This window comes from Oncorhynchus nerka, linkage group LG28 (genome assembly GCF_034236695.1).
Source record: "Oncorhynchus nerka isolate Pitt River linkage group LG28, Oner_Uvic_2.0, whole genome shotgun sequence".
Taxonomy (NCBI): Eukaryota; Metazoa; Chordata; class Actinopteri; order Salmoniformes; family Salmonidae; genus Oncorhynchus; species Oncorhynchus nerka.
Window position 1 is genome coordinate 69,412,113 of NC_088423.1, and position 72,089 is coordinate 69,484,201.

The window sequence follows — 72,089 nt, forward strand, 5'->3', positions numbered from 1 at the left end:
GCAATAAAAATAAATGTTTTGTCATACCCGTTGTATAGGTCTGATATATATCACGTCCTCTCAGCCAATGAGCATTCAGGGCTGGAACCACCCAGTTTATAATGCAGCTTAAGATTCAAGAGTATAATGCGTTTTTTTATATATTGAAAGAAAACTCTACCCAAAAACTATATTTTGGTATTTGTTTAATTAGTCCATTGTTGATTTTATCCCAAAATGTTTTGCATGTCATCAATCAAGTTTTGAAGATAAGGGCCAGCTATCTGTATTTTAAAGTTATTTCTGATACATATTGCATCATATAATGCCAAATGCAGCATCTGATACAAAATGCATCATACAGGCCAGATTTCTGTATTTTGAAAGTGACATATCTTTAAAACGTCATTACTGACATACAAAACATTTTTGGACTCTATCAACAATGGACTAATGAATAGGGTTTTTGAGTGGAGTTTTTCTTTAATAGCCATTTATTTCACACAGTTTTTGTCTATGCAAAGATACATGCACAGTTCTTCTCTAATTTGTCTTTCGTCATTTTCAGTATAGCTACATGTGAAACTGTATCAGTTAGCCATATAGCACAATGAATATTACAGAACCTGTTCATTTCTCTAATGACACGCCTACTCTTGAAACTGAACGTATAATAAGGGATTGAACACTTTGTTACAAAAGTATAGCTGAATCCATTCTCAGTATATGGAATGTTATCAGCTATAGTCTTTTTTTTTATTTGTACAATGTGAGGTTACTGTTATGAGTCTACATTTGTGAGGCACGTCAACATTGTATTTCTCTGAAACCAAACCTCTACACAATGTCTCAGCCAATACATCATGACAGCATTAGGACTCACATGGTGTCACACTCTGGCCATAGAGAGGCTTTTATTCTCTATTTTGGTTTGGCCAGGGTGTGACTAGGGTGGGCATTCTAGTTTCTTTATTTCTATGTTTTCTATTTCTTTGTTTCAAATCAAATCAAATCAAATTTATTTATATAGCTCTTCGTACATCAGCTGATATCTCAAAGTGCTGTACAGAAACCCAGCCTAAAACCCCAAACAGCAAGCAATGCAGGTGTAGAAGCACGGTGGCTAGGAAAAACTCCCTAGAAAGGCCAAAACCTAGGAAGAAACCTAGAGAGGAACCAGGCTATGTGGGATGGCCAGTCCTCCTGTTTTTGGCCGAGTGTGGTTCCCAATCAGAGGCAGCTGTCTATCGTTGTCTCTGATTGGGAATCATACTTAGGCAGCCTTTTTCCCACCTGTGTTTTGTGGGTAGTTATTTTCTGTTTAGTCTCTGTTACCTGACAGAACTTTTACTTTGTTCGAGTGTTTTTCGATAATAAAAAAATAATGTACACTTTTCACGCTGCGCTTTGGTCCACTCCTTCCGACGACAGGCGTAACAGAACTACCCACCACCAAAGGACCAAGCAGCGTGGCCAGGAGGAGCAGGGATCCTGGGCCCGAGAGAAGAGTGAGTGGAGGACCTCATGGACATTGGAGGAGGTTATGGCAGGGGACAAAACCCTGCAATGGAAACAGGCGGAAACAGCAAGGGAGGAATGGCGGCTATACCAGGAGTCACGGCAACGAGGCCAGCACGAGAGGAAGCCCCCAAAATATTTTTGGGGGGACACACGGGAAGAGTGGCAGAGTCAGGGTTCAGACCTGAGCCAACTCCTCGTGCTTACCGTGGGGAGCGAGTGACCGGTCAAGCACCATGTTATCCGGTTCCCAGTCCATAGCTTGTGGTGACAGTCCCTAGTCCGGAGCCTCCGGCGACGGTCCTCAGCCCGGAGTCTCCAGCGACGATCGGTGGTCGGGTTCCTCTGGCGATGATCTGCGGCCCGGTTTCTCCAGTGAAGGTCCAGGGTGTGACTAGGGTGGGCATTCTAGTTTCTTTATTTCTATGTTTTCTATTTCTTTGTTTTTGGCTGAGTGTGGCTCCCAATCAGAGGCAGCTGTCTATCGTTGTCTCTGATTGGGAATTATAGTTATTTTCTGTTTAGTCTCTGTTACCCGACAGAACTGTTCGCTTTCCTTTTGTTACTTTGTTCGAGTGTTTTTTGATAATAAAACAATCATGTACACTTTTCACGCTGCGCTTTGGTCCACTCCTTCCGACGACAGGCGTAACACATGGCTTGTGAGTATGTTCTACTTATCGAGTAATAGAAATGATCAAGAGCAACATTTCTTTAAATGATCTATGTTTATAGTATTTACAAAGCTCATCTACATTATAGAGAAACAGGACTTAATCAAGTATTCTTGTTCCAAGTAGGCACAGCATCACAGAATCCAAACTTGCCAAATCTGAATACACAGGTAAAAAATGTATGTTTAAAAATATAGCATCTACATTATATACAGTACTCAGAAAACAAAAAAATGACATTTTATTCAAACAAACAGTTGTTTATCATCCACTTATTCTTGGGAGTTATCCACTTATTGAGTATTCTGATCTATGCAGATACCTACCCTGTGAGGCACTTTGTCCCAACATTCATGGTGAGATAAGGGGGTAACATAGATTTTAAATGTAGCACTGTCGGCCTGGAACAACACTGGGTCAAGGTTCAGATTTACCTTTGGAAGAATGGATATGACTGACAGTAAGAATGACAGTTCTGGAGAAAGGTGAAGATGACACCAGTTTCACCATCATGGATGTTACAAAAGAAGACTCAGGGATCTACAGCTGTGTGTTCACCAGAGATAACCTTCTACCAAATCAAATGAAGTAAACATGCAAGAATTTACTAGCCGTCCAGGTCTACGGGGAAGAAAGTAAGCTTCTGTTAATATCTGTGTGTCTTTGTAATGATTAGAAATAATGGTGAGTGGATTGCTGTGCATATTCGGAATTTATCAATTTGATGTCTGGTTGAGTATTTTTTTCTTCAGATGCAAAAATACCTCATATACTATTACACCACAAATTACATTCTTGATACTAAATCAACTTACACTTAGGGACAAATTTTATTGTTATTTTTTTATTTTACCCCCAAATTTCGTGGTATCCAATTGTTAGGAGTTACTATCTTGTCTCATCGCTACAACTACAACCATGCATCCTCCGAAACACAACCCAACCAAGCCGCACTGCTTCTTAACATGGCGCGCATCCAACCCAGAAGCCAGCCACACCAATGTGTCAAAGGGAACACCGTGCACCTGGCGACCTGGTTAGCGTGCACTGTGCCCGGCCCACCACAGGAGTCACTAGTGCGCGATTGTGTGTCAGCCCACGGACCTCCCGGTTGCGGTTGATTGCGACAGAGACTGAGGCGCGAACCCAGAGTCTCTGGTGGCACAGCTAGCAGTTCCCTAGACCACTGCACCACCCAGGAGGCCTTACGGACACATTTTTACTTACACTTGTCTCGTTGGCATGAATGATTCGGGAGACAGGCGCAGGAATGCGTAATAGGGGTTTTATATTCAGCCCAAATTACGGTGTGCCATGTAAAGGCACGGGGACGGAGACTAAACAAACACGTAACAAAACACAGGGTTGAAACCCACACAAAAAAGCGAGGAGTACCTCGAATAAATGACACAAATGATTATAAATGATTATTACATGGGACGAGACCCGTAATCATTTGTGCAATCCACAAGGGCACGAAAGCCCAAAACACACAGCACAGGTACTCACACGACTAACGGACATAGTAACAATAATCAACACCACTATGGTGAACAAAGGGGACATATATATATAAATACGATCAGTGGGAATAGGGGCCAGGTGTGCGCAATGAAGGTTCCAGGGGGATCCGTGACACCACTTAAATGAAATATTCTGCTTTTTCTTTTTTAAGTAGAAGTGACGGTTCACCCCTTATTTAGTATTTTGTTTCATGCAGAGATCTACCCCACAAAGCTCTATGGACCATCTAATGTGAGTGAAGGGGGGACAGTAGATTTTAAATGTAGCACTACTGGCGTCAGAGAACCTGAGGACAAGGTTCATGTTTACCTTTGCAAGAATGGAGTTGGGATAAAAATTCGCTGGAGAAAGGAAGAATGATGCTATTTTCACCCATATTGATGTTACAAGAGAAGACTCAGGCAACCACAACTGTGTGTACACGAGAAATAAACTCATACCCAGTCAGGTGAACTCAACCGGGGAGAATTATCTTGTTTTTCAGGTCTATGCAGATGTGGAAGATAAGATTCTGACAATGTTTGCGTATATTGTATAATGTACACTACCGTTCAAAAGGTTGGGGTCACTTAGAAATGTCCTTGTTTTTGAAAGAAAAGCACTTTTTTTTGTCCTTTACAATAACATCAAACCGATCAGAAATACAGTGTAAAGGCGATTCCGTGATGCAGGCCTTCTAGGCAGTTCCTCTGTGTTCTTTTGCCCATCTTAATATTTGATTTTTATTGGCCAGTCTGAGAGAAGGCTTTTTCTTTGCAACTGTTGACGTTGAGACTGGTGTACTATTTAATGAAGCTGCCAGTTGAGGACTTGTGAGGCGTCTGTTTCTCAAACTAGGCACTCTAATGTACTTGTCCTCTTGCTCAGGCCTCCCCACTCCTCTTTCTATTCTGGTTAGAGACAGTTTGCGTTGTTCTGTGAAGGGAGTAGTACAGCGTTGTATGAGATCTTCAGGTTTTTGGCAATTTCTCGCATGGAATAGCCTTCATTTCTCAGAACAAGAATAGACTGATGAGTTTCAGAAGAAAGTTCTTTGTTTCTAGCCATTTTAGGCTGTAATCGAACCCACAAATGCTGTTGCTCCAGATACTCAACTAGTCTAAAGAAGTCTAGTTTCATTGCTTCTTTAATCAAGACAACAGTTTTCAGCTTTGGTAACATAACTGCAAAAGAGTTTTCTCATGATCAATTAGCCTTTTAAAATTATAAACTTGGATTAGCTAACAGAACGTGCTATGGGAACACAGGAGTGATGGTTGCTGATAATGGGCCTCTGTACACCTATGTAGATATTCCAATCAAAATTAGCCATTTCCAACTACAATAGTCATTTACAACATTAACAGTGTCTACACTGTATTTCTGATCAATTTGGTGTATTTTAATGGACAAAAATGTGCATTTCTTTCGAAAACAAGGACATTTCTAAGTGACCCCAAACTTTTGAAGGGTAGTGTATGTTTGTGTTGATTAAATGCTTAGATTGCTATACTATTATATTTGTCCATTCAGATTTTATTTTTGCCAATATATTGCTTTGTAAAAAAAGGCTACATGTACTCTGATACCATTGTTTTACATTAGACAGAGCGTCAATTCTGCCTGCACTGATCTGTCTTGTATGTCACAAAGAGTAATGGATTGATCAAAAGTACTGGAGTTCAGCTGCAATGTGCTGTCTAAAATTAAAATATATTATCGAGGTGACATCGTCTGCTGAATCCCATTTCTGACTCATGACAGTGTGATTTAAAGATAAAACAATAATTCTGTAATTTTGCAGTTTTTTGGGTGAGGAAGTCTTAGTCGCCCCATTTTCCATCTAGCTAAGGATGTGTGCTTCAAAAGCAGTATTTCTCAAGTTTGACAATAAATGTAACATAAACAGGCCAGCAGCATACCACAACGCATCCCACTGCTGGTTTACTTCTGAAGCTAAGCAGAGTTGGTCCTGGTCAACCTCTGGATGTCATTCCAGACAGACACAAGCAAAAACGTATGATATAAAGGTTGCAGCAGCATAGGCTACACCTAAACATTAGAAATCTGACATGCGCAGTGGTCTAAGGCACTGCATCGCAGTACTAGATATGCCACCAGGGAATCTGGGTTCGAGTCCAGGCTCTGTCGCAGCCAACCGCAACTGGGAGACCCATGGGGCGGCGCACAATTGGCCCAGCTTCGTCCAGGTTAGGGGGGGGTTTGGCCGGCAGGGATGTCCTTGTTCCATCGCGCACTAGTGACTCCTGTGGCGGGCCGGGCACAGTGCATGCTGACACGGTCGCCAGGTGTACTGTGTTTCCTCTGAAAAATTGGTGCGGCTGGCTTCCGGGTTAAGTGGGCATCGTGTCAAGAAGCAGTGCGGTTTGGTTGGGTTGTGTTTTGGGGCTCTCGACCTTCCCCTCTCCCGAGTCCGTACTGGAGTTGCAGCGATGAGACAACACTGTAACTACGAATTGGATACCACGAAATTGGGGAGAAAAAGGGGTGAAATGTTTGTTTTAATAATTCAAATTCTGACATGCTGTATGGGATGAAAACTAAACAATTTTTCAGTCTGATCAACTGTAGGTTACTAATAAGAGCAGCTTTATACAGCCTATTTGCCCTGTCCATCTGGTCAGGGTAAACTAATTGGTAACGTTATGTATTTTTAGTCCATTTGTGTGTCAGGAGAAAATGTGAATGTGATCAAATATAGTTTATTTTCAAAATTGGGCTGGCTAGGCTGCCTATACGTTTTTAATCCTACATTACTAACTGGAATTAATGAATCCACATAATAGTGATGGCAGTACATTTTTTGTAAGGCATACAGTTGCATAGGCCTGCATGATGCAAACATGCATATCTTTCAGTTGTTGTCACGACTTCTGCCGAAGTCAATGCCTCTCCTTGTTTGGGCGGTGCTCGGCGGTCAACGTCACCAGTCTTCTAGCCATCATTGATCCATTTTTCATTTTCCATTGTTTTGTCTTGTCTTCCTATACACCTGCTTTCAATCCCATTCATTACCTGTGGTGTATTTAACCTTCTGTTTCCCCTCATGTCTTTCTCAGAGATTGTTTGTTGTTCAGATTTCGTGTTGTTTGTATTGGTGCGCGACAGGTCCTCGTACCCACTTGGTTTTATATGATTCATAGTTTTGGAGTTATGTTTTGTTTAAAGTCATTAAACAACTCCATTCCACTAAGTTTGATTCTCCTGCGCCTGACTTCCCTGCCACCTATACACACGACTCTGACCGTTGTTGTCTATGTGTCTGAGTAGAGGATCTCACCCTCCTAATCTAGTCTAAATATAATTTATTTGAACAAATATAAGGTAGCTGCAGTTTGACAGGGTTTTCTTACCCCCCAGGGCCAGGAGTTTTTTTCAGGAGTTTTTTAAAACCATGTGACCTGTTTTGGATGACTGGTCCCATCATACCCTATATGAAACCTTTTTACAACTGATTAATCACTGTCATACCTTATAGGGTCCAGAGTTTTCCTAGTTAGGTTAACATATAAGGAAAAGCCCCAGGGGAGTAAAAATTGCCCCACTGCTCTGGTACCTATGGTGCCACCAGTCTGCTTGCAGTTGTCAGATATCTTCAAGTATGCAGATGATCAGGAATTTATTCAGGATACTTTGATGTGTCAAGTTAGCGAGATGCACAGTCTGTGTTTGACTTCATGAAGTTTGAGGTGTCTGAGTTTAACTTCATAGAGAAACTCGTTGTCCAAACCTACGGTGGCGCAGCTGTAATGGAATGTATCTGCTATTTGTATTTACAGCTAAGTCCCCTCCTGTTCCCTGATTAAGCGTTGATGACTACTCCACTACCATTGTCAACTTTCTCCTGACAAGAACAGAAGCCACAGCGTCTCATGTGCCAGCTCATCCACTGGCACATTGAAGGTTTCCCCTCCACGCACTGTGTCTACCCCCTATCAATTTTCTCTCATTATTGAAAGTAAGCTTTTGTTAATGTTTGTGTATGTTTAATAATTAGAATGAATGGTGAGTGGATTGCTGTGCACATTCAGTATTTGTCCGTTTGTTTTGTGGTTGAGTATTTTTTCTTCAGACGCTAAAATCAACTTACACTTAATTGGAAGTAAAATGTTTCCCTCAGTCAAATTTAGGGCCCCTTTTGTTTTATGCAGATATCTACCCCACAAAGCTCTAGGGACCATCTAATGTGACTGAAAGGAGGAATGTAGATTTGAAATGTAGCACTACTGGCATCACAAGAAGATCGGACAAGGTTGGAGTTGGATGTGCTGTAACTGACAATTAACCTGTAAATCTATGTCGTTGTTTTTTTTTATTCAATTGTTTACGTGTTCGCTATGCGGGGGAAATGATAAGACAAGCGGAAATACGTGGCTAAGAACTGTTGTAACAGGGATTATTATCGTAGCAACACACCTTTGGTGTGAAGGCAATCCAGTGCTGTGTTAGTTACATTTTCACGCCTTCGGGTGTAGTTCGTAAAGGTTGAAGTGTGTATGTTAGGATGGGAACGTTATAATAATTAAGGATGAAGCATGAATTCATGCCAGTAATAATAAGTGTGAAGATTTGATTTCCTCCCTTCTGTAATAAGCAGCCAATGAGGTATTTTTCCTTCATTTATGTGTTTAATCTGATACTGTTATAGCTCTGGCTAAACGGTTTATGCATGTAAACACTTCAGAGTTATATCAAGCTAATAAATCACTCGTAAGACAAGAAGGTTGTACGAGTGTGCTTAACTGAATTTGCATTTGCTTTATAGTTCTCACGGAAGGTGATCATTCTGACTGGAACTACAGAATAAATCCGCCAGTTAAAATCAGTTGTGCTCGTGGTTACTGGAGGGAGCCACATGTGCAAATGGTCAATGTAATCCGATTAGGGTTGCAAAACTACTGGTAATTTACCAAGGTTACAGGAATCTTCAGTAACTTCCGTAATTAACAGAAAATCTATGGCAATCTATCATAACTTTGACAATAAAATCATTTATAATATAAATGTATTATATCTGTGTTCATATTGTCCATGAGTTTCTAGTAGATAGACCATACGTTTCAAGAGAAAATAACTTAATTAATGAAAAAAAAACGATTGTATTCAGTAAATTGATGGTTTATATTTAAGATTGTGTTTTACAGCTTTTGTCATGAATTTCTTTACATATTTTTCTTTTTCAAATGATAAGGCAACACGGAGGTCCAGAGATTATTACAGACATCTGTGAGTACCCAAAAGGGCCACTTGATGTCTTGTGATAGATTACATAAAATCCTTAAAGGATACCAACATTCTGGTAGTTTAATGGTCAAATTTGAAACTTTTCAGTAATCTACCCTCCCTTTGCAATGCTAAATCTGATTGATATGTTCAGTTATTGTGGTCATACTTCTACTGACTGTAGTGACTGTTAGTTACTGAAAAGTAGGCTAATCATGATGTCTCTTTCTATTTCTGGAAGACAAACAGTAGTAATGCACTGACAGATAAAACTTAATTATTGAGAACTACACTATATATACAAAAGTATGTGGACACACCTTCAAATCAATGGATTCAGCTATTTCAGCCACACTCGTTGCTGAAATGTGTATAAAATCGAGAACACAGCCATGTAATCTCCATGGACATACATTGGCAGTAGAATGGCCTTACTGAAGAGCTCAGTGACTTTCAACGTGGCACCGTCATAGGATGCCACCTTTCCAACAACACAGTTCATCAAATTCCTGCCCTGCTAGAGCTTCACTGGTAAACTGTAAGTGCTTTAAATGCAAGAAGTGGTAGGCCACACAAGTTCCCAAAACGGGACTGCCGAGTGCTGAAGCGTGTAGTGCGTAAAACTCATCTGCCCTTGGTCGCAACACTCATTACGAGTTTCAAACTACCTCTGGAGGCAATGTCAGCACAATAACTGTTAGTCGGGAGCTTCATGGAATGGGTTTCCATGGCCAACCAGCCGCACACAAGCCTAAGATCACCATGCGCAATGCCAAGGGTTGGCTGGAGTGGTGTAAAACTAGCCGCCATTGGACTCTGGAGCAGTGGAAACGTGTTCTCTGGAGTGATGAATCAAGCTTCACCATCTGTCAGACTTACCCCCATCGCGACATCCCCCAAAGGCTAACTTTCTAGCCCCTGCTATCTGCTTGCTTGCTAACCCGGTCGGCTAACTGCTAGCTTGCCTGCCCGGTCTGCTAACTGCTAGCCCTTGCTAACCCGGTCTGCTAACTGCTAGCCCCTGCTAACTGCTAGTTTCCGGCCCGGCCTGCTAACTGCTAGCTTACCTGCCCGGTCTGTAACTACTAGCCCATGCTAACTGCTTGCTTGCTAACCCGGCCTGCTAACTGCTAGCTTGACCCGGTCTACTTGCTGCTATCTTGTTTAGCACCGGTCTACTAACTGTTAGCTTGTTAGCATCGGCCTGCTACCTGTCTGAATCGCTGTGTCCCCAGCCACCCCAACCACTCACTGGACCCATATGTTCACTTGGCTACGCATGCCTCTCTTTTATATCAATATGCCTTGTCCATTACTGTCCTGGTTAGTGATTACTGTCTTATTTCACTCTAGCCCTGCTCAATATGCCTTGACCAACCATGTTGTTCCACCTCCTACATATGCAATGACATCACCTGGTTTAAACATCTCTAGAGACTATATCTCTCTCTTCATTACTCAATGCCTAGGTTTACCTCCAATGTACTCACATCCTACCTTACCTTTGTCTGTACACTATGCCTTGAATCTATGCTATCGTGCCCAGAAACCTGCTCCTTTTACTCTCTGTTCTGAACGTGCTAGACGGCCAGTTCGTATAGTCTTTAGCCGTACCCTTATCCTACTTCTCCTCTATTCCTCTGGTAATGTGGAGGTTAATCCAGGTCCTGCAGTGCCTAGCTCCACTCCCACCCCACAGGTGCTCTCATTTGTTGACTTCTGTAAACGTAAAAGCCTTGGTTTCATGCATGTTAACATTAGAAGCCTACTCCCTAAGTTTGTTTTACTCACTGCTTTAGCACACTCTGCCAACCCAGGGGTCTTAGCCGTGTCTGAATCCTGGCTTAGGAAAACCACCAAAAACCTTGAAATTTCCATTCCTAACTATAACGTTTTCCGCCAAGATAGAACTGCCAAAGGGGGCGGTGTTGCAATCTACTGCAGAGATAGCCTGCAGAGTTCTGTATTACTATCTAAGTCTGTACCCAAACAATTTGAGCTTCTACTTCTAAAAATGCACCTTTCCAGAAACAAGTCCCTTACTGTTGCCGCTTGCTATAGACCTCCCTCTGCCCCCAGCTGTGCCCTCGATACCATATGTGAATTGATTGCCCCCCATCTATCTTCTGAGCTCGTGCTACTAGGTGACCTAAACTGGGACATGCTTAACACCCCGGCCATTCTACAAACTAAGCTTGATGCCCTAAATCTCACACAAATTATCAATGAACCTACCAGGTTCAACCCCAAATCAGTAAACACGGGCACCTCATAGATGTCATCCTAACTAACTCGACCTCCAAATACACCTCTGCTGTTTACAATCAAGATCTCAGCGTTCACTGCCTCATTGCCTGCATCCGTAATGGGTCTGTGGTCAAACGACCACCCCTCATCACTGTCAAACACTCCCTAAAACACTTCTGCGAGCAGGCCTTTCTAATCGACCTGGCCGGGGTATCCTGGAATGACATTGACCTCATCCCGTCAGTAGATGATGCCTGGCTATTCTTTAAATGTGCCTTCCTCACAATCTTAAATAAGCATGCCCTCTCAAAAAATGTAGAACTAGGAATAGATATAGTCCTTGGTTCACTCCAGACCTGTCTGCCCTTGACCAGCACAAAAACATCCTGTGGCGTTCTGCATTAGCATCGAATAGCCCCCGTGATATGCAACTTTTCAGGGAAGTTAGGAACAAATATACACAGACCGTTAGAAAAGCTAAGGCATGCTTTTTCAAACAGAAATTTGCATCCTGTAGTACTAACTCAAAAAAGTTCTGGGACACTGTAAAGTCCATGGAGAATAAGAGCACCTCATCCCAGCTGCCCACTGCTCTGAGGCTAGGAAACACTGTCACCACCGATAAATCCACTATAATTGAGAATTTCAATAAGCATTTCTCTACAGCTGGCCATGCTTTCCACTTGGCTACCCCTACCCCGGTCAACTGCCCGGCACCCTCCACAGCAACCCGCCAATGCCCCCACCATTTCTCCTTTACCCAAATCCAGAGAGCTGATGTTCCGAAAGAGCTGCAAAATCTGGACCCCTACAAATCAGCCGGGCTAGACAATCTGGACCCTCTCTTTCTAAAAATAGCTGCCGAAATTGTTGCAACCCCTATTACTAGCCTGTTCAACCTCTCTTTCGTATCATCTGAGATTCCCAAAGATTGGAAAGCTGCCGCGGTCATCCCCCTCTTCAAAGGGGGTGACACTCTGGACCCAAATTAATACAGACCTATATCTATCCTACCCTGTCTTTCTAAGGTCTTCGAAAGCCAAGTAACAAACAGATTACTGACCCTTTCGAATCCCACCATACCTTCTCCGCTATGCAATCTGGTTTCAGAGCTGGTCATGGGTGCACCTCAGCCACGCTCAAGGTTCTAAACGACATCATAACCGCCATCGATAAGAGACATTACTGTGCAGCCGTATTCATCGACCTGTCCAAGGCTTTCGACCCTGTCAATAACAACATTCTTATTGGCAGACTCGACAGCCTTGGTTTCTCAAATGATTGCCTCGCCTGGTTTACCAACTACTTCTCTGATAGAGTTCAGTGTGTCAAATCGGAGGGACTGTTGTCTGGTCCTCTGACAGTCTCTATGGGTGTGCCACAGGGTTCAATTCTCGGGACGACTCTCTTCTCTGTATACATCAATGATGTCGCTCTTGATGCTGGTGATTCTCTGATCCACCTCTACGCAGACGCCACCATTCTGTATACTTCTGGCCCCTCCTTGGACACTGTGTTAACTAACCTCCAGACGAGCTTCAATGCCATACAACTCTCCTTCCGTGGCCTCCAACTGCTCTTAACCTCTTAAGTCGACCCTCTACTTTTTTGAACATTCTGTTAAAAATCGCGCAACATTTCAGCGCCCTGCTACTCATGCCAGGAATATAGTATATGCATTTGCTTAGTCTGTGTGGATAGAAAACACTCAGACGTTTATAAAACTGGTTAAATCACTGCTGTGGCTTTACCAGAACGGCATTTACATCGAAAAGCACAGGAAAAACTGATCACTGAAAATGGGAAAATATATCCATGCGCTACTTGAACCAATTGATAAAGGTGAACCACAATTAATTGACTGAGGTTGCAGTACCTACAGCTTCCACACGGTGTCTAGAGTCTTGTCATTTCCCTTCAAGTTTTTTCTTGGTCAAACACATGCAGGGCACCGTATCTCCTATGGTCTAGGACCGGATATTTTCGTTGAGTTTCTAGCCGGACATTTTTCCAGACGGACAGCTAATGATCTTTACATCGCCTCCTGATGAATTTTATCGCTTATTAACGTTTACTAATACCTAAAGTTGCATTACAAACGTATTTCGAAGTGTTTTGTGAAAGTTTATCGTCGACTTTTTGAATTTTAAAAAATGACGTTACGTTTTGAAACGATGTTTTTTTCGTTTATCACACAGTCTACATATAACGATATCTAGGCTTTATATGGACCGATTTAATCGAAATAAAGACCCAAATAGTGTTTATGGGACATCTAGGAGTGCCAACAAAGAAGATGGTGAAAGGTAATGAATGTTTTCTATTTTATTGTGCGGTTTGTGTAACGCCGAAATGCTAATTATTTTGTTTACGTCCCCTGTGGGTCTTTTGGGGTGTTACATGCTATCAGATAATAGCTTCTCATGCTTTCGCCGAAAAGCATTTTCGCAACGAGTGTAGCTTTAATTCGATACCCTGCATGTGTATTTTAATGAACTTTTGAGTTTTAACTAATACTATTAGCATTTAGCGTAGCGCATTTGCATTTCCAGAGCTCTAGTTGGGACGCAAGCGTCCCGAGTAGAAGCAACAGGTTAAACGCAAGTAAAACTCAATGCATGCTTTTCAAATCGATCACTGCCCGCACCTGCCCGCCCGTCCAGCATCACTACTCTGGACGGCTCTGACTTAGAATACAGACTGTAAACTCTTAGGTTAGACTGTAAATTCTCCTTCCAGACTCACATTAAGCATCTCCAATCCAAAATTAAATCTAGAATTGGCTTCCTATATCGCAACAAAGCATCCTTCACTAATGCTGCCAAACATACCCTTGTAAAACTGACCATCCTACCGATCCTCGACTTCGGTGATGTCATCTATAAAATAGCCTCCAACACTCTACTCAACAAACTGGATGCAGTCTATCACAGTGCCATCCGTTTTGTCACCAAAGCCCCATACACTACCCACCATTGCAACCTGTACGCTCTCGTTGGTTGGCCCTCGCTTCATACTCGTCGCCAAATCCACTGGCTACAGGTTATCTACAAGTCTCTGCTAGGTAAAGCCCTGCCTTATCTCAGCTCACTGGTCACCATAGCAGCAACCACTCGTAGCACGCGCTCCAGCAGATGTATCTCACTGGTCACCCCCAAAGCCAATTCCTCCTTTCTTTCCAGTTCTCTGCTGCCCATGACTGGAACGAATTGCAAAAATCTCTGAAGCTGGAGACTCATATCTCCCTCACTAGCTTTAAGCACCAGCTGTCAGAGCAGCTTACAGATCACTGCACCTGTAAATAGCCCATCTGTAAACAGCCCAAATATCTACCTACCTCATCCCCATACTGGTATTTATTTATTTTGCTCCTTTGCACCCCAGTATCTCTACCTGCACATTCATCTTCTGCCAATCTACCATTCCCGTGTTTAATTGCTATATTGTAATTACTTCCTCACCATGGCCTATTTATTTCCTTAATTTACCTCATTTGCACTCACTGTATATAGACTTTTTGTTTTCTTTTGTTCTACTGTATTATTGACTGTATGTTTTGTTTATTCCATGTCTAACTCTGTGTTGTTGTATGTGTCGAATTGCTACGCTTTATCTTGGCCAGGTCGCAGTTGCAAATGAGAACTTGTTCTCAACTAGCCTACCTGTGACGCGAGGTGTTCCCATAGGGGAACGCCACCTCCCCCGTTCAGCTGGAACGGTGGCGCATGGAATGCAAAAATATTCTTAGAAATATTTCACCTCCACACATTAACAAGTCCAATAGCTCAAATGAAAGATAAACACCTTGTTCATCTAGCCAGCGTGTCAGATTTCTAAAATGTTTTGCGGCGAAAACATAGCACATATTTATGTCAAACCACCACAAAGACACAGACAATATGCAGCCATTTTGTCGAACAAAAGATGCAATCCCAAACGCAGGATTAAAAGAAAAATAATTCACTAACCTTTTGAACATCTTCATCAGATGACAGTAATAGGACATGTTACACAGTACATTTATGTTTTTTTCAATAATATGCCATTTATATCCATAAATCTCGGTTTACATTGACGCCATGTTCAAAAAATGCTCAAAAATGTCCGGAGAAATTATCGATAACTCCGCCAGATAACGCCAGATAACAGCAATACACATCATAAACTTTGACTAAATATACATGTTCTACATATAGTTAGAAAGATACACTGCTTCTTAATGCAATCGCTTTGTCACATTATTTTTTAACGTTACAGAAATTGTTCATTTTTCAATAATCTGAGACGGCGCTCAGACATAAGCAATATTTCTCCGCTATGTTGGAGTCAACAGAAACACAAAATTACAACATAAATATTCCCTTACCTTTGATGGTCTTCGATCATAATGTAGTGGAAGTAGTCATACTTACCCAATACATCGTTTGGTTTCAAGTCGTGTGTCTTTGTATTAGCATATGCTAAGAGTTCCAGCTGAAATGCTTCCAAAATTACTTCTGGTCACGAACAGTTGCGCATCAAAACTTCAAAATTACATATTATATGTCGACAAAATTGGTCAAACTAAGTGCAGAATCAAGCTTTAGGATGTTCTAAACGTACAAAACAATGATCTAATCTCTCGGACGAACGTGCTTCTTTGCAGGCGATATGGAACAAAAGGACGTGTCTTCAAAAAGCGCGCTCTCGTAACCTTGTATTTTCCTCGCGACACTCAGTCTTTTGCCTACCAAACGCTCAAAACTCGCGGGATTTGCACAATTAAATGCTGTACTGAATGAGGACATCTAGTGGAAGACATAGAAAGTGTCTCCACATCCATAGCTGGTTGGGAAGGGTGGAGGCGATGACGTCAAAGTTGCCCCAAGTTTCAGGCTCCCAAAAATAGTTTGGGAGATTGCCTGCCCTGTGAGTTCTGCTATACTTACAGAAAAAACTCAGTTTAGTATGGGCACGCAATTGCTCCAAAGGGGGCAGTATTCTGCTGAGCCCTAACAGGATTTATTAAATAAAGGTAGAAAAAAAAAAAAAAAAATCAGGCGGATGGATCTGGGTTTGGTGGATGCCCGAATTCATAGTGCCAATTATAAAGTTTGGTGGAGAAATAATAATAGTCTGGGGCTGTTTTTCATGGGATGGGCTAGGCCCCTTCATTCCAGTGAATGGAAATTGCTTGCAACTTTGTGGCAACAGTTTGGGGAAGGTCCTTTCCTGTTTCAGCATGACACAAAGCGAGGTCCATACAGATTTTTTTTTCTTTTCGAGATCGGTGTGGAAGAACATGACTGGTTTGCACAGAGCCCTGACCTCAACCCCATCAAACACCTTTGGGATGAATTGGGCTACCGACTGCGAGCCAAGCCTAATCGCCCAACATCAGTGCCCGACCTCACTAATGCTCTTCTGGCTGAATGGAAGCAAGTCCCCGCAGTAATGTTCGAAAATCTAGTGGATAGCCTTCCCAGAAGAATGTAGGCTGTTATAGCAGCAAAGGGGGGACAAACTCCATGTTAATGCCAATGATTTTGGAATGGCATGTTCGACGAGCAGATGTTGTAGGTTCACATTTTAGTGTGAACCTATAAAGGCTTATGTATTTAAAACTGTTACTTCTACAGTGGGATACATAAAGTACAAAATGGTTGCAGTCACAATCAATTGGACCTCTGGTAGGATGGGTGATAGATAGAATGTTCAATAACGTATATAAACTGAGAATTGAATCAACTGTATTGAACTCCTTAACTTGCCAAACTGGTATACTGTTTTGAATGTAGAATTTGGAATTATTATAAACTAATCTATAAACAGTCAAGTTTAGCAAGATATTTGTTTCTATATTGTAACTGTAGATTAGTCCACTAGCAGATATGTAAGGAAAGCCTGTAAATGTTACTAAAAATGTGATATTTAATAAATAAACACATCTGATATAAAGTTGCTGATGATTTCAATGGTAGCTTATGTACCAGGCCACAACATAAGGGTGTGACACTGTAATGATGAAATGGCTTTGTTATGAAAGTATGACTAAATATGTCTAAAGTATTTGAGAAAACGCACCAAACAGACCTATGTTCCGGGTTTTGACTTGTACAATGTGTGGTTACCATCATTAGTCTGAATAGGTAAGGTACGTCAACAATGCATTTCGCTGAAACCACCACTGAAGTCTCAGCTAGCATCATGGCAGCATTAGGAATCCTATGGCTTGTGAGCTGTGAGTATTTTCTACTTTTCAAGTAATACAAACATTTTCAAATAAATATTTATGTTCATTTCCTGAACAAAATACTTTCCCTGAGTGTATTCATTTGTCCAATGCAGCCATAGCATCCATCCTTGTCAAATGTGAAGATGCAACATCTGAACACAAAAGTAAAGTATTTATGTTTATTGTATTGTAGTGATTAGTGTTTTGGAAATATTTAATACATCAGTGTATACAATACAGTATAAAACAGAAATTACATTCTTAATAATACACACACTTACACTTAAGGAAAATCCTAACTTCCACTTAAGTCACATTTTCAAAAAGAAAATGAAGGGTTCACCCCTTATTGGTATTTTTTTAATGCAGAGATCTACCCAGCAAAGATATTTGGACCATCTAGCGTGACTGAAGGGGTAAACATCAATTTTAAATGTAGCACTACTGGCATCAGAGGACCTGAGGACAAGTTCAATTTTTACCTTTGCAAGAATGGAGTTGGGATAAGAATTACGCTGCTGGAGAAAGGTGAAGATGATGCTATTTTCGACATGAAGAATGTCACACGAGAAGACTCAGGCAACTACAGCTGTGTGTACACCAGAGATAAACTTGTACCCAGTCACTTGAGGTCAACAGGGGAGAATTTAGTAGTCTTTCAGGTTGATGGAGAACAGAAAGGTAAGATTCTGTCAATATTATGTTTGTAATGATAAGATTGCTATCCATACAGTATATTTGTCAATTTGTTGCAGTGCAGTTTGAATATTTGTAATTCAGTCACATTTTCAGCCAATATATTGCTTTGCAATGAAAGACTACATACTCTGACTCGGCAGCAAGTTTAACACCAGCGTGTACTGTACACCAGAATCTATTATATCAATGTTCTTCACAGAGGGACTAAAACATATGGGAGGACAAGGGAGAGCGGGACTGGCAGCAGCCTTGGTCCTCCTGTTTCTGACGCTGTCTGTACTGCTGTTAGTGTGGAGGTACTGGGGAATCCTGAAACAAAGTAAGTGAAGTTGACAGTCTGTTCAGTTTAGGCCAGGAATCAATTCTTAACACAGTGCGCTGGACAGCCGACAATTCAGCTTTAAAAGGCACTTTCACCGCCGTTTGCGGAGATCTCATTCACAAAACACTGCAGATGACGCCTCAATCGGAAATTCCCTTTAAATGTCAACCAAGCAATGTGGAATTTTGATCTAATCTGTAAAGAGTCAAGTTCAGCAAGATATTTGTTTATGTATTTTAACTGTAGATTAGTCCACTAGCAGTTCGCATTCACAAAACACTGCAGATGACGGCTCAATCGGAAATCCCCTTTAAATATCAAGCAAGCTATAACGCAGATCAAACTCGGATATTTGAATCCCGGCCTTACAATCACCATGTCTAGCTATGTGACATGGTGGGGGAAAGTGAACAAACGCTTGATGTTAAACTAAGTATCTATGTATTTTAACACAATGCTTTAAGTCATTCCTTACTGTTGCTTTCTGTTACAGTGATAAGCATTGACCATCAACCAAGGTATAGAAATCTACCAAATTAAAACAAAATACTACTTGATTTATCAATGTCCACATTGTTGAGACAGGGCAAAAAATACTTGTATTCTTCCCTTAGTGAGAATCAGGATACGGATCAAACATACAGTCTAATCTCAGTTGTACCAGGTATTGTATAAGTTCATATTTTTACATTGCATATTTTGCATCACATATTGTTCCTTTCCTTCATTTCTTTAAGAACTAAGTTATAATGTATGTTTTCTGTCTTTGATTTTCATATCCTGGATGTTTTAGTCGCAGCTGGTGTAATGTAAGTTTCTCTTCAGCGCCATTTCTTTTTTTTAAATGGGCAATTATGCTATTTCACCATACTATTGAGATGACACCGTTTTCATAAACGTGTCATAAGCCTGGGTTAGTTTTCCCTATTTTGGTAAAGAAAATATCTGATATTCAGTATCTTTGATGAAACAATGAAGTTACCATATAGGTTTAGTATGCATTTTTTAAGAGTACTTTTCATACAATAACCCCTTTCATAGTCTAAGATGATATCCCTTTTCCATGGCTTCTGTAAGTTGTTTAAAATGGCGTCAATGTCTTGTCTGTAGTGAGGTCCCCTTTGATGGTGATGAAGGACACTATTCTATGATAGGTGAGTGGAGAGGTACAGTTTGTCTAATCATGACATTATTAATACTACCCTAGCCGAGAAAACACTTTGTTTATGATATACTGTATCTGACTATTTAAGAAAGACATTCTAATACAGGGCTGGAATCGTCAGGGAGACTACGGTAAGACATTTTAGTAACTACCACATTATTTCTAAAGATATGACACAAATAATAATAATAATAATATTTCATTTGTAAAGTGCATTTCCCACACTCAAGATGCACAAATGATCAATGATATATGCCAAATGATCAATGATATATGCCAAATGATCAATGATATATGCCAAATGATCAATGATATATGCCAAATGATCAATGATATATGTAATATTTCCCTTACACAGAAAGAATCCTGAGCCCTTGGGTTCACAAGGTGTGTCAGGTATGCATGCAATCTCATGGAGTCCCTTAGACTTTACAGCACATAGAACAGCACATAGAACTGATAGAACTGATCTCAGTTTTATTCCCAGCAGGCATGGGATCGGTGGTTCATCAGTAAGTCTGAATCCTGCTCTTACATTTCCTTCAGTATCAGGGACATTAACGAGGTGTATTGTTGATATTTCTCTAATTACATATTTACATGTCTGAGTTTGAAGTTCATTTTCTGTTTCTGTAGCTCTCCAACTGGTCCTACAGGAGATGAGGCACTGTACACCGTAATAACTAGAGGTAGGTACTAAAAAAGAAACCAGTAGAATAGTATACGTACATGTATAGTATACGTATATGTACTGTCTGATGGGTTACAAAGGTAGGTTCACATCATACCTATTTTTGTCTGTTGTCTGTTATACTGACGTAGAGGCAGCCCTGAGCATCCCACGTAACCAGATACTACACAGGTTGATGAATGTTTAGCCACATACACACAGAGGAAGGCAATGTGAGCAAAGACTCATAACACAACTCAAGTCCCTCACCACTCAAACCACAGTGCACTGACGCAGCTATATTTATATAAAGATACACTTAACTGTAGCGATTTGGTTTTCCACAGACACTTAATTCTCAGAACACTCAGTTAACTTTCTCTACATACAGTGTCCAGCATGTTTGACTAAATCTAGCAACCTCTCCCCTCAGTGAAAAGACCAGAACAGCAGGGTGAAACTGCCATCTATGCCAAAGTGAAAACAAAGAAGGAGAAAGAAAAACAGGACCCTGTTTACAGTCTGTGTCATTACAAATACAGTAGTGCTATACAGTAGTATATGACATGCGAAATGACATGACAGAACATGTGGTTTATCTGCCCTTTTGGTCATAGAAGTATGGGGATAGTAATACTGTACACCTAGGTGTATGCTAAAATGTGTTTTTTTAAATACTGCTTTGGTTTTGAACATATTACTCTTTGATGCAGTCTGCAGTCTGGGTGCTATCTTTGAGCCTAGCAAAGTTGTAGATGACATTATTCCACCTTTTATTCAATAAAAACAAACCAAGCTTGAAATGAAAGCAATATAAATTCAAACAAAGTGTTAGCCAATGTTTTCCACGTGTTTGTTATGCCAACATGGAAGTATGAATTAAGACGCACAAATGAATGATAAGACAAGACCGAGACATGCATAGAGAAAGAGATGTGGACAGAGGAGAATATGTGGCAGGCTAATGTGGGTACAGTGTTTCTATAGAAAGCTCAGTCTGATGGGAGAGTGTTAGTATAATTTAATTATGACAATGTGCTTTCATCAATTGAAAGCCCTTAATCTATTTTATGAGAATTTGTAAGATTTCTTGTTTTCATAAAATAGACGCAGACCAGTCTTTAAATAATAGGTAATAGAATTTATTCTCGGAGCGCGCTACCACTTAAACACATGCATCAGTTTAAATACAGATTATGACATCATTTCACTGCCTTAACCGAATCCCCTCCTCTCGACCGGGACAAAGTAAGGTGAAAAGTTCATTCTAACTTACTAACACACTCCCAGACAACTTTTGACCCCTCAACATTATCGATCACCACTGAACTGACAGTTTTAATTAACAGAAACCCTAGGAATGCACTCACTGCCTTGTCTAAAAACCCCAGAGCTAAGTTTCAGTTGGGTCAACCATAGGCTAACGACCTTATGTGTTTACACAGTCCACAACCCATTTGTTCCTGCCTAGTTGGAATGGTGTTCATTAACATTTTATTACTCCTTGTCCTGTCACACAATTTCTTCTTATGAACTCATATTGTCTATTACTTATACAACAGAGTATAAGTTTACCTAGATACAATTCTATTTAAAATGGGGATATTGTGTATTCATTTATCCAAAATAAATCCACAATAAATTCAACAGAGAGGGAGACAGAGCTTAGTAATAGACAAGCCACTATCATCATGCCTCCCAGCAGAGGGGAAGAGGGGAGGAGAAGTGGAGAGGAGGGAAAGAGTGGGAGGCTGTCTGCAACATATTACCATTTCTCCACACACACCATGACCCAGGGGCTAGGCAGAAGAGATTGATTTTTTTCCTCCCAGCATTTTCCATTTGCTGTCACTCTCACAAGGCATCGTCATCATAGACCCATGTCACACACCAGATGGTTTCACTCCTACGCGACGCTCATCCCTCAACTCAACAGTGCAGACGGCCGTCCCGCTATCTGACGTGAGACAATGCATAATAGACATGATGGAGTTATGTGGCTCACAGACATGCATACACACACACACAGACACACACACGAACACAAAAACACAAACAAACATACATACACACAAAATAACATCTCAAAATCGAAATCTTCTCATCCCATAGGTACTCCAGCTACTGTAGTATCAGGGGAATGGATGCTGTATATTAGACAAGCTCTCAATACACACATACAGATGCACACTCCTCCACCCCTATTAACCCTGACATTAAACCTGAAGCAACAGTCTGAAGCTACCTTAGTTAGACGTATGGCTGAGGCAGCCTCGCTGCTAGCCACTGTCTGTGGGGAGAGAACGAGAGAGAACAACAGCAGTGTGCTGGATCTATGTAGGTAGAGCTGCTGGGGCAGGGCTTGCAGTGTAGACACTTGGCTGTGGATGGGCTACAGGCTGCAGGGAGTGTGCTGCTGGGGAAGATAACTGGTAGTGATTAGTGATCAGACTCTTCTGGGGGAGAGAGGGGGGCTGTTATTTCCTGGAGGAGGTTGAGGAGGAGGAAAAGGAGGAGAGAGAGGAGAGAGAGTGCACTACCGTTCATTTAGAGGCAGCAGCAAGGGACTGAAGCATCGCCTGTTTGAGCTGAGGCAGGGCTGCATTGAATGGGGGAATACTAGAGAGCAGCGCTGCCTGTCTGTCTGTCGATACTGCCTGGACTCTCACGCTGCATCCAGGATAGATTGTGTGTTGAGTGGATGATAGGAATAGAGGATGCAGGTCTGATATGCACAGTATGTCTGTTTGTGATCATATGTGTATTGGTTTGTGTGTGTTCACTACATCCAAGCAGGTGAGTGTAATGTGTTCGCATGTACACTGTTGTGCATGTGTGTGTATGTGAAATGTGTAAGATGAAATGTGTGTGTATGCAAATGTAAAAATGTGTATGCAGTATGTGTCTGTATTCATGTTTGTGTGTACATGTTCGGTATCTATACGGATGTATACATGTCCCATAACTTCTTCTGTTTGTGAACTGTGCCGTGATTTTAATGTTGTGTTTTCCTAGGCTCCAGCTGTGTTGTAGTCATGGCTGCCTGAGGGACTGCTCCCTGGCTGTGTGGATCTGGAGCCCCCTCTGATATCATGCTGAGAGTTGGGCCAGCGGCCACCACTCTACTCCTGCTGCTGTCATACTGCTGCTGCCACCTGTGTCACTCTCTGGGTAAGTTCTCCTCACAGTACCACCGTGGAGGACATGGAAGACACTCTCAGAGTGATGGGCCATCAGAGATGTTATCAGACTGAGAGATACCCACTCTGCACAACTAGGATCAACTACTGGGAACAGGATGATAAGGTGATGAGCGGCAGGGCAGATGGAAAGTCTGGGGATGGGAGATAGTGAAGAGGCAACGCCAGCTGAGACTAATACTAAATGTAATGTAATGTCAATATGACCTCTCAGTATATCCAGACCTAATGTCCCTTTTAAGTAGATTTCTAATCAAGGTGTATGGTCTCAGAGACTTTGCCAACATGTATTATGAAGGTCAGTGGTTTGGGATCCTGCTCTCAGTTAATTCAGTATATATGATACGCAGCCCTGTCTGGTTTAGTGCAGTAATTTCCTGTGGTTGGTGACCTTCTGTTCAGCTGGGAGAGGTGATAAGCTGAATAAGGGAAGAAATATCTCTCTTAACGACTTGGGGAAAGAACCTCAGAGTTCAAATAACTCTGTCCAGTCAATATCAGAAATATAAGCTGGCCAGCCCAGATAGCTCCACACGGCTGCCTCCTCCACGCCAGCCAGCCTGTGCAGAAACAAGATTGATTCTCGCACTGACTGTGAGAAGCTGATTGTAATTTGTTTTGGATAAGAACGTGAGCGTCCGCTGAATAACTAAAATGGACAAATGTAATGGAGCTCCTCTTCTGGAATTCTGTCCTTCGTTAGCGGGCTGGGTTTAATAACATGGGCTGTGTGGACAGCAGAAGAGGGTTAGGAGATGTGTAAGGTCACAGATTTTAATCTGCCATCTCTTAGGGCGTTTTTGTAAACCCCACATCTTCGAGGTGACTCATAAAATATGAACATCTTTCATCAGTACAGTACACAGCCAGGGATCCTCTGGAGAGATAGACTGGCCTAATGCCTCACTGGCTACACACTCAGGTTACGCTAATTGTAGATACAACCAGTGATTGAACATAATGAAGATACGACTGAGCATTTATAACACAATCTATACACTGGATTAGAGATATTGTAAAGGGTTGGGAAGTGGTCTTTAGATTGTGTTTATCATTCAATCATGACAATTCATGCTGAATTGTTGCTCCATTACAAAAATCAGAGGAAGCACCTATAGTGTAGTCCATGTATGTAATGCCCTTGCTCTGTGAGGATTTTCCAGTTGTGCAGACTCTTCCCCTCTGCTTTGGAATAGATGTTTTTGCTCAGTTTAAATGAATAGTGTCCCGTGGTTCTCAGCGTACTTGCTGGTGTTAGTCTAATGAAGGACGTCAGAGCTAGCTGCAGAAGAGATTTGGCACGAGTTGTCTTTAATCACTTAAATGATTTCTATTTCATATATACCTTATTTAAAAAGTATTACTTAAAGGTATCTCATTGCTAAGTTACTACTTGTAATGACATACAATAGATGATGGTTGTACTATAGGTGTTATATGACACATGGTTGGATCATATTTATAGTGGTTTTCACAAAGGGTAGTGTTCAGAATCTCTCAGAGAAGCCAGACATGAAGCAGGATTTTCTGCAGGAAGCTGTGCTGAGAGTGACAGAGACAAAGTCTAAGGATGATGAATCTGCTAATCCCAGTGATATTGACTGAGGTCTAAGAATGCTGCTATTGATCCTGAGCCTGAGGATGACACAGGGGTGTTATTAACTGTCGTCATGGGCCTGTCATCCTCAGGTAAATTTGCGGCCAAATTGAACGCACAGAAAATAAGCCCATAAGCATGTGGGGAATGATTTAAGAGCATTGTGTCCGTTAAGAATTGAATCAATACTTATTCATTTTCTCCTTGCGCTGGAGAGCTGTTTCCAGCGATAATACAGCAACGTTACATCCTTCGTTTGAACTAAAGTGCTGAATATAATAAATGAATCCTGAGAATTGCTTGTGCTTAATTCTGCATTTACAGAGGCTAACTCTAGATTTTCCTCCCAGTCTGCAGTTGTATGTGTACTAGAGTGATGGCTGACATCATTAATATGAAAGGTGCACCTCCGTTCTCTCTCTGTCTAAAACCCAGCGAGCCCTTAGGGGGCACAAAGACCTCACTGTGTCCTTCACACGTAAAAAGTCTCCTCTATCTATAGATCCATCCTCCAGCCCTTCTCTCCATCATCAACCCCCCTAGGGCCTACACCACCAGGCTGTCATGGATACCAGCACGTCACCGAGGCCAGCTGATGCACTAATACAATGAGGTATCCATCAACCACAGTCACACGATCAGACCCATCTGTAATGAAGTTATGGAGAGTAAAACTCATTGGAGCTTCCTTCCTCATGATCCAGATAGAAAACACACTGAGACAAATGAAATTAGAAGAGCGGGTGATGACTGACTGAGGATTTACAGAGAGAGAGAGACACCACATAAAACAGAGCTGTTAGGAAGAAACACATTTGTTTTGGATGATGGAGGGAGGCTGACTAGACTGGCAGCCCACACTATTGAACCCTTCCCACTTGACACTGGTGGTGGCATCACACAAATGGAACAATGGAGTCATATTTAATCTCTCCATGTCTATGCAGCCCGCTAACAGTGAGTCATCAATTACGGAGGAAATAGGTGCACAAATGCTACCCTGGCTGCTATCTTTAGTATATACTGTGCCAAACCTTCATCAGCTTTTAAAGGTTTGGGCAGCCTTTTGTTGCCTGAACCCCAGCCAAGTGACTCTTACCTTTAATCACTGTTAGATTGTTTATAGGCCTACTTCCATGGCGAAGAGCTGGAGATGAAGCACCACTGTATTGGTAGCAGAGGAGTCCTGTCTATGGAAGAAGAGGATTTATTTGAGGGAAAATACAATAAAATATATTATTCAAACATCCTCCTTGTAAATAAAATTACACCTCTGTAAATATTCACCAACATATTTGATCAAATGTACTAGTTTGCAGAGAATTCTAACAGGAAGGACACATTTGACCTTTGTCTCCTTCCACGAGGAGTGGAAAACACCAAATCATGAATAAAAGTTATTGACTATGTTGCCATGACAAAGTGACAGTTAGATTTCTTCCTCTCTAGAAAGTGAGTGTCTGGTCCTGATCTGATTTTTTTCCCCCCTAGCCACCGTGCTTCTAATCTTGCATTGCTTGCTGTTTGCGGTTTTAAGCTGGGTTTCTGTACAGCACTTTGTGACATCAGCTGATGTAAGAAGGGCTTTATAAATACATTTGATTGATTGATTTGATTGATCTGGGGATAACAGAGACCAGAGATGTGATTGCCGTGATGCTGAGAGTGCTGGGGTGATTTCCTGCATGTTAAACTGGAGATTGATGGGGTTATTGACAATGTGTCAGGTGCCAGGGACTATGAATCATTGTCAATGTGCTTTAGCTGGGCTGAACATGGGCCATGAGCTGTTACCAGGATAATGCCCCCTGTTTAACACGTCACTGACATGATGCAGGCTAATGTGGTGTTTCCCTGCCTCTATAGGAATCCCTAAACTGTCCTCCTATGCCAAGACAGAGGACAAACTGTTCAAGAACCTCTTCAGAAACTACCAGAAATGGGTGAGGCCTGTGGAATACCTCAACGGCACAGTACGGGTCAGATTTGGACTGGCCATCTCCCAGCTAGTGGATGTGGTGAGAAAAATATAGATTATTATGGGATATTGTGGTTTGTGTCTTCTTGATGATTATTTTGATGTTTGTCAATGCAAGCTGGACTTTCAAGGCAAAGAATCAGTGGTGGAAAAAGTACCCAATTGTCATATTTGAGTAAAAGTAAAGATACCTTAATAGAAAATGACTCAAGTAAAAGTGAAAGTAGCCCAGTAAAATATTACTTGAGTAAAAGTCTAAAAGTATTTGGTTTAAAATATACCTAAGTATCAAAAGTGAAAGTATAAACTATTTCAAATTCCTTATATTAAGCAAACCAGACGGCACCATTTTCTTGTTATTTATTTATTTATGGGTAGCCAGGGGCACACTCCAACACTCAGACATCCTTTACAAATGAACAATGTGTGTTTAGTGAGGCCGCCAGAGGCAGGGGATGACCAGCGATGTTCTCTAAGCGTGTGAATTGGACCATTTGCCTGTCCTGCTTAGCATTCAAAATGTAATGATTACTTTTGGGTGTCAGGGAAAATGTATGGAGTAAAAAGTACATTTATTTTCTTTAGGAATGTAGTGAAGTAAAAGTTAAAGTAATCAAAAATAGAAACAGTAAAGTACAGATACCCAAAAAACTACTTGAGTAGTTGAAAAGTATTTTTTACTTAAGTACATTACATCACTGGAAAGAATATATCACTATAAATATATTTAGGCTAATTTACATTGTTGATTTTTTTTACCACATTTACACACATACGGACTGTATAACAACACAAAGGTACAGAGAAACCCTTTACAGTAATGGTCTCTCCATTACAGGACGAGAAGAACCAGTTGATGACAACCAATGTGTGGATGAAACAGGCAAGATCTTAAACATATTTTGGGGGGGGGGCATAGTATATTTAAATGATCATTCCTGAGAAGCCAATGTTAGGAGGATATATTGGCAGGGGTGTTGTTAGGCAAACCATGCCAATATGTCCTCCAATCACTGGCTTTGAGGGCATTATCACTTTTATACGACGAGTTACCAACATATTTCAATAATGATTTGCATATTTTCATGAAAAATTTATTTTGAGGAATGTATTCATACTACTTCATCGTTCCACGAGATATAGTCCCGACACAAATCTAGGTGTTGCTACAAGTCTGCTGGTCGTTCGTTCTATCGGTTCGGTTCCCAGAGACGTGACCCAGTTGTTAAGTATTTTTGTTCTGTATTTATGGACGAGACCCAGTCGTTCGTTCTAAATGTTCTATTGCCATACTGGCTGGCAACGTTCTTGCTTGCTAGTTAGCCAACTATGGCTAACTTATAGTCACGTCAAACAGTGCAGACAGAATAACAACAAAGTAACTGAATATGCATTTGTTTAAGCTGTTTTCTAGCGACATTTATTTGGATACATCCATAACAATGACAATGACGCGCAATTTCACCTGGCATAGAAAATGTGCTCTCTTGTCAGGACACTGTTGTTCAGAGGAGCTAGCCCACAACATCACTTCAAACTGAAGCTGGACAGACTGCAAACTAGATGCACTTCATCTCATTTGACCTGTTTTCTATTGACATTTCTTTGTATATATCCATAAAAATGTTGACTGGCTGAGAAAAGCTGCCTGCCTATCTGTCTTGTCCCGACTCCCAACCCCTACACATTCATTACTATGGGACAGCTGGAGATCAAGTTTCTAAATGAACAATGTTACAAATGTCAGACAGACAGACAGCAAGGTTTATACAAATCTCCACTATTGAAAACCAATTGCTAGTCTAAAAGAAATGGGAGATAATGTCTAGACGCTTTTTACATTCAAGGTCAAGGTTATAAATTGCCTGTTTGGGCTGATCAGACAGTGGATTGTGCAGTGAGATTGAACAGTGCAAATAGGCATTTCAACGTCATAGCTTTAGATGGTGGTAACTTGTGGAATAGACAACAGCTAGAATACGGTTTTAACCAATCAGCGTCCAGGATTAGACCCACCCATTGTTTAATTCATAACACTCTACAGCAGTGGTTCCCAACCAGGGGTACTAGGACCCCCGGGGGTACTTGGCCTATCCAGAGGGGGTAATTAAAAAGACTCATAAGTCCATAGGGTTACATGCACGTAAGCGGAAACTTCAGAGCCAAATTCAATTGGGAGGAAAGTAACCAAAAAAGGTTGGGAACCACTGCTCTACAGCAGCGTCAGCTTTACAAACAAAGGTGATATGGAATTCAGAGTAACAATCAATCTACCTTCCTCCTGCATGTCCCCTTGTTCTGGTGGCATTTTACGATGAGCTCACATCTTCATTTCTCACAAGCAACCCAGTTTGCAACTCCCGCCCCCCGGCAGCCTGCCTTGTCACCCAGCCCTCTTGGCAACTTAATTCATATCCTCCGACTGCATCTGCTCTCTGCAACCAGGGAATCATCACTCCAGACCAGGGTCTGCAGGTCAGCCTCTCACCAGTATGTCACAATGATAAACAACTCCATGCAAATCAGAGAACAGAGGGCAATAGCTAACGTGATGGCCACATCTATTCATCAGCGGTGAATGAGGAGATAAGATTGAAGATATGTCTCTGTCCACATCAGTGCTTCTCTCCCACTATCTACTTTATTTGGCCATACATTTTTATATCCACCATGTGACAATGCAATACTATCATACCCCGTTCAAAGGCACTTAAATATTCTGTCTTGCCCATTCGCCCTCTGAATGGCACACATACACAATCCATGTCTCAATTGTCTCAAGGCTTAAAAATCCTTCTTCATCCTGTCTCCTCCCCTTCATCTACACTGATTGAAGTGGATTTAACAAGAGACATCAACAAGGGATCATAGCTTTCACCTGGTCAGTCCCATGTCATGGAATGAGCAGGTGTTCATAATGTGTTGTACACTCAGTGTATACTGTAGTGGAATCAATTTTCTCTCAGGGGGAGAAAAGTCATTTATGGTGATTTCCAGTAGCAGTCTGGTCAAAAGAATCCGCTTGTAAAAAGAGATGGCCATTCATGAATGATGACAAGGTTGTATCATCTGTGATCTACATCTGTTTATATGAGTTACTATGCTGTTACTAAGTAGTAATGTATTACGGCAAAGAACTTTTCAAAGATGGCTAGGGCGAAATACAAGACTTCACAGCAAAAGTCAGAGTGCAAGAAGGAACCAAGCCAATCTTTCACAAGCCACGTCCAGTTCCCTATGCAGGAATAAGGCACATCCTGTCACCACCTTACCATCCGGCATCAAACGGAGCAGCGGAGAGAGCCGTGCAAACCTTTAAGAAGGACTAGACTCGAGGTTCAGTCTGTGCCCACCCACCAAAGGCTTCCCCGGTTCCTGTTTACTTACCGTAACACACCACACACAGTAACAGAATGTACACCAGTTGAACTGTTTCTGAAACGCCAACCACGTACCCGCCTGACATTGTTGAAACCAGACTTGTCAAGCACTGTGGCAAAGCACCAGCTACAGCAGAAGAACTATTCTCCTGACGGTGAACATACGAGAGAGACAGAGCCTGACCTTCCACCCGAACCTGGCCCACCACAGGAAGCCCAGGAGGAGCGGAGATATCCTATTTGACAGCGAAGGGCACTCAAAAGCTTGACCTGTGAGTTGAGCTGTTTCAGGAGGCAACAGACAGTAAAACAAACAAACTCTTTAATATGTCCTAGATAAAAGGAAAGGAAAAGGACATTACCTGGGTTAGTTATTAGGACACAAAATCCATCTTCAGGGCAGAATAATCCCCTGGATTTGTGCTGGGCTTTGAAAAGTCTGCTTCAACCCAGTAGTTGAAAAATGTTTAAGAAGGCATTGTTCAGATATTGCATTAGTAGTTACCTAACATATTTACCTTGTTCTCTGGGAGTTAAATACTATGGGGGAGGAATGTAGAATCCGTGATCTACAGCTGTTTATATTAGTTACTATGCTGTTACTAAGCAGTAATGTATTATGGCAATGTTATGTTACTACACCTAATAGGAAATGCAAATGCGCACTATTGTGCCGGGGGCGGTAGAGCACGAGAGGTTTTGACTAAACGAAACCAACTGTGTCTCCTGCCTGGTCATTTCTCCACAACACAAATATTACAAAGGTGACTCATCCATCTCTCACTCCTGTTTAGGAATGGTTGGACATGAAGCTACGCTGGAACACTGATGACTACCTGGGCATCACTACCATCAGAGTCCCATCGGACTCCATCTGGATCCCAGACATTGTGCTCTATGACAAGTAAGTACCATGCCTCTGACTTCCACACAAGGGTTGCAAAGGGAGGATATATTACCTGTGGTTGACTTGGGGAATAGCTGTCTGGTGTTGTGCCAAACCTCCCCCCTTCTAATTTCCTTAATTTTGTGGCTAGAGTCAAATGCTTTCTGTGGCACACATCAGAGTCAAATAGTTTCTATAGAACAAACTTCTATAGAACAAACTTCACGTTAGGATAGGCAACTGAAAATAATAATGCTGATCAAAGCAGAATGAAGGTGGGATCTTAACTGAACAGCAATGGCGAGTGGGTATTCGTTTCCTGATTCTGCTTTGTTCAAGTTTATTTGCCGCTTGAATCTGTGAGTGGCAATATAGGCTATTCGAGATAGCGCAGATTGAAAATGTGGCATGATACCTGCTCCAAATTGTCAAATTAGGTTTTGTAAGGTCATGAAAAGTCTTGGAAATTAGCTTAATAATTGTTTCTAATGTAATTCATAAAAGCACACTTTTAAATATGGCCAATCAATAAAAGAAACGACATATCAGCCATTATCGGAATGACCCTTTAGTGCATGTCTGTGTTGTTGTGTGTGTGCCAGTGTGGGGTTGTGTGTGTGCCAGTGTGGGGTTGTGTGTGTGCCAGTGTGGGGTTGTGTGTGTGCCAGTGTGGGGTTGCGTGTGTGCCAGTGTGGGGTTGCGTGTGTGCCAGTGTGGGGTTGCGTGTGTGCCAGTGTGGGGTTGCGTGTGTGCCATTGTGGGGTTGCGTGTGTGCCAGTGTGGGGTTGCGTGTGTGCCAGTGTGGGGTTGCGTGTGTGCCAGTGTGGGGTTGCGTGTGTGCCAGTGTGGGGTTGCGTGTGTGCCAGTGTGGGGTTGCGTGTGTGCCAGTGTGGGGTTGCGTGTGTGCCAGTGCGAGTGGGCGGTTGCCGGAGGAGAGAGTGCAAGCAACATTTCAGCAGAAGGTATACGGTAATGAACGACAGACTAACTAGATCACCAATTCAAAATATAACTTGTAGCAGTTATCTCGCTAGTTAGCTATCGCTAACTAAGCGTTCATTTCGTTGTTGCCTTTCCACCTGCACTGTAGAGTCTAAATATATCTGCAACGTTAAACAACTTAGATTCCCCTCTATTATTTTATTTATTTTATATAACCTTTCTTCAAACAGGGAGTCACATTGAGATTAAAAATATATTTTACAAGAGAACCCTGTACACATTACAATACAAACAGAATATTAAAACAACATACACATGTATAAAACAATACAATTCAGCACCATAAAAATGTCAATAAGCATTTAATAAAAGCAATCACATTCAACTGTATCCTCAATCAATAATGGAAACTGCCCGAGTGGCACCAGCACATCTAACTGCAGTGAACTTTGCAGAATATTCAACAAATTTGGGGCATAAAAACACAACGGAGATTTTCCCAAATCTGTGGAGACTGGAGGGATCTCTAGTGTTATCCATTCCTGTGAATGGGTTTGGTAACTTATGTTTCTTCTCTTAACTAATGATGTTACTGTCACGAGAATTTTCAATCCCAATGATAATAACTGACAATCAATAGCTCTGACAATTCCCCGAGATCTGTAAAACCATGGGTTTAATAATAATTAGTCAAGGACTCAGTTTATGCAAAAAGATAGTCCATTATACAAAGACATCCATTTTATAGCTGCACACATACTTCCACACAAACAGTTCGGTATCCTACGCACATACATACACACCAACAGTAGGTGAGTTTTATCCTTCTCCATAGTTCTCACCACTGTGTATCACTACGCAGTCGACAGTTTCATTCCCCCGAGATTAGGGAAACCTTGAGAAGTACTCCCTGTCTTCATACATTTTCTCAGAGTTCCTGCCAGGTCGGTTTAAACAGTTGAATTTTTCTTCGATATTTTCTTAGGCACACACACACACATACAAGTTCAAATCCTAAACTACGCCTTGCTCAGACAGTCTGTGTTTTTCCACTATACAGATACATTGTTTAACCTAATTCTGACCAAAACTACACACATCATCAGATTATAATTTTATGATTCCAATCAATTTCATACAATTATAAGGTTTCAGAGAGTAATTATTTAATCATTATCTTTCAACATTTAAATTATTTTATCGGTTACATATAGAGAGAGGGTTTCTGTAAGATTGCTTTGTAAATAAATAAAAGAGAATGCAGCTTCCTTCTTACAGACAGAGAGGTCCATCCCACATTTTATACAGACTACAATGATGAGTCCTAAAGTTGTCCCCCTGTGATAAAACTTATTGCTGAATGGTAGACTGCATCCAAGAATTTTAAAACATAGGTTGCCGCATGTAAACAATATCACCCAAGTCCAATACATGGAGAAGCGTTGTTTGAACAATCTTTCTCCTTTTTTTAATACTAAGACTAAGAAATAAATCCTATCTTGGATTTTAGCTTCTTATTCAGATTTTTTATATGCGTTACGAAGGACAACGTGTCATCAATCCAGACACCCAGGTACTTATATTGAGAAACAAGCTCAAATTGGGCTCCATTTATAGCGCAAATATGCAGGTTCTTTATTATTTTGGTTAGGTCAGGGTGTGACGAGGGTGGTTTGTTTAGATTTTGTATTGTCTAGGGGTTTTTGTATGTCTAAGGGTTTTGTATGCCTAGAGTTTATATGTCTATGGTTGCCGAGATTGGTTCTCAATCAGAGGCAGCTGTTTATCGTTGTCTCTGATTGGGGACCATATTTAGGTAGCCATATTCCTTGTGTGTTTTTTGGGTTGTTATTCTATGTTTAGTTGCCTGTTTGCACTAGCCATATTAGCTTCACGGTTCGTTTTGTTTTTGTATAGTTTGTTCAGTGTTCGTTCTTTCATTAAATAAATATGTATGCTTACCACGCTGCGCCTTGGTCTCCTCATTATGACGACCGTGACAGTGAGCTTGGTTAACCTTGTATTTAACACTAATTTAAGATCTGTAAGTGATTTCTAAATTGAATCAAAGTCATGCTGAAGTTCACAAATGGCCTGCTGCACTGAGGTGGCACAGGAACACAAAACTGTGTCATCTGCATATAGAGATGAATGTTACAACTATTAACAGTGTTTCCTATGCCATTAATATACAAAGTGAACAATAATGGACCCAAAATCGAACCCTGAGGAACATCTTTATGAATCTCAAGAAATTCAGATTTAACCCCATCTATGAAGATGGCCTGAGTTATGTTGCTAAGATCATTGTGAAACCATAAACAGGCTGTATATCCCAGGACTACCCTTGATCATTTCTTCAGTAAAACAGAATGATCAACAGTGTCAAACGCCTTTGACAGATCAATAAACAAGGCAGCACAGTTCTTTTTAGCATCCAAGGCATTGACAAGATCATTAATAACTAGCGTGGTTGCTGTGGTAGTACTATGCCCAGGCATAAACCCTGATTGGTTTATATTAAGAATACAATTATCAGATGAAAAGGAACAAAGTTATGCGTTAACCAAGGATTCAAGAATCTTAGCTAAACAAGGTAGTCTTGAAATGGGGCGATAGTTGTCAAGATCATTTGTATCCTCACCCTGATGGAGTGGCAGCACATATGTGGATTTCCATGCTTCTGGAATACTTCCTGATAACAATGTTAAATTACAAATGTGGGCTACCCAGTCAGTAATACGTCTGCACACTTAAGCAGACCAGGCTCCAAATGATCAGCCCCTGTAGATTTTTTTTTGTCTAATGAACCTGTTAGGGATGATGCGAATTTTCGCAGCTTTTTGTAAAAATCGCGCAACATTTCAACGTCCTGCTACTCATGCCAGGAATATAGTATATGCATATGTTGATAAAAGGATATTAGAAGGGTGAGCCGGTTAAGGATCGATTCAGACCAGGTGTTAAAATTGTACGACAAGCGACAGTTTATTTCAGAGGGAGAATATCTGGTACACGTAAATACGGCTCTTCCGTTAGTTCGTGTTGGAACAGCAGGCAGAGAGCGCGTAAACAGTCAGCACAGCCCTTATATACGTCACAGAAAGTAGGTTGACCCTAGGAAGATCGGATCTCCGGATTGGTTCAGCTGGTTGTAGTCTGTAGTCTTCCGCCATTGGCTCAGTTGTCTGTCCGTCATCGTAGGATCTTCTTCTTCGGGCACAGTGTTCGGTTAAAAAAGGGAGATTATGTGTGTAATGTGGGAGCTATCCTGTAGGGGACCCCACAGGCTTTACTGTGAGTTGTAGCCATGTAATTAGCAGTAAGTTTAGTCACCTGCATACGAAATAGCAATTCCTTACAAATCCCTCTCTTCACGTCTCCTCAGAGACGTGACACCACCTAACTAGATCCAGACACAACACAAAAAAACAAAAACAAACAAAAAACTTCTCCCTAAGGGACTATGAAATAAGGCACGGTACTAAACAGAAATAGATATATATGTATTCCCATCATGTTCTCCATTCAATCCCACTATGTACTAAGTTGGCTTACAACCCTCATTTAACAGAGCGGAGAACAGCTCAAAATAAAAGTAAAAATTATTGTCCACATTAGCCAGCTTTTCCAGCAGGAAAAAGTTTCTGATACCCTCTCTTCACATCTCCTAAGAGATGTGATATAGTCCAGATACATTACTCCAAGCAAAAACGAAGACATAATCCAAAAAGGAAAAATATCCTAAACTAGGTATGTCTATCCGGAAATGGCCCACAAAGAAAAATAATTTCCCCCTCTTCCCATCCCAGATGGGACACGACATACAATGGAGAAGCTTAATCAATAAAAGCAACTGGATCCCCCTTTTACTCCTGCTAGGTGTCACTCAATTATCCTTTATTCCAGCAGTCATAGCATTTCATGAAAATAATAAAAGTTTATTACTAATAACAAGTTATATATGCCTTTGTTGTATGCCTTTGTTCCCCCAAGGGTGTCACTTATCAAAAACAGGATAAAACTTTATTGTTATTGACATGTAAGATGTAGGATAAAACTTTGGTCATGGAAAACAGAGTAAAGAATTATTAGAAACCATCTGGTCCTCTCAGCTACTTCTATCCTGTACCAAGTGGGCACCTTGCCACCCAGGGACTCCAAACCATGTGTCATCATCAGTCAGTCCCATCCTCCCTGAAAGCATGCTTCCGTATCGGCATCGCCAACTGGAGCATCAAGCAAAGGCATCATGCCTGAAGCCCTCACCACATCTGTAACAGACTTGTCAAAACACAGTATGATGCAAACAGCACATCACATCAATAACAAATAATACAAGAATTAGGGTCAGAAATCCAGTAACCATCCTACCAGTGCACTTACCAAACCAGGCCAAGAGAACAGACTCCTCCACCCCCCGTGGACCTCATCTTAGCAGATAGTGCATCAACCCCGCCTTAGATTGTGAAGTTTAAAAACTATCATCTGGACTGGTATTAGGAATATACGTGCAACATTGTTTACCGAACATCTTGCAGACGTCCCCCTGACTGGCAAGAAGCATATCCAAGGCAAGTCTATTCTGTCTGGAAACCCCAAATGTGGCCTCAAGCTGTTCAGACATACTAGTGAGTGCATCACGGGAGTAATTCACAAAACGCTGTTGATCATAGTAGATATAATTAATCCATGCAGTCTGTCCAGCATCCACCATGGCTGGACCCATAGTAGGTAGTAAGTGCCAGAGTCCATCATTCCTACCCAAGGCCTGAAACTCATGAGGAATCCCCACTGGCACTCCCATCAGGTTAGTGTATGTCAACTACATCCTCTGTCCATGGAGCACTACTACATCTGTCTCCCATGGGATGGAATGTTTTCAGGTCCCCTGGTTACAGAACTCAGCAGCTGTTCAGCAACAACATCAACAATGGTCCGTGGAATTATCAAACTGGTCAGACCACACGTACCTTGCCATTCTCCTCTAAGAATGGGTCTCAGCCCTCTTTTGGCTCCACTGGTCCAACATACATCAGCCAGACCACTCGTTTGGTTTAGGCCTGTAACTGGCCAAGTGGAATGAATGGTTATGTTACTCCTGCAATCAGCTTCAGGCAATCTCCCATAATCAATGCCATTACCTGTACCCGTGATGCACTCGTAATTGCCCCCATATGCCTCAACACCCCAAGAGGCCCGATGAGGAGGTACTGCAGGAAACACAAGGCTCAAAGAGGAACAGAGGGTTGAATTGGGCTTAACCTGGTAAAAACTTCTCAAAATACACAACCACCCCTCTCCTTCTCCTACAGCAAATGGGTGTAGCCAGAACAGGTCTAGCATAACTTCAAATAATACAGTCCTTTCCTCTCAGGGTTTTAGCTGTGTACCTCATATAAGACAGCCACAAATTGTCCCTACTATCAAAACCAGTCTCAGTTTCTAATTGATCAATAGCCGAATAGTCTCTAACATTAATTACCTGAATGGTATTTATTAACACAGTGGTGGTAGAGGAGTGTGTCCGGTTACCTCTGGTCTTGGCAGTACCCTGATAGAAAACACACCCATCATGTCTGTCCTCGTCCTTTGTAGTCCGAGGGTGTGAGTGCCTGCATCAGAGAGCTTAATAGTTTTGATGGTTAGTAGGATTTCATCACCTTTACAAAGTTCAACATTGCTCCCAGGTTTCCCCATATCATGGAAAACCTATCCACCCTTGTGGGATCCTCCATGCTATACCGGTATCCTCTTCTCCAATCCTAGAACTGTCCGAAGTCAGTTACCATGTAATCTCTACTCTAACTTCTTGTCTACCCAGATCTAGGGATTCGTATGCTTATTTTGGAACAAAATACACATCACTTAGCCAGAGCCAGACACATCTTCACTTCTATGAACAAAAACAGGGTGATAGGACAGGTAGGGTTACTTCATTCGAGAGTTGGCCCCGGAATTCTGTTAATTCCAGTTCTTCTCCCGAACTCTGTTTATTGTCCGACAGTGAAAAAATGTCTTACCCTTCCGCCGTGCGATATGAATCTGGGTAGCTCTTTCAGCTAGCTGTCACCAGGGGTCTTCTATGGTCCCCAAGCCTCTGGGACTGGATTGAGTGACTTCACCTGTAATGCATAAAATCCTGGACATACAGGCTTGGTTAACAAACAATTTCTCATATGTTTTATCTGATTATATCTTTAACTTCTATTCCCAATTGTTAGCTTACATTTTTTTTTTTTTTTTTTTTCTTATCCAATAAGCCCCATCCTATCCTAGACCACAATTTACCCATCCCCCTTTTGATACCTGACTCTGCCCAGGTATCAACCTTACCTACTCTAAATACTGACTTAGGTAAGATTAGTATATTATCCTTATGTCTGACATCATGAAGGAGCCCTTTTAGTTTCCCACATGTCCAATTCTCCCTTGGGCGTCAATCCAGTACCAATTCCCTGTCAAGTTTCTTATCTACTTAAGAACTATCTGCGCTACTTATATATTTTCTTAAATATATATTTACCAATTTAAACCTTTTCTCTCATATTTCTCAAATACCACTAAGCTTCTAACTGTTTGACTTTATCCAAAATCATGTCTATGAGTGTCAATCTCTGAAGTCCTTACATTTCCTTAATCAACCTAACAATAATCCTAAATCATCACAGATGTCCTATATACCTGTTAAATTTAATACTATTTTTTTTTATATATATATTTTTTTTTAAACCCCTAATGGTCAAAAAAAAAAAAAAAAAAAAAATCAAAACAAATGCTTATCATATTAAAATCCTTCCTTCAAGGACTCTCAGTATTCTATCTGACAATAACATGAATTTAATATATGTTGCAGAGTGCAGAATTCCTTGTCTACAGTGATTTATCACCCCTAAGAACTGAAATTTATTTTTCTATGTAATTCCCTGCCCTATTGGCTTAATATATATCCTATCCTAACCTCCTAACCTAAACTCCTTTATAATGAATTTACCTTAAAACTAGTACTCAATATGACCACATTCATTATACCAATGACTCTCCCCCAAGGCTGATCAGACCTTAGAAGACAGTCATGATAAGGTCCATGAGTCAACCCACCCTTTTATAGTCAAGTTCTATACTACACTAGACATATTAAAGAACCCTTTATCCTTAAAATCCAAATTCACTTGTGTAATTTAAAACTCATAAAATAAAAACTCATAAAGTTCCATATTTGAGCGTGTCTCTTTAAAATACCTTTGCACCAAAACAAATAGTCCTAACAAATGTTTTATGTGTATATATTTGCAAACCTTAATGATTAATCAAAACTTCCAGGCCTTTCCAATTTGGTCGTTTATGGCCTCATTCTCCCCAATATTATAATCCCTGATATTTAATAAAAATAACGTATTTTCCCTTGGCTCCTTCAACTCACATTTACATCTCAATATAACAAAACACCATCTGCGTGTTCCTCAAGGAAAAACAACTTGCCCCTGTTACGTATGTCTACGTATCAAGGGAAATGTTCAAATAACCAAATTCAACCTCGCTAGTTTACCGAAACATGTACAATGTTTTACCATAGAGGTTGCTTTTCACCAGTAATACCCTGACACCGTTCCACATAATGGAAACAGTGCTCAAATTCACTGGTGCTATTCAAACGATCAAACCAAGAATCAACAACCATCAGAATCCACCATCACGATGTTTTATGACTCAGACATCCAATCCCTCTCTCTCACGGCCCAATTACAGTCCAAATAAACGCCACAAATCAATGATACCCACCCAGCGAATCAGCTGCTAGTTTTTAGCATCTTTCCTGACGATTTACATACTCCTTTTAAAGGACACTAACCATTTTCTCTGTCACCCCCAGTCAAGACATCATTTCCGTGGCGACGGAAACCTCGCTAGTGATGTCATCAACAAGCGCTCAATCTTACTCATTTCGCAACGATTTTCAACTCATTGTAAATAATGGTTGGCCTTCTGCAACAACAGTATTTCGGGTTCGATAAACCAAACCTAATTTATCACATCTGTTGAATCCTGATTTAGAGTTTACAACATCAATCAACATCTCTCAATTCGCTAATCTTATAAAAACATTTCGATGGACACAAATCTATCGTAATTGTTCCCCGTTATTATTCAGAATTAATTTGATTTAAGTTACTGTCTCGTCTTTGAATTAGCATTTTAATTACGACTCTTTTCCCAATGTATTATTCCCAACAAATCATTTAGTGAACAGACATCGCCTTGCATCAAAATCTCCGTTCTTATATTAAGTTGAATGAATTAGTCTTTCAATTTGAACCAAACAAACTATTTAAAACGTTCAGTTTATATCTTATACCAATGACTATAACTTTCTCTGCAAAACAGCCAGTTCAATTACAACCAAAGAGGTATATATATATATATATATACATACATACATACATACATATATATATATATAGACATATATAACTATTCTTTACACCTCAGCTGGGAACCGAACCCCGGCCTCCCACGTGGCAGGCGAGAATTCTACCACTGAACCATCAATGCTTATGGAGATTCTCCGCAAATAGACCCAATTTACAGTTATCTGTATTTGTTACTCCGGCATCTGAACAACAGAAAATAGCACTAATTTAAACGCCCAAAGTTTTCCCTTAATTAGGATTCTCATTAATCTCGCTCCCTTCGTATCTGACCCTTCTTTCTTAAATACGTGAATTTTGTTCTTTTCTGCCTCTTTCTCTCTTAACCCACATTCAATTGTTTTCAACTGGACCCCGGTTGGCAGTCCCCCTCCTAGGTAACCTGCTTGCGTCCATCTTAACTTTACTCCCTCCCAGACTTTCTTTATATCCTTCCACTGTCCCTTTCCCCCTGATCTATATTCCATTTTTTTTTTCTAGGAACTCATTAAACTTCAGCTTTGGAGTATTGGGGGTCGCCATTGTGAATTTTTAATCGTGATTCAATTTAATTCAATCGGAATTTTACCAGACTACTTGAATATAATTAGAATATACTTAGTCCGTCGTTAGTTAATAACAACGATGTATTCGAGGAGACACTATTGCTCACACTCTGCCTTATCTCAGAGCTTTTCCTTGTATATTCAGTTCGAGAAAAACGATTGGGTTGGTATAGCTTTCGTGGAGCGCGCAACCAAGGGATCTATTCGACTATATAGTCGCAATATTAAATATTATATTCAGATCTTATTTCAATTATACATCAGTCATTTTGTTCCTGATTATACATTTTACACAGAAGTTATAGATACACACAACATGGAAGTTTACATATTATACATTTTACACAGAAGTTATAGATACACACAACATGGAAGTTTACATACAACACAGAATTTTCGGATTTATTCAATAACCCTTCTTGAGTTCTCTCTCTCTCTCTGTCTCTCAAACCATCAACAATCTTAATGGAGACGATTACAACCACATTACATTTTTAATATAAACCGTTACAAATACACGTCATCTCTCTGACCCCTATCAGCTTATCTTTATCATTGGACCTCTTATCAGACTGGACTTCGACCGAGCAGCGGGACAACCTCGGCGCCAGGTTTAATGAATAGCAATTTGCTATTCCCTTACTGATATCTATCCCTATGGACCCCTTATCAGACTGGACTTCGACCGAGCCGCTGGACAACCTCGGCGCCAGGTTTAATGAATAGCAATTTGCTATTCCCTTACTGATATCTATCCCTATGGACCCCTTATCAGACTGGACTTCGAAGCCGCTGGACAACCTCGGCGCCAGGTTTAATGAATAGCAATTTGCTATTCCCTTACTGATATCTATCCCTATGGACCCCTTATCAGACTGGACTTCGACCGAGCCGCTGGACAACCTCGGCGCCAGGTTTAATGAATAGCAATTTGCTATTCCCTTACCGATATCTATCCCTATGGACCCCTTATCAGACTGGACTTCGACCGAGCCGCTGGACAACCTCGGCGCCAGGTTTAATGAATAGCAATTTGCTATTCCCTTACTGATATCTATCCCTATGGACCCCTTATCAGACTGGACTTCGACCGAGCCGCTGGACAACCTCGGCGCCAGGTTTAATGAATAGCAATTTGCTATTCCCTTACCGATATCTATCCCTATGGACCCCTTATCAGACTGGACTTCGACCGAGCCGCTGGACAACCTCGGCGCCAGGTTTAATGAATAGCAATTTGCTATTCCCTTACTGATATCTATCCCTAATCTCTATCGTGCTGATCCCTTATCAAAATTGTACACATGTCCGACCCCTATCGGAACTACAGGCCTCAAAAGTGATCCCTCATCATTGAAAGCTATCAGACTGCGCTGACCGGGTCACGGGACAAAATTACACAATCTATCCCCTCGCTGATATCTCATCAATGATTTAATCACCCGGCCGTCGCCGGTTCGTACCACATATGTTCACTCTACTGTTCTTTGACTCGTCAGCAAATTATAAATTTACACAAGAATTCATACTTACTCGGAAATACTGATCAGAATTTAGACAGACTATACGACAATATGCAAAGTTTGATTTAACAGGTTTTGCTTACCTTGTTTATGGTGCACCTTTAGATCAGTTTCCCGAGTTGAGCAGAATTATTGTCCTCCCCGAATTTCTTTCACCCGTCTCTTTTTTGGAACCGTCCTTCCGTCACTCTCCTTCTCACACCCAATCAACTCACTTCGACCGGACCGTTATTCAACCATCCTCTGGCTACCATGTTTTGTTGATAAAAGGATATTAGAAGGGTGAGCCGGTTAAGGATCGATTCAGACCAGGTGTTAAAATTGTACGACAAGCGACAGTTTATTTCAGAGGGAGAATATCTGGTACACGTAAATACGGCTCTTCCGTTAGTTCGTGTTGGAACAGCAGGCAGAGAGCGCGTAAACAGTCAGCACAGCCCTTATATACGTCACAGAAAGTAGGTTGACCCTAGGAAGATCGGATCTCCGGATTGGTTCAGCTGGTTGTAGTCTGTAGTCTTCCGCCATTGGCTCAGTTGTCTGTCCGTCATCGTAGGATCTTCTTCTTCGGGCACAGTGTTCGGTTAAAAAAGGGAGATTATGTGTGTAATGTGGGAGCTATCCTGTAGGGGACCCCACAGGCTTTACTGTGAGTTGTAGCCATGTAATTAGCAGTAAGTTTAGTCACCTGCATACGAAATAGCAATCAGTACTGGCATTTTATGGCTGCTTTATCCTTGGTTAGATGACGTATAGGCACTTCCTGTCTCACCGCAGGATGTTATGAAAGTGAAAACATGGAGTATGATTTCAAGACTTGCTGCTATCGAATACAGATCGCCCCGTGATCAATTTGATAGATTATTAACGTTTATTAATACCTAAAGTTGGTTTAGAAAAGTAGTTTGAAGTGATTTGTAAAAGTTTCTAGGCAACTTTTGTAATTTTAAAAAGTGACGTTGCGTCTTGTAAAGCGGAATTTTCCTGGATCAGACCGGCCTTCATGAAATTACATTTTGGGTATACAATGACGGATTTAATCGGGAAAAAGACCCAATTGTTTTGTGTTGCGCCGCCTACCGCAAAATCTGTTGTTTAGGTGACGTTCTGGTATTTTGGGGGGTGCATGCTATCAGATAATAGCTTCTCATGCTTTCGCCGAAAAGCATTTTACAAATCTGACTTGGTGGCTAGATTCACAACGAGTGTAGCTTTAATTCAGTACCTTGCATGTGTGTTTTAATGAAAGTTTGAGTTTTATCGAAAACTATAGGTGGCGCTCTGAAATTTCCGCTGATTGATGTTCCTGCACTGGAACTACATTCTGCATCATCCCTATAAAGCATCCAGGACTTCTTTATCAGTGAATTTCCAAAAAGAAAACTCCTGACCAGAATTTTCATATCATTCAATAGATTTTCACCATCTACATACGAACTACTCTTTTCAAGAGCTGGCTTTGAAATACATTCAAATATAAAGCCCGCAGAGATAAAATGGTGATTAAATGCGTTAATGATGATCAATTTTGTCAGTAAAAGTGCCTGAATCTAAATGAATTTGATGGGAGAGAAGAGGAGACACAACCCTTCAGCGATTTAACAGCTTTCCAGAATAGTGTACATATAGTGTAGTGTACACACAGAATATTGTACATATTAACATAATAATCAGATTTTGCTTTTTTAACTAGTTTTACACACAGATTTCTCAATTGCCTAAAAGACTGCCAGTCTGGACCCGAGTCTGTGATTCTAGCATTGGCCCAGGCAGCATCTCTGTTGTATATTTCTTCAGATAGCTCTGGACTGAACCAAGGGTAAGACTGATTTTGAATTCTCAGTTTTTTTAAAGGGGGTATGTTTATCATGTTTATTGAAAACATTTGTGAAGTGGTTCAGAGCCAACTCTGGGTCAGGTATAGATGCAATGCAGTCAAAGTCCCAAAATAAAGGTCACAAAAATAAGCCTGTTCTTTGAAATTTTAAAAATTCCTCTTGTTGATAAAACAAGGTTTGGATCGTGGCATCTGTATATCCCTGACACATACAATGGGACAATGTTCACTAATATCTAAAGCAAATCCCCACTCCCACTATATTTCTCTGGAGTATTTGTAAATATGAGGTCAATCAAAGTCGATTTCGTAGAGTCATTTAAGTTTGGACGAGTGGGCTTTGTAATCAGCTGGGTCAAATTTAAATTAGTAAAAAAATCATTTATACAGTCAGCATCCTGCGTTCCCCATGCAAGATTAAAGGTCATGGAGAAGTCTGAGTTCAAATCAAATCCAAATCAAATTTTATTTGTCACATACACATGGTTAGCAGATGTTAATGCGAGTGTAGCGAAATGCTTGTGCTTCTAGTTCCGACCATGCAGTAATATCTAACAAGTAATCTAACAATTTCACAACAACTACCTGATACACACAAGTGTAAAGGAATGAATAAGAATATGTACATAAAAATATATGGATGAGCGATGGTCGAACGGCATAGGCAAGATGCAGTAGATGGTATAGAGTACAGTATATACATATGAGATGAGTAATGTAGGGTATGTAAACAAAGTGGCATGTTTAAACTATTAACAGTGAATAATCAGAAGTCTCTATAGCATAATCTCTAATGGACTAACTTGAAAAATACAGCTCCTGCACTACTTCCAACCCAAGTCAAGCACTGTATAATACTGGAAACTTTCTAAGGATTTTCAGGGATTTTATGTAATCTATTACAAGAGTTGTGGCCCTTTTGGGTACTTCAGTGGCTGCTTTTGTGGCTGCTTTTACACAGGCATCCCAATTCTGGGATTCTTTTTTCTACCTATTGGTCTTTTGACCAATCACGTCAAATCTTTTAACGTCAGATATTTTTCAGAGTTGATCTGATTGTTCAAAAGATCAATTAATAGCCTCCCGAGTGGTGCAGTGGTCTAAGGTACTACATCGCAGTGCTAGCTGTGCCACTAGAGATTCTGGGTTCGCGACCGGGAGACCCATGGGGCGGTGCACAATTTGCGCAACGTCGTCTGGGTTAGGGGAGGGTTTGGCCGGCAGGGATGATTTTGCCCCATCGCGCACTAGCGACTCCTGTGGCGGGCCGGGCGCAGTGCACACTAACACGGTCAGGGGTGTACGTTGTTTCCTCCGACACATTGGTGCGGCTGGCTTTCGGGTTAAGTGGGCAGTGTGGCTTGGTTGGGTTATGTTAATACTATATATGTATTCTTTTTTAAAATATATATACATTTTTCAAGAATAAATTACGAAAATTACGATAGGTTGCCATAGATTTTCTGTTATTTACCAAAATGACTGAAGATTCCAGTAACTTTGGGAAATTACCATTACCTTTGCAGCCATACACAGCATAGACTATATTTTAAACAGCACAAAATTCAATTAATCCAACACATCAAGAAAAGCCTGATTCGACCCTGTAGAAGAATAACAGATGTTAATCCATTCCTCTAACAGTGCCGATGGACGTTTTGAGGGCTCTGTCACCAAGGCTGTTGTCAAGTATGATGGCACCATCACCTGGACACAGCCCGCTAACTACAAGTCAGCCTGCATCATCGATGTCACCTTCTTCCCCTTTGACCTGCAGAACTGCTCCATGAAGTTTGGCTCCTGGACCTATGATGGCTCACAGGTTGTAGCCTACACAGCATTGTGAAACAGTCTACAGTATAGTAATGACCATACAGTCTTTAATTGATGTCAGAAATGTGTTCATCTCTTGTTTATACTTTGGGGAGTTGAAGGGAAGATACGTCTGTTGATGTTTCATCTTTTCTAACCTTGTATTCATTCAACAGGTTGACATCCTCCTGGAGGACTTCCATGTGGATAAGAGGGACTACTTTGACAGTGGCGAATGGGATATAGTGAAAGCAACAGGCAGCCGTGGTCTGAGGATGGACGGTCCCTGCCACTTCCCCTTCGTCACCTACTCCTTCATCATCCGTAGACTGCCGCTCTTCTACACCCTCTTCCTTATTATCCCTTGTATCGGCCTTTCCTTCCTCACCATCCTGGTCTTCTACCTGCCCTCCAACGGCGGGGAGAAGATCTCCCTGTGCACCTCTGTGCTGGTGTCCCTCACAGTCTTCCTTCTCGTGATCGAGGAGATAATTCCGTCCTCCTCCAAGGTCATCCCTCTGATTGGGGAGTACCTGGTGTTCACCATGATCTTTGTCACGCTCTCCATTGTCATCACCGTCTTTGCCATCAACATCCACCACCGCTCCACGTCCATGCATCAAGGCATGGCGCCCTGGGTGCGTCGTATCTTCCTGCACAGGCTGCCTAAGCTGCTGTGTATGCGCAGCCACGTGGACCGCTATGCTACCCCCGGTGGGGCCTGGGCAGGACTGGCAGGGAGAGAGGGGGCAGGACTGGCAGGGAGAGAGGGGACAGTAGGGGGCATTATGAAGTCCACCCCTCATCTCTCCCCCATGAATAACCTGCAGGCTGCTTTGGACTCTATCCGTTACATCACCATGCATGTGGTCAGGGAGAACGAGGTCAGAGAGGTATGATCCCATAGAGTTACAGAGAATCAGTCTGCCCCTGCAGTGTCAATGACACAGTTGGCATGAGAGAATATTGTGTTTGTTCAGATACAAAATCAATCATACAGTACTGAATTTAGGTTTTTGAAGTCTTACTGTAATTCTCTCTCTATATTAATATTCTCCATATTGTGTATTTGTCTCCATCCTCTGATTGTCACATGCAACTGCACCTCTGACTGCAAAGCCCTCGCAACCTGTGTCAATGAGGTCATGTGTTGGAGTCTGAAGGGCATGTTTGGTCTCTCTCTCTCTCTCTCTCCAGGTGGTGCAGGATTGGAAGTTTGTGGCTCAGGTTCTGGATCGTGTGTTCCTGTGGACCTTCCTCCTGGTCTCAGTACTGGGCTCTGCTCTGCTCTTCATCCCTGTCATCTACAAATGGGCAAACATCATTGTCCCCAACCATGCAGGCGGCAGCGGATAAGACTAAACTGAGTCTATGTACACTGAGCACAACGAATTCAGAGACACTACAGTCAGTGCAGAGATGGAGACACTTACTCACATGTGGGTGTGGGAGAGCAATGGATTCTAGTTCCGTCATGATTTTGATTTGTGTATATGAATGAGGGATTATTGTCTCTATGTTGCTGTATTTGTTTCTAGATTAAATTAACATACAATTGTTTCATATGAAATAATCCCTCTATATTCTGGAAGGAGTATACCTCCCTATAGACATATCTCACAAAGTATAACAATGAATACAATTATCCAGGTTATGTAAGGACCGACGCTGGAGAAGAGAAGCAGGTACAGGGAGTCGAACATTTAATATGGAACAGACATCAAACGGAGACAGCGTCAGAACCGGCAAAGACAAACAAACATTAATCCTGAAGCAGGGAACACAGCTTGGTAACAAACAGATATAGTAATAACACAGGTGATTGAGTCCAGGTGAGTCCAATCATTGCTGAAGCGCGTGATGAGGGAAGGCAGGTGTGCGTAATGATGGTGGCAGGAGTGTGTAATGCTGGGAAGCCTGGCGCATTCGAGCGCGAGGAGGGGGAGCGGGTGCAGGTGTGACAAGTTATTGTTTTTCTTGCCTCTGAAAAACAGGCTTCTCACGGTTAACGAGACAGGATTATGGAAGGCTGGCCACATGAGACTAGCTAATAATTAACAGGGGTGAATAAATAACTTTTAATCCCCCCTTTATAAATAAGTGTACATTATATAAGTGTATGTATATGACCCCTTTACCTTTTATATTTAATATATTTATATTTAATTATATTTTATAATTAAGTTGACATTCCTCTTTTATTCACATTACCCTTTTATATTACATTTTTATATACACTACCCTTTTACAGTATATTACCCTTACATTACTCTTTTATAATTTATTAAAATAATGGCCAAAACGTAATTAACTGGGCCCTAGGTTGGTAAAATACAAATACGTTTTTTTGACAGTGGCTACATTCTCAGAAAAACAATATTACATAACAAGATCAAGCAAGAGTTTAATTATAATCCTCTTTGAATAAGCTTCACTGAAGAATTCATCTGTGAATGCTCTTGTATGATCAAAAGCTACAACTGTTTGGCTTGTGGGATACAGTTAATTTAGCAGACAAATCATTGTTACAGTGAATTAATTGTCCTACTTTCCAGCTTCTAAGACCATCTCTTTGTATTAGAAAGGTGTCTTGAGATTAGCTTTTAAGTCTGTTAGACACTGGGAGACTTAGTTGGGGACTTAAAACTTCTTCAGGATTGGTGGGTCCCCTGCGGGACGGTTGCGCTAACGTAGGCTCATGCGATTAGCATGAGGTTGTAAGGAACAAGAACATTTCCCAGGACATCGACATATCTGATATTGGCAGAAAGCTTACATTTTTGTTACTCTAACTGCATTGTCCAATTGACAGTAGCTATTACAGTGAAATAATACCATGCTATTGTTTTAGGAGAGTGCACAGTTTTGAACATGAAAAGTTATTAATAAACAAATTAGGCACATTTGGGCAGTCTTGATACAACACTTTGAACAGAAATGCAATGGTTCATTGGATCAGTCTGAAACGTTGCACATTTCAGACTGCTGGTGCGGCAGGGTAGCCTAGTGGTTAGAGAGTTGGACTAGTGACCGAAAGGTTGCAAGTTCAAATCCCTGAGCTGACAAGGTACAAATCTGTCGTTCTGCCCCTGAACAGGCAGTTAACCCACTGTTCCTAGGCCGTCATTGAAAATAAGAATTTGTTCTTAACTGACCTGCCTAGTTAAATAAAGGTTTAAAAAAAATACAACATCTAAATTGCACCTCGGCTGGACTTACATTATGGCCTTTCTCTTGCATTTCAAAGATGATACAAAAAAAAGACAAAAACGGTTGTTGTTTTTTCTTTGTATTATCTTTTACCAGATGTGTTACAATATGTTATATTCTCCTACATTCCTTTCACATTTCCACAAACTTCAAAGTGTTTCCTTTCAAATGGTACCAAAAAAATGCATATCCTTGCTTCAGAGCCTGAGCTACTTTCAGGCAGTTAGATTTGGGTATGTCATTTTAGGCGAAAATAGAAGATAAAGGGTCCAATCCTTTTTAAGTCGGTCAGAGTCCACCTGATACAACAACAAGAGTTGATGTTTTGCATTCTGTTCAACCTGCCGTCTGATTTCTCCTATCATTCAGATGAAAGATGGCAAGCTACAATGGAAGCATAAGCTCATACCTTCTCATATCTTTACTGGTTGCTTCTTGGAGAATCTACGATGGTGGGAAAATTCTGGTATTTCCCTTAGAAGGTAGCCACTGGGTGAACATGGACATTCTGATCAAGGCTCTTCACTCTCAGGGACACACCATCACAGTAGTACGGACAACTCAAAGTTGGTATATTAAAGAAGAGTCTCTACATTACAGTTCTATTACAATACCTGTCATTGATGGTGTGGAATTTGAGGAATTTGTAAAGCCAATCATAAAGAAAGTAATTGATTTAGAGAGAGGAACAAGCTCTGTATTAAACTTTATACGTTTGCAAATCGAGATGTTCTCTGCAATGTCTAAGGTTCATGGACTGGAATGTGACATGGCAACTGCTGTATTGGAAGACAAGGATTTAATGAAGACCCTGGAGGAGAACCAGTATGACCTGGTGCTTACTGACCCAGCATGGGGGACCGGTATTTTGGTGGCTCATTATCTTCAGCTACCTCTAGTCTACAATGTACGGTGGATAACCAGTGGAGAGGGACATTTAGCCATTGCGCCATCCCCCATGTCTTATATTCCAATGACTGGATCAGGGCTCTCACACAAAATGACCTTCACAGAGAGAGTAAAGAATATGATTTTCTATTTGCTTTGGGAAGTTCAGTACAGACTTGTAATCCAGCCACATTACCAGGCTGTTTGTGATGAGTTTTTCCAACCAGGTGTGGACTTCTATGAGTTATTACAGGGGGCTGATCTATGGCTCATGAGAGTTGACTTTGTGTTTGAGTTCCCTCGTCCCACCATGCCTAATGTTATCTATATGGCAGGGTTCCAATGTAAACATGCAAAGCCTCTTCCCCAAGAACTAGAGGAGTTTGTTCAGAGTTCTGGGGTGCATGGAGTCATTATCATGTCTTTGGGGACTTTTGTGTCTGAGTTTCCACATGATATAGCTGATGTGATAGCTGCTGCTTTTGCCCAACTGCCTCAGAAGGTAATCTGGAGACACAAAGGAGACAGGCCAGCTACTCTGGGCAACAATACCTTACTAATTCAATGGATGCCGCAAAATGATCTGTTAGGACATCCAATGACGAGGCTGTTTGTAGCTCATGGAGGAACAAATGGGGTTCAAGAGGCTATTTACCATGGAATTCCTGTTGTGGGTCTACCTCTGTTTTTTGATCAATATGACAACCTCCTTCGTCTGAAAAAAAGAGGAGGAGCAAAGATTTTATCCATGGCAACAGTAGACAAGAACAATAACTTCCTGGAGGCCTTGCAGGAAGTTCTGGATGAGCCATCCTACAGGACGAACATGCAGAGACTCTCCAGGCTACACAGGGACGTGCCAATGGAACCCCTGGACACTGCCCTCTTCTGGATTGAGTTTGTCATGAGACACAAAGGTGCTGCTCACCTGCGTACAGAGTCCTACAGAATGCCTTGGTACTCCTACCACTCTGTAGATGTTGTCCTGATATTGTTGGCTGTTGTAGTAGTGCTTCTTCTTCTTCTTGTTGCAATAGTCAGATATTTAAGCGTTAGAAGTTGCTTGAAAAGAAAGATTAAAAGTGAATGAACAGATCCAATTCTCCACATTCTGGTACACAAAAATAATAGGATAAGTATGAATCAAAGCTGTAATATGTAGCTTTTAGGGTGAACCAACAAAATGCACATAGATATGTGTGTTATAGATCTGTCATTCTCATTGAAAGCAAGTCTAAGATGCCGTGGATATATTCTATGTGCACTATTTCTATGATTCCCGTGTTTAAGTTTAGTTTTTGCGTATTTTACTTTCGGTTTTGTACACCAGCTTCAAACAGCTGAAAATGCAATATTATTCGTTAATTAAGGAAATATATATTTCACAATCTTTAGATGGTACAATGATTATTTACACTAAACGTGTTTGTTTTGTCACATAAACTGAAATTAGGCGAACTATTACAATTTTATCAACCAGGAAATGGCAGAGCGATTTCTGCATAGTGCATCTTTGAATCATGAAAATGTATAATGTTGAATTGATGACATAATAAAATGTTAATGTGTAATTTAGTGTGGAATATATTTATTTGTCAAGTATTTCCAGTTGTTTGTGCATTTTGTGATTCAATGCCACACTGCAAACATTTACTGTATGTGTTAAATTCACAGTGTTAATGTTTTTTTTACTCTGTGTAGGTTAGAAAAATATAAATAAAATCCTACCCATCATTATCAGATTTCACATCATGCTCTATTGCAGGTTGATGTTTAGAATGTTTCAATATCTGTGTTTTTGCATGTACATTGATTGAATTATTGATTTCATGCTACAGAAAGATACATACTTTGCCAACCAGCATAATGTGATTTGCAGGCCTGATGTGGCTTGAAAGCCAACAATTTCAGACCTCTGTGTTAGGGAGAAACTAGGCCATCAAAGAAAGGCCAAAGAAAGGCCATAACATATATGTAATGTATTGTCATAAAGGGTTTAATCTTAATTACATGATAACACTTAGGCACTCACTTCGTAAAGGCTACAGGCCTGGAAGTGAATGAACGAATGCAACAACCTCTGTCACTAACAAACACAGTCATGGGTGGTAACTCGATCATTCCCTCAAAAGGCACACTGGTAAATATACAAATAAGGCTTTACACCCTACAGTGTTTAAATATAATAAACTGCGAGAGTAAAAACTTTCAAAACTGTTATTTTAACACCAGTTAAGTTGTACTCATACATACATTATAATATAGTACAATGTACAATCTCCGAGTTCAATGTACACTGGTGATTTCACTGTGTACAGCTAAATAATAACAATGTATGCCATTAAGCAGATTATTTGATCCAAAGTCACTTACAGTCATGCGTGCATACATTTTTCGTATATATTGGTGGCCCCAGCTCTCACAAAAACATATTGTATATGGCAAACATGTACAAATTGGTGAAAGTCCACAAACACAAAAACATTGTGTTCACTCAGATTAGCTCATTGAACTCTCCCTCTCATCAAGGGATTCTATGTTAATGATCGCATCTGTCAAATAATTGATATGGGTAGGTCTGTTTATGTGTAAACAGAAACCATGTAAATGTTAACAAGCCCGCTAAAGTACACTGAGTGTACAAGACATTAGGTGCACCTTCCTAATATTGACTTGCCATTTTGCCCTCAGAATAGCCTCAATTTGTCAGGGGATGGACTCTACAAGGTGTCAAAAGCATTCCACAGGGATGCTCGTCCATGTTGACTCCAGTGCTTCCCACAGTTGTGTCAAGTTGGCTGGATGTCCTTTGGATGGGGGGTCATTCTTGAAACAAACTGTTGAGCGTGAAAATCCCAGCTGCAATATGTCACTTTTTGGGCGACCCGACAAAATTCACAATTCAGATATGTAGATAGATGACACTCAAACCGGGGCACCCGAATACTACTACCATACCGCGTTCAAAGGCACTTAAATCTTTTGTCTTGCCCATTCACCCTATGAATGGCACACATACACAATCCATGTCTCAATTCTCTCAAGGCTTCAAAGTCCTTATTTGACCTGCCTACATCTACACTGATCGAAGTGAATTTAACAAATTACATCAATAAGGGATCCTAGCTTTCACCTCGATTCACCTAGTCAGTCGATGTCAAGGAAAAAACAGCTGTTTCTAATGTTTTGTACACTTAAGTGGGCTCCTGAGCGGTGCAGCGGTCTAAGGCACTGCATCTCAGTGCAAGAGGTGTCACTATAGTCCCTGGTTCAAATCCAGGCTGTATCACATCTGGCTGTGAATGGGAGTCCCATAGAGCGGTGCAAAATTGTCCCAGGGTAGGCCGTCATCGTAAATAAGAATTTGTTCTTAACTGACTTGCCTAGTAAAAAAAAAAAAAAATGTTTTTAAAAAGTGTATATTCTTTAATGATATTCTATCACTGGAGGAGAGCCAGTTAGACCTGGTGCTTACTGACCCAGCATGGGGGACTGGTATTTTGGTGGATCATTATCTTCAGCTACCTCTAGTCTAAAATGTATGGTAGATAACAAGTGGAGAGGGACATTTAACCCTTGCACCATCCCCCATGTCTTATATTCCAATGACTGGATCATGGCTCTCACACAAAATGACTTTCACAGATAGAAAAGCATATTCTTTACTCAATCTTTATTCTATTTTCATTGGGAAGCTCAGGGTAGATTTTTAATTCAGCCACATTACCAAGATGTTTGTAATGGGTTTGTCCAACCAGGTGTGGACTTCAATGAGTTATTACAGGGGGCTGGTCTTTGACTCATGAGAGTTGACTTTGTGTTTAAGCTCCCTCCCACCATGCCTAGTTGTATCTATAGAGGGTTCCAATTTTTTGGTAGGGTTCCAATTCTCCCTATCGTGTGGGGTAGAAAAAGCATGAGGTAGTTCTATATAGGCAATTCCGAGAGGGTTTCATTGACATGTTTGGACCAGCAAATCTTGTTGTTTGACTTTGTGAAATGTGTCTGCTATGTTAAACAATATATTAATATCATACAACCATATTATATGACACATCCATCGTAATAATATACATCCATATTATAATCATGTTCACTCATTGAGTTTTGAGTAACCATCACTGTGACTTTAACAAATGGAAAGGAAATGATAAAAGCAGTACTTTGACCTTTACTTAACCCCTATAAACCAACATGCCACATTCTCACATTCTCTTCTCTGAATAGGCATTTTGTCTTTGGACTGAATTTCTTTTGCTCTTTAACTGGCGGTTTGGAACCCGACAGTTTGAAATTGAGCACAGGACGGATGACTGGATCAGATTCTTGTGCTTCTCTAATCCCATCTTTTGGGATCGAGCTGGTTGTTGCAGTGGTTGTCTCACCTTCAGCTGATACTGACATAGATGCAGCTGAAAATGACCAAGGTACAACAGCCTCTTTCTGTACCTCAACTGCTTGTATCGTGGCGGCGATGGTGTCTGGTGGAAGCTCCTCAGAACATTCTCTCATCAGTGACTCTACATCCAGTGGCATCCTTGACAAAGCATCTGCATCACCGTTCTCTCTGCCTGGCCTGTACTTTTATTGTAAAGTGGAAATCAGCCAAGTCTGCAACCCACCTGGAAGTGGTTGCGTTCAGTTTTGCAGTAGACAGAATGTAGCAGAGCGGGTTGTTATCGCTGTATACAGTGAAGGTCGGAGCATAGTACAAATAGTCATGGAACTTATCAGTGATTGCCCATTTTAGAGCTAGAAATTCTAGCTTGCTCGAGTGGTAGTGATAGTTCTTCTCAGCTGCTGTTAAGGTTCGAGAGCCATAAGCAATGACCCTAAGCTTCCCCTCTTGCTTTTGATAAAGAACTGCTCCCAAGCCTTGGTGTGACGCATCAGTGTGTACAACAAATGGCTGAGTGAAATCAGGGAAACCTAAGACTGGTGGGTGAAGCAAACACTCAATCAGCTGTTCAAGTGCCTGTTGATGCTGGTCAGTCCACAGGATTGGCTTGTTTGAGGGCACCACATGACTTACTTTCTTTGTTTTTGTTTTCCGTGGGTGGTCAGGTAATTTCTCTGAATCTGCTTTCAGGAGGTCATACAGGCAGCTGGCACTCCTAGAAAAGTCTTTGATGTACTGTCTGTAGTACGTGAGTAAACCAAGCATTTTTCTGAGCTGGCCCACAGTCTCTGGTCTGATTTCTTTCAATGCTCTTACTGCTTCAAAATCGGCTGGGTCAACTCGGCTGCCCTCTGCAGACACTATTCTGCCCAAATAACGGACCTGGGGTTTAAAGAGATCACACTTACTTGGTTTGAGTTTAATGCCATACTCTCTGAGACGCTGCAAAACTTTTCGCACATCATTCACATGGCTGTTGAATGTTTTACTGAAAACTAGCGTGTCGTCCAGATAAGGAATGCAGATGTTATCCCGGAGCCCTTCCAAACACTCCTCCATACACCGCTGAAAAGCTGCAGGAGCGTTCATGAGGCCGAATGGCATACGTATCCACTCATAGAGTCCCCACGGTGTCACAAATGCTGTCAGTGGTCTGCTTTCTTCAGAGATGAACCCCTGGTGATACGCTTTCCCCTGATCTAAGAGGGAGAACCAGGAATTACCACCTAAACTGTCCATGATGTCTTGGACCCGAGGGATGGGCTGGCGGTCGGGATGTGTCTTTCTGTTCAGGTCTCTGTAATCTATACACAACCGGAGGGTCCCGTCCTTCTTACGAACGCACACGACAGGTGAGGAATATGAAGAGTTTGACTTCCTAACCCAGCCCTGGACTATGAGGTCATAAATGTAACCCTTCATCTCCTGATACAGTGGCCTGGGCACTGACATGTATGTGCGCTTTACTGGTTCAGAGTCCTTTAGAGAAATAGTCATTTTCAATCGTTCAATGGCAGCCAATGTCATTGTCTGATCTGGAGAAGGAGTGACACTCTTCTCTAAGCATTTGCCTAACAACCTCTCTCTGTTCTTCGGTTAGGTGAGTTAAATCTACTGGTGGATCCCACTGTTCAGTAGCAGTACATGGGGTTCGAACGCTGGTGTGATTCACTGTGGCTGAGGTGACAGTTTTTTCAAAGACTTGGGCAGGTAACACAGTCATAATGGTTTGTACTGTACCGATGATTGTGCGTCCTAGCAGGGCAATGTCGTGGTCAGTGGGGTTAGAGACATCAAGCAGGATAACTGGAAAAACACCTTTACTGACTCTGACTAGTGTGTCAAAGAACTCAAGGTCATCTGGCCACTGCGGGTTCAGGTCTGGCTGGAAAAGCATTGTCATGTCATCTTTGAAAGGCTGGGAAACTACACGGCACTCAATCTGAATGCTACTGTGTTTTGGTACAGCAACCTTCTCTTTCTTGGTTTTCACTGCGTATTCATCTGTCTGTTCTGCGCTAACAGCCTGTATAAAAGCCCTCACCTTGTTTCTTTTGAGGCTTGGGAAAGCTGTTTTTACTGTACTGTATAGTTTAGTCTTTTCGGTCATTGTCAAGATGTGCTCGATAACATTGAAACCTATGATGGGATGAGATAGGTGACAGCCTTTCATTACCAGCACTGGGATGACCAGTTCCTTTGTTTGGTCAGTTTCAGAGGCTAGACGAAAAGTTGTTTCAATCCATCCCAGGTACGGCATTTCAGTCCCATTTGCTGCAGTCAACCTTAGATCATCAGGTGAGTCCAAGATTTCTGAAACATCTCTCAGCCTTGCGTTTGGGAGAGATTCCTCTTTCCATCGTTCATCAATGACCGATACCTGAGAGCCTGTGTCCCATAAAGCTTGGAGGTGGTGGCGATTCAGGTGACACTCAATAAGGCACTGTCTGCCGACTAGCGAGGTGACCTTACGGGGTGGCAACCTTGAGCTAGGGATGGTAAGGAGTGGGCATTTTCTCTGTGCAGGAAAACCTTTCACTGGTAGAGTCAATTTTCAGGTGAGTGCATTTTTTCTTATTTTTAGTCCAATGTTGGTTTTGACATACTTTGGAACAGTACAGTGTCTCTTTACATGATGAACATTGTTTCAGGTTCTCAAATGACTCTTCTCTGGCACAATTTGCACATTTCTGGGACTTTTTGGTGGCTACGGTTAACACTCGTCCCTCAGCGGTAACCTGTTTCCGTTTAAAGGGGCCTCCTTGATGGTCTGGCTCCCATTTTACATCCAGCTTGAAAATGTTCTCCACTCCCACATCGGAAGCAGTGTGTGCAGCGTGCATCTGTTCTGGCCTGCTGGCAGACAAAACACCTCCTTGGAGCTTGAGCAGAGTGGTTGGTATACCGGTTAGGTGCATATTGATGCTGTGCAGGGTCAAGTGCTTGGGACCGACTGTAGTTGCTGTAATACTGCTGCTGGGAAACAGGTGGCTGGGGGTCCCTATCTGGCCTCCTAACTGGGGGTGGGGCATAGGCACCAGGCTGTGACTGAAACATAGGCTGCTGTAATGTCTCCTTAATCTGAGCAATCTCTGCACTGAGACCTTTTAGAGAAGCTACACCTGTCTTAAGTTCAGCTAACTCTGTTAACAGTTCTGCGGGTATCGTAGCTTTGGCTTCCTTCACAGGACACTTTGCAGATGGCATATCCTCTAACTGGACTACACTTACAGTTGTAGCAGGCTGTGGGGCATTAAACCGCTTTTTGTTTCGTCTTTCTCTCTCATTAGCACAAGCAATGTTAAGCTTCTCTAGCAAAACCTCATCTGATGTTTCGCTCTCTAGCAGGAGAGGCTGCATGTCTATCCTGATACTGTCACTCTGGAGACCCGTAAGGACTGTGTGTAAACACATGCTCTGGACTAGAGCAGGGTCATACTTAAGCCCTGATTCTGACTCCTGGGATGCAAACAGTACTTTTTGCCTCAAATCTAAAACGCGCATCAGGAAGCTTTGAGGGGTCTCCTTGCTATGCTGTGCTTCTGAAGCTAGCTGTTTGTAAAGCTCTGTTGCACTCTTCTCTTGGAAGTGGGAACGCAGGATACATCTAAGTGTGGGAAGAGTTAGCTGGGGTTTACCTTCCAAGTAGCTGCGTAGCTGTGAGCCTGGAGAAATAGCCCTGACTACTGCGTCTACTATTTCTACCTCAGGATATCCTCTGTTAAGTCCATTTTCAATCTGATGGGCAAGGCTGGAAAAAAATCAGTTTTTCTTTTTGGCCTGGTTCACCTATCTGACCAGAAATTTTAAACTCTTTGCGCCAGTATGAGCTGGGCTGTGCATTGGGTGAGAGCGGCACGCTCCCCTGAAGATTGGCATAGTGTTGGGGCTGACGCAGAGAATCACTGGCTTTGGCTGCAGTAATCTGCTCAGTTCCCACCCCTTGTTGTGGGGTTACAGTTCTCAGTTCCTCTATTCTGTGATGTGTTCCAGCTGGTTCAATATCATGGTCAATTTGCCCTGTTTTGTTATCTCTGCCACTGATCATCTCTGTCATTTCGTCTTTAAGTAGCAACAATTCCGACATGCCGCCATCTTCTAACTCTGTGACTTCCTCTCTTCCAAGGAACATCATAATGCGAGTCATTACTGATATGCGGGATTTATCTTTAACATCTCTTCTCTGTTCGCCTGATATTTCAAGGAAATCACATATCTCTAGTAATTTGTCTTTAGTCAGGGTGTGCAATTCTCCTACTACCTCTTCCTGTAGTTCTTCCAAGGCGCTTGTCATGTTGACAGAACAGGAGGAACTTTTACTGTGCAGGAGTTGACTCTGAATTAGATGGTCCTTACTGTCTCTGATGGTCGATCAATGGCCTCAGTTGACACGTACTTAACCACTAACTTCCAACTTCCTCCAAACAGCAACACTTTCCTCACTGCAGCCTGCCTGAGTTGTTATGTGGAGATTTAGCTGGCTCGGAATTCAGCGACCAGGATGTGGAAACTGGACATCTGAGCAGCTATCTCAGCGGAGTCTCCAAAAATGTTACGCCCCTGAAAACAGGGGAGAAATAATCACGAGAGTGATACGGTGTTGTATTCTCAAGTCAACATTTAGTTCAATCATTTCACAAAAGTAACACATTACATAACAGAAAACTCATTATACAAATAACACAGCAAAATATCTTATTAACAACACGCACGTTCATTCACAATCGACATAAAATGGCAGCTACTCTCAGTACGATGCTATCCTTCACTTCAACCGAGCAGGGCTAATATTACTCTCTTCAAACTTAACTCTAACTTCCTCAAGACGTTACTAAAACACACCTTAAACACTCTTGACATGTTCGCTAGTTATAACATTTAAATTACTATTTTTATCATCAATAAAATACCTGAAAACAGGGGAGAAATAATCACGAGAGTGATACGGTGTTGTATTCTCAAGTCAACATTTAGTTCAATGAGAAAAAGACCGCGAATTTCCCCAGGAATATGGGTGGAGACCAGAGCAATCGATCTCCGGCTCATAGATTAAAAGCATTTCGTAGATCACAGATTAACACTTTTAGGCACCACAAAATAAAGTAATCAATATAACGTTTACACATTACTCTCACAATTCGTACCCTTTGACAGATTTGAACTTTAACACAATTATATGAATGTTATCAATCTCTATCAACTAATACTGAATGCATATTTTAACCTTAGATGTTTTAAGATCCTCACATACTATGAACTTACTCATACTTTTCAATGTATAACAGGCTATGAATATGTCCTTTAACCTGTCACACATATTTAGCAGATATTATCGCGGGTGTAGCGAAATGCTTGTACATAAATGAGAATATATAGTCAGCTAACTGACTATATGTAAATATCCGTTCAATGTGTCATACAAACTGATCAGGACTTCCTAGCTGTTTGTTTTATATTTCAGATAATTGATAATTGATCATTGATATTGGAAGCATGACTTGTGCCTATTTATAATTATGTTTATTGTGTCTGGTTCAGTTTGCCATGGTGGGAAGTTGCTGGTCTTTCCCGGGGAGGGAAGTCAATGGGTTAACATGGACATTTTGATCAAGGCTCTTCACTCTCAGGGACACACCATCAGAGTGGTACGAACGACAAAAAGTTGGTACGTCAAACAAGAGTCGTCCAACTACAGTTCTATTACAATACCTGTCACTGATGCTATGGATGAGGAATTTGTAAAGCCAATCATAAAGAAAGTAATTGATATAGAGAGAGAAACAATCTCTGTATTAAACGTCATACATTTGAAAATGGTGCATTCAATATGGTGCATTAAAACTTAAAGAAGATTCACCTAGCTTTGGAGACCCTAGGAACCTCAACAGTTAACCAATCCTGTGAACGGGTTAGGCAACTCAGGTGTGTATACTTCAACAGCAAAGTTAGATAAGACGGAAGTTTATGAAGTAGGGCCTTGTAAACATAAAGGGAGTAAGGTAGAGATCACAGGTCTTTAGCGACATTCAGCCAACCTTGTGATACAGGATACAGGGATGAGTATCAAAACTCTATGAGTTATTACAGGGGGCTGATCTATGGCTCATGAGAGATGACTTTGTGTTTAAGCTCCCTCCCACCATGCATAATGTTATCTACATGACAAGGTTTCAATTTATCCAATTCTCCCTATCATGTGGGCAGACAATTGGCTGCGGTCCTCCTGCGCCCCTGATCTGTTATTACACCGCCTGCGGGGCACCCCAGCCACAAACTCATAGCCACCCCACACCATTCCACCCCACCCCTCCCTAACTTCACTCCCAATAGCTTGGTAGCTAGGGTGATGTGTGTGTTTATATGGGATGATCCAATTGTGAAACATTAATACAAATTAATCTGCCAATTAAATTATTGTATTTTTTGTCATGTTTGTGTGTGAAGAAGACGATTAATGTTAGCTAGCTACTACTAGTGGATATCATTTTAGTTTAAAGTAATCTATAGAGATTTGAAACAATTTTCTACCATGTCTAAGAGACACAAACTATCAGGAAGCGATTTTTTTAACAATGAGAAGAGAGGCACAATCTCTAAATCAAAGGAATTTGCTGGTGAAATGTATCCGCGTGCAGCAATGTCCATCAGCCGGTGAAGAAAATGACAAGCCTAGGAGGATAGGCCTTTCATTTACCGAGAACGAGCCCCAGTTCGCTGATTCTGGCAAACCGGAGGAGTCCGAGCCATGCACTTCCACGGATGATGAAAGCTCTCAAACAATGACGGCGAAGACCCTACTATCTTGGACCCAGACTCAGATTCGTTGCTCCCCGTCTCGGATGACAGTGGTGGTGCTGCTGCTAAATCCGACTCCCAGACAAAAAACATAAAAGATCCCGCTGAGTGGCCAAAATATAGGAATGGATCTTTACGGGATATGGTAGTGCAGGCTGGGCCACATCAGGATAAGGAGGGGAATTTCCCAAGAGATGAGGGGCAACGAAAGTTAGATTGTGTAGATTGTTGACAAAAAAATAGCAATTAAATTAATTTAAATCCCACTTTGTAACACAATAAAATTAGAAGAAAACCAAGGGGTATGAATACTTTTGCAAGGCGCTGTATACCGTGACTTCGGAAAGTATTCACACCCCTTGACTTTTTCCAAATTTTGTTACTTTACGGCAGGGGTGGGAAACTCCAGTCCTCGAGGGCCTGATTGGTGTCACAGTTTTGCCCCAGCTCCAGCCAACACACCTGACTCTAATAATCACCTAATCATGATGTTCAGTTTAGAATCAAATTTGATTAATCAGCTGTGTTTGCTAGGGATGGAGAAGAAGTGTGACACCAATCAGGCCCTCAAGGACTGGAGTTGCCCACCCCTGCTTTACAGCCTTATTAAATCCTCAGCAAGCTACACAAAATACCCCATAATGACAAAGTGAAAACAGGTTTTTAGAAATGTTTGCTAACTTATTAACAATAAAAACAGATACCTTATTCACATAGGTATTGATACCCTTTGCTGTGAGACTCAAAATTGAGCTCAGGTGCATCCTATTTCCATTAATCATCCTTGAGATGTTTCTACAACTTTGAGTCCACCTGTGGTAAATTCAATTGATTGGACATGATTTGGAAGGCACACACCTGTCTGTATAAGGTCCCACAGTTGGCAGTGCACGTCAGAGCAAAAACCAAGTCATGAGGTCGAAGGAATTATCTGTAAAGCGCAGAGACAAGATTCTGTCACGGCACAGATCTGGGGAAGGGTACCAAACATTTTTTTTGCAGCATTAAAGGTCCCCAAGAACACAGTGGCCTCCATCATTCTTAAATGGAAGACGTTTAGAACCACCAAGACACTTCCTAGAACTGGCCGCCCGGCCAAACTAAGCAATCGGGGGAGAAGGTCCTTGGTCAGGGAGGTGACCAAGAACCCGATGGTCGCTCTGACAAAGCTCTAGAGTTCCTCTGTGGAGATGGGAGATACAACAAATTGGAATTCATAACATATCATACACAAATTCGTAACATATCATCCGAATTGTAATTCATAACATATCTTACGAAATGGAGGATGCACGTCAACAAAAAAATGTAGCTCCCTAATCTTAAACTGCATCAATGATTGCCAATATAGAACTAACTCGTGTTTAATTCTACCCCACATGATAGGGAGAATGGGATAAATTGGAATCTTTCCATATAGATAACATTATGCATGGTGGGAAGGCGCTTAAACACAAAGTCATCTCTCATGAGCCATAGATCAGCCCCCTGTAATAACTCATAGAAGTCCAAAACTGATTGGAAAAACTCATCACAAACAGCCTTGTAATGTGGCTGGAGAGTCAACCTGTCGTAAACAGTAAATAGCAAATAGAAAAGCATATTCTTACTCTCTCTCTGTGAAAGTCATTTTGTCTGAGTGCCCTGATAAAGTTATTGAAATGTACGACATTGGTGATGGAGCAAAACTTAAACGTCCCTCTCCACTGTTTACCCACCATACATTGTAGACTCAATTGTTTGACAGACCTTGTAACTATGAACAGAAAATCTCTCAATGAGAGAGAGAGTTCAATAAACTCATCTGAGTGAATCAATGGTCCTGTGTTTGGACTTTCACCTTCATGTTGTTTTTAGACTCTCATAAGAATGTTACATTTTAACTACATGTTCACTCATTCTCCAATCTAATGTGTTCCTGGATATAAATACTTAGGCATTTGGATATGTATGGATTTGACATTTAAAAAAATAAGTAGATGAGCTGGTTAAGAAGTTTTAAAGTTGGCTTTTTCTACAGAATCAGATGTTGTCTTTCTCGAAGCAATAGGAAGCAGGTTATTCAGTCAACCTTTTAGTGAATCAATGTTCCTGTGTTTGGACTTTCACCTTCGTGTTGTTTTTAAACTCTCATAAGAATGTTACATATGAACTACATGTTCCCTCATTCTCCAATCTAATGTGTTCCCGGATATGTATGGATTTGACATAAAAGGCACAAGTAGATGAGCTTGTTAAGAAGTTAAGATTTAAAGTTGGCTTTTTCTACAGAAACAGATGGTGCCTTTCTCTAAGCAGTAGGAAGTAGATCATTAGTCATCCTTTTATCTGTTCTTGATTATGGTGATATTATTTATCAAAGTGCAGCTGCTACTACTCTTAAACCTTCAGATGCCATATACCATAGTGCACTGCGTTTTGTTACAGGTGACAGTTTTGATACTCATCCCTGTATCCTGTATCACAAGTGTGGCTGAACGTCGCTAAAGACCCGTAGATCTCTACATTACTCCCTTTATGTTTACAAGGCCCTACTTCATAAACTTCCATCTTATCTAACTTTGCTGTTGAAGTATACACACCTGAGTTGCCTAAGCAGTTTAAAGGATTGGTTAACTGTTGAGGTTCCTAGGGTCTCCAAAGCTAGGTAAATATTCTTTAAGTTTTAATGCACCATATTGAATGCACCATTTGCAAATGTATGACGTTTAATACAAAGATTGTTCCTCCCTCTATATCAATTACTTTCTTTATGATTGGTTTTACAAATTCCTCATCCATAGCATCAGTGACAGGTATTGTAATAGAACTGTAGTTGGACGACTCTTGTTTGATATACCAACTTTTTGTCGTTCGGTACCACTCTGGCTGTGTGTCCCTGAGAGTGAAGAGCCTTGATCAGAATGTCCATGTTAACCCATTAACTTCCCTCCAGCAACTTCCCACCATGGCAAACTGAAACACACATAATCAACATAATTATAAATATGCACAAGTCATGCTTTCAATATATGTTATCATTTATATGATATATAAAACAAACAGAGCTAGGAAATCATATTCAGTTTGTATGACACATTGAACGGATATTTACATATAGTCAGTTAGCTGACTATATATTCTCATTTATGTACAAGCATTTCGCTACACCCGCGAAAATATCTGCTAAATATGCGTATGCGACCAATAAATACAATTTGATGTGATACAAATCATGAAAGACCGTGAAAGCTGTTCTCAATAGGGCATAATTAATTCTCTATAGGGTTTTTAGAGATTGAGACAATGAAGATGAAACTTTATACTTCATTTAGATTCACATTTGATACAGTATGTAAACAATATCTCACAATACATTACATCCTTGCCTATGAACATTAACTTAACGTAATTATTATTAGCTTATTCAGTCTGGAGGTAAGATGTAGTGAAATGTTACTTACATGTAAAATGTGTAGCTCACTTTGGCTTTTGTGTGGAATGTTGGTTTATAAGCATTAAGTAAATGTCAAAGTACTGCTTTTATGAGAACCTTTCCATTTGTTAAATTTCCCAATGATTTTAGGCTGATCTGAGGGCAAAAGGAGGGAAATATACTCTCTGTATTTCTAAGTGAACTAAATCTAAGTGAGGCTTCCAAGCAGAGTCCTTTAGAGAAAAGTCAGACAATAGAAACCCTTCTTCTGCTCTATGCAGACCACCTTGGTTGGCTTATTTATTGCAGATCAATGCTGTCATTTTATAAGCATCAGTATGAAAATCCCTTCACATTCCTCCTCGGATCTCATAGGATTATATTACCTCTGAATTATCAACCCTTCTAGAATGAATTAAGAATGATGTTGTCGTTAAAGTCTGGATAACGACAAACTGAAAGTTCTTTGTTCTTTTGAAATGACCTCCACAATAGATGTGGAAGAAAAAAAGAACGAACCAATGAGGGACAAAGTGTTTTTGGAAAACATCTAAGCTGCATGATATCTTTATTAAAAAACAGAGCTCCTTAACGGTCTTCTGGAGAATCAACATTTACATCAGTTTAACTGTTACACACAAAGAAAGCAGCCACACACAACTATAATGGCATTCATTTTTAAAGTGCACATTTGGACTTTCCTATTCAAACCTTTGATTAGATGGGCTGAACAGTTAAAGTACAGTTGTAAGTTTAGCAAAATCTTCAAAAGCAAATAGATAAAACATCTGTCAACAATACTGTATGTCTACATCAATGCCACATATATTTGTCATGTGAACAAAAAGTATAATGAGTGAGACAAGTAAAAACATATTGTTGTACCACACTGTGTACAGATGAAAGCCATAATCATTCCTCTTTCATTTTCATTTTCAAACATGACCTGCAACAGAAACATCTGATAATGCCAATGAAAGCCAGCAGAGTAAATAACACAACAGTCAGTAAAAATACCATTACATCTACAGAGTGGTACGAGTACCAGGGCATTCTGTAGGACTCTGTACGCAGGTGAGCAGCACCTTTGTGTCTCATGACAAACTCAATCCAGAAGAGGGCAGTGTCCAGGGGCTCCATTGGCACGTCCCTGTGTAGCCTGGAGAGTCTCTGCATGTTCGTCCTGTAGGATGGCTCATCCAGAACTTCCTGTAAGGCCTGGGAGAATATGTTTCTATCTAGTGTTGCTAAATCCACAACCTTTGCTACACCCTTCACTTTCATTCTAGAAAGATTGTCAGTTTGGTCGAACACCAGAGGAAGGCCTACTATTGGAACACTGTGGTAGATAGCCTCGAAAATCCCATTTGTTCCTCCATGAGCTACAAACAGCCTTGTCTTAGGGTGTCCTAAAAGATCATTCTGAGGCATCCAGTCAACTAGTAAGGTGTTGTTACCCAGAGTAGCTGGCCTGTCTCCTTTGTACCTCCAGATTACCTTCTGAGGCAGTTGGGCAAAAGCAACAGCTATCTCATCAGCTATATCAAGTGGAAGCTGCCCAATAAAAGTTCCCAAAGACATGATAATGACTCCATGCACCCCAGAACTCTGAACAAACTCCTCCAATTTTGGGGGAAGAGGCTTGGCAGGTTTACATTGGAACCCTCCAATATAGATGATGTTAGGCATGGTGGGACGAGGGAACTCAAACACAAAGTCAACTCTCATGAGCCATAAATCAGCAGCTTGAAACAATGAGAAGTAGTCGACCTCAGGACCAAAGTAACGACTAACTAAAGCAGAATAATGAGGTCTAATTGCCTGTCTGTACAGATACTGCCTGATGACATAAACAAGGAAGTTAAGGACACGCTCAAAAAAACTCATCTTGTCTGTTAACTCTGCAACAGGAAATGGAACATAAGATAGTGGAGAGGGAGCAATAACAAAATGACCCTCACCACCTATAGTCCATCTAACATTGAAAACAAGTGGCAGATTTAAATAGTGCGCCAGCACAACGCCTACCCCATTTATTGGGTCTGTCAGAACCAAGTCATACTTGGTTTCTCTAATAGACTGCATCAACTGTTTATTCTCTAACATGTGGATTATCATCTCACACACTTTGCGGTGAACTTCAAATAACCCGTCCTTCAACTCCATGTCCAAACTAAAACGAGTCCAAGCAGAGTTTCCCTCTCTCTTTATCTGTATTAGTCTTGACACTAATGAGCGAAAGAATTCCTCATCAGCTCCACCTGGAATATCAATTGTGATTGAACTGTAGTGAGGGGAGGTTTCCTTGATGTACCAGCTGTCTGATGGCCGTACTACTGACACACTGTGACCTCTTGAATGCAGCGCTTCAATAATGACCTTCATGTTGACCCAGTGGCTGCCCTCTTGAGGAAACACCAGGACTTTCCCACCATGGACAGCAGGAATAGAGAGGGTCAACAGGGTAACAATGAAGATACCAGGGAGACACATCTTCACTAGCTGCTTCACATAAGCATGCATCAATTTTACCTGAAATATACAAAAATAAGGTCAAATAAATCTAATGAAATTATGTTTTGACATGAGAAGAATTAAAACAGGCCTATGTTTTTTTCTTTAGGCTACAAATAAGTTCCTACACTGTCCACAATATGATTGGCCTACTTTAAAGTTTAGACAAGTTATGTCAAAAGGTTGATTACGTAATACAGTATAATCTTTGACTCTAAGAGAGAAATACTTTTGTTTGACATGAGAAAAATTAAAACAGGCTTGATTGTGACGTCTAACTATATTTTTCGCTACAAATAAGTCTCTACACTATCCACAATATTGATACTTTAAAGTTTAAACATATTTTCATAACAAAAGGTTGATTACGTAATTCAGTATAATGTTTCATTCTGAGAGAGAAATACTTTTTTCACCGATGTAAATGTCTCTTGAAGGTTTGGAAATTGTCAAATTCTGTAGATTTTGCCGAAGTGAAACCTATTTCACATCCTAATGTTAGGCTACACGTTAACATTGTATTATTGTAGCTCCGAATCAACAATCTATCGTGAGTGTGAACAAACAACGTCACGACAGAATCCATGCATGCGGAGCTAATTTAATTGAAGGCTTACGTTCCGGTTTTCATCCAAAGAACAAAGAATTTGAAATTAAGGCTATTTCAGAGCCAGTCTGTCTGTAAATCAGTTCGAAGGTATTTGTAATAATCTCGGAAATCAGAGAGGAAGATGCGAAATCAGTATAGTCTCTAGACATCCGCGTTGGCTCCCACAATTTTCAAATGCTCCTTCTAGTTCTGTTTTTCAAGACCGTAGACTTGTCAGCACATTGAATTGGTGCGTTCGAGCCGATCGCTTTTATCAAGTCGTTCACCGCCTTTCAAAGCTTATTGCGTAATGAATGGCAGTGTCGGTCCTGGACAAATCTGCCGCTCCCCCTTTTTTTTAATCAGCTAATAGTTGGAGGAACAAAACATAACAGCAGCCCAATTAATAAGCCTATGCTACAAATTAAACACAGTTTTTAACACATCTGGTTAGTAGGTTGTATAATCAGTACAATGTCAATAACATAGCCTAATATTTTCAATCTGATTACATTGATAAAATCACCAATGCCCTAGACGTTCTGCCGCCCTAGGCGAGGCAAAAATAATTACAACTTAGACATTCTTCTGAAACTAAGCATGGCACTTTCAAAAGTTACCTTTCCTACCCAGACAGAGGCTCTAATTGATGCAGAAAACGGTAAGCTTCAACTACTGGTTACTAGGCCATTGTACAGTGGCTTGCGAAAGTTTTCACCCCCCCTGGAATTTTTCCTATTTTGTTGCCTTACAACCTGGAATTGGGGGGGGGGGGGGGTTGTGTCATTTGAAGATGCAAAATATTTTTCGTTTTTTGAAACAAACAAGAAATACAACTTTTTTTTATTTATTTTTATTTGAGCGTGCATAACTTTACTGAGCGTGCATTCTTTACTCTCTCTCTGTGAAAGTCATTTTGTCTGAGTGCCCTGATAAAGTTATTGAAATGTACGACATTGGTGATGGCGCAAAAGATACATGTCCCTCTCCACTGGTTATCCACCATACATTGTAGACTCAATTGTTTGACAGACCTTGTAACCATGAACAAAAAATCTCTCAATAAGAGAGAGAGTTCAATAAACTCATCTGAGTGAACGCAATGTTCCTGTGTTTGGACTTTCACCTTCATGTTGTTTTTAGACTCTCATAAGAATGTTACATTTTAACTACATGTTCACTCATTCTCCAATCTAATGTGTTCCCGGATATAAATACTTAGGCATTTGAATATGTATGGATTTGACATTAAAAAAAATAAGTAGATGAGCTGGTTAAGAAGTTTTAAAGTTGGCTTTTTCTACAGAATCAGATGTCTTTCTCGAAGCAATAGGAGGCAGGTTATTCAGTCAACCTTTTAGTGAATCAATGTTCCTGTGTTTGGACTTTCACCTTCATGTTGTTTTTAAACTCTCATAAGAATGTTACATATGAACTACATGTTCCCTCATTCTCCAATCTAATGTGTTCCCGGATATGTATGGATTTGACATAAAAGGCACAAGTAGATGAGCTTGTTAAAAAGTTAAGATTTAAAGTTGGCTTTTTCTACAGAAACAGATGGTGCCTTTCTCTAAGCAGTAGGAAGTAGATCATTAGTCATCCTTTTATCTGTTCTTGATTATGGTGATATTATTTATCAAAGTGCAGCTGCTACTACTCTTAAACCTTCAGATGCCATATACCATAGTGCACTGCGTTTTGTTACAGGTGACAGTTTTGATACTCATCCCTGTATCCTGTATCACAAGTTTGGCTGAACGTCGCTAAAGACCCGTAGATCTCTACATTACTCCCTTTATATTTACAAAGCCCTACTTCATAAACTTCCATCTTATCTAACTTTGCTGTTGAAGTATACACACCTGAGTTGCCTAAGCAGTTTAAAGGATTGGTTAACTGTTGAGGTTCCTAGGGTTCCAAAGCTAGGTAAATCTTCTTTAAGTTTTAATGAACCATATTGAATGCACCATTTGCAAATGTATAACGTTTAATACAGAGATTGTTTCTCTCTATATATCAATTACATTCTTTATGATTGGCTTTACAAATTCCTCATCCATAGCATCAGTGGCAGGTATTGTAAAATAACTGTAGTAGGACGACTCTTGTTTGTTGTACCAACTTTTTGTTGGTGTGTCCCTGAGAGTGAAGAGCCTTGATCAGAATGTCCATGTTAACCCAGTGACTTCCCTCCCCGGTAAAGACCAGCAACATCCCACCATGGCAAACTGAAACACACGTAATCAACATAATTATAAATAGGCACAAAGTCATGTTTCCAATGTATGTTATCATTTATCTGAAGTATAAACAAACAGAGATAGGAAATCGTAATCAGTTTGTATGACACGTTGAACGGATTTGACATTCTCATTTATGTACACGCATTTCGCTACACCCGCGATAATATCTGCTAAATGTGCGTATGCGACCAATAAATACAATTTGATGTGATACAAATCATGAAAGACCATGAAAGGTGTTCTCAATAGGGCGTAATTAATTCGCTGTAGGGTTTTGAGAGATTGAGACAATGAAGATTAAACTTTATTCTTCATTTAGATTCACATTTGATACAGTATGTAAACAATAACTCACAATACATTACATCCTTGCCTATGAACATTAACTTAACGTAATTATTATTAGCTTATTCAGTCTGGAGGTAAGATGTAGTGAAATGTTACTTAAATGTGTAGCTCACTATGGCTTTTGTGTGGCATGTTGGTTTATAAGCGTTAAAGTACTGCTTTTATGAGAACCTTTCCATTTGTTAAATTTACCAATGATTTTAGGCTGATCTGAGGGCAAAAGGAGGGAAATATACTCTCTGTATTTCTAAGTGAACAAAAAACTAAGTGAGGCTTCCAAGTAGATTATTCCTCAAACCAGGAAGGCAACTACGTCCATTTCTGTTGGTAAATTTAATCCCGTCTAGGTGTTTAATTTTATTGGTCCCTGATCTGACTTTTTCCTTTCAAACATACTGTATCATAGCATATCAAACGTTTGTTGCCGTGCCATAGTCCGGTCTAGTACCATCTACCCACAGCACATACAGTGGGGAGAACAAGTATTTGATACACTGCCGGTTTTGCAGGTTTTCCTACTTACAAAGCATGTAGAGGTCTGTCATTTTTTTTTATCATAGGTACACTTCAACTGTGAGAGACGGAATCCAAAACAAAAATCCAAAAAATCACATTGTATGATTTTTAAGTAATTAATTTGCATTTTATTGCATGACATAAGTATTTGATACATCAGAAAGGCAGACCTTAATATTTGGTATAGAAACCTATCAATTTTTTCAGCTCCAAGGGCCAGTACATCAAGAGCCAGACTAGTGCAACATTTTGGGTCAGTTACAGAGGAGGAAGAATCAGGTATTGATGAGATATTGAATATATTCATCTATACAATTTCTTGTTATTCAGTGGCCTTGTAATTAATTGATAGTATTTTTATTAAATCTGTAATTTGTAGTTGAAATAATAACAAAGCACACTCCCCTGTTTTGGTTAAAAGCTGAGTGATTGGGTTGGCGAAATGTAACCACTTTCAATTTATTGACAGAGCTATTATTGCAATAACTTACCATCAATGTTATTAAAATAATAGGTTTAACCATATAGCATTAATATAAATCCAAAAATGGCTTTATCAACTTCTGAATGTCCCTTTAAGTCTAATCCTTTCCTTTTTTGCATATCTTATTTTAGAGACGAGGACCAGTGGATTGGAATCCACTCCAGTTTTAAACATTGATGAAGAAATAGGTATGTTTAAATTGTTTTACTTTCAAAATTGGGGTCATCTTGGTGTTACTGAATTATACTGCGCAACATCTTTATTTTGACAGGATGCAACATTTTTAAATGTGTCTCAAATCTCCAGAATTTGGGATTTGAG

General features: G+C 40.8%; 4 protein-coding genes across 9 annotated transcripts; 3 read left to right on the forward strand and 1 right to left on the reverse strand.

The window, feature by feature from the left end:
• The first annotated feature begins 17,284 nt into the window (after positions 1 to 17,284).
• Positions 17,285 to 21,053, forward strand: LOC115113611 (uncharacterized). 3 transcript variants are annotated; one of them, XM_029641431.1, is made up of 13 exons: positions 17,285 to 17,385; positions 17,493 to 17,543; positions 17,749 to 18,060; positions 18,278 to 18,397; positions 18,894 to 18,918; positions 19,015 to 19,064; positions 19,194 to 19,209; positions 19,511 to 19,554; positions 19,654 to 19,696; positions 19,924 to 19,961; positions 20,056 to 20,077; positions 20,202 to 20,254; positions 20,669 to 21,053. In XM_029641431.1, the coding sequence occupies exons 1-13, from the start codon at positions 17,310 to 17,312 to the stop codon at positions 20,791 to 20,793; spliced, it is 975 nt and encodes a 324-aa protein (XP_029497291.1). In that variant the 5' UTR covers positions 17,285 to 17,309; the 3' UTR covers positions 20,794 to 21,053. The 3 variants fall into 3 exon arrangements, with proteins under 3 accessions (XP_029497291.1, XP_029497292.1, XP_064869126.1); XM_029641432.1 differs by having other exon boundaries at positions 19,672 to 19,696; XM_065013054.1 differs by having other exon boundaries at positions 19,658 to 19,696; positions 20,669 to 20,756.
• A 2,036-nt stretch (positions 21,054 to 23,089) lies between these two features.
• Positions 23,090 to 47,924, forward strand: LOC115113610 (neuronal acetylcholine receptor subunit alpha-5-like). 3 transcript variants are annotated; one of them, XM_029641429.2, is made up of 7 exons: positions 23,090 to 23,406; positions 26,899 to 27,050; positions 27,849 to 27,893; positions 31,185 to 31,294; positions 46,197 to 46,374; positions 46,541 to 47,257; positions 47,562 to 47,924. In XM_029641429.2, exons 1-7 carry the CDS (start codon positions 23,328 to 23,330, stop codon positions 47,718 to 47,720), a joined length of 1,440 nt encoding a protein of 479 aa, XP_029497289.1. In that variant the 5' UTR covers positions 23,090 to 23,327; the 3' UTR covers positions 47,721 to 47,924. The 3 variants fall into 3 exon arrangements, with proteins under 3 accessions (XP_029497289.1, XP_064869125.1, XP_029497290.1); XM_065013053.1 differs by lacking the exons at positions 23,090 to 23,406; positions 26,899 to 27,050; positions 27,849 to 27,893; positions 31,185 to 31,294 and adding exons at positions 43,493 to 43,735; positions 44,131 to 44,214; positions 44,409 to 44,534; XM_029641430.2 differs by lacking the exons at positions 23,090 to 23,406; positions 26,899 to 27,050; positions 27,849 to 27,893; positions 31,185 to 31,294 and adding exons at positions 43,493 to 43,735; positions 44,409 to 44,534.
• An 88-nt stretch (positions 47,925 to 48,012) lies between these two features.
• Positions 48,013 to 52,199, forward strand: LOC115113609 (UDP-glucuronosyltransferase 2A1-like). The gene has a single exon (XM_065013052.1). The coding sequence runs from the start codon at positions 49,951 to 49,953 to the stop codon at positions 51,550 to 51,552; it is 1,602 nt and encodes a 533-aa protein (XP_064869124.1). The 5' UTR covers positions 48,013 to 49,950; the 3' UTR covers positions 51,553 to 52,199.
• Positions 52,200 to 65,622: 13,423 nt separating this feature from the next.
• On the reverse strand, positions 65,623 to 68,441 carry LOC135565598 (UDP-glucuronosyltransferase 2C1-like). 2 transcript variants are annotated; one of them, XM_065013055.1, is made up of 2 exons: positions 68,203 to 68,441; positions 65,623 to 67,603 (listed from the first exon to the last, which is right to left on the reverse strand). In XM_065013055.1, exon 2 carries the CDS (start codon positions 67,592 to 67,594, stop codon positions 65,984 to 65,986), a length of 1,611 nt encoding a protein of 536 aa, XP_064869127.1. In that variant the 5' UTR covers positions 67,595 to 67,603; positions 68,203 to 68,441; the 3' UTR covers positions 65,623 to 65,983. The 2 variants fall into 2 exon arrangements, with proteins under 2 accessions (XP_064869127.1, XP_064869128.1); XM_065013056.1 differs by having other exon boundaries at positions 68,002 to 68,441.
• Positions 68,442 to 72,089: the final 3,648 nt, after the last annotated feature.

Coding starts and splice junctions, on each gene's coding strand:
- LOC115113611 (XM_029641431.1), top strand. CDS start 17,310: ATGCATTTCGCTGAAACCACCACTGAAGTCTCAGCTAGCATCATGGCA. Junction 18,398..18,893: donor CTGGGGAATCCTGAAACAAA/GTAAGTGAAGTT, acceptor TTTCTGTTACAG/TGATAAGCATTGACCATCAA. Junction 18,919..19,014: donor AGCATTGACCATCAACCAAG/GTATAGAAATCT, acceptor TTCTTCCCTTAG/TGAGAATCAGGATACGGATC.
- LOC115113610 (XM_029641429.2), top strand. CDS start 23,328: ATGCTGAGAGTTGGGCCAGCGGCCACCACTCTACTCCTGCTGCTGTCA. Junction 27,051..27,848: donor TCTCCCAGCTAGTGGATGTG/GTGAGAAAAATA, acceptor TCTCCATTACAG/GACGAGAAGAACCAGTTGAT. Junction 46,375..46,540: donor GGACCTATGATGGCTCACAG/GTTGTAGCCTAC, acceptor TTCATTCAACAG/GTTGACATCCTCCTGGAGGA.
- LOC115113609 (XM_065013052.1), top strand. CDS start 49,951: ATGGCAAGCTACAATGGAAGCATAAGCTCATACCTTCTCATATCTTTA.
- LOC135565598 (XM_065013055.1), bottom strand. CDS start 67,594: ATGCATGCTTATGTGAAGCAGCTAGTGAAGATGTGTCTCCCTGGTATC.